Source organism: Hydractinia symbiolongicarpus, chromosome 6, assembly GCF_029227915.1.
Source record: "Hydractinia symbiolongicarpus strain clone_291-10 chromosome 6, HSymV2.1, whole genome shotgun sequence".
In the NCBI taxonomy this organism is placed as follows: Eukaryota; Metazoa; Cnidaria; class Hydrozoa; order Anthoathecata; family Hydractiniidae; genus Hydractinia; species Hydractinia symbiolongicarpus.
In genome coordinates, this window is record NC_079880.1 from 25,028,576 (window position 1) to 25,100,664 (window position 72,089).

General features: G+C 34.7%; 6 protein-coding genes and 1 long non-coding RNA gene across 10 annotated transcripts; 5 read left to right on the plus strand and 2 right to left on the minus strand.

Moving 5' to 3' along the window:
* Window positions 1-611: 611 nt before the first annotated feature.
* On the minus strand, window positions 612-7,108 carry LOC130647797 (golgin subfamily A member 6-like protein 22). Of its 3 annotated transcripts, none has more exons than XM_057453776.1 (4): window positions 6,844-7,108; window positions 3,391-5,694; window positions 1,978-2,125; window positions 612-1,429 (listed from the first exon to the last, which is right to left on the minus strand). In XM_057453776.1, the coding sequence occupies exons 2-4, from the start codon at window positions 3,781-3,783 to the stop codon at window positions 1,194-1,196; spliced, it is 777 nt and encodes a 258-aa protein (XP_057309759.1). In that variant the 5' UTR covers window positions 3,784-5,694; window positions 6,844-7,108; the 3' UTR covers window positions 612-1,193. The 3 variants fall into 3 exon arrangements, with proteins under 3 accessions (XP_057309759.1, XP_057309760.1, XP_057309762.1); XM_057453777.1 differs by lacking the exon at window positions 6,844-7,108 and having other exon boundaries at window positions 3,391-3,808; window positions 4,932-6,622; XM_057453779.1 differs by lacking the exon at window positions 6,844-7,108 and having other exon boundaries at window positions 3,391-5,083; window positions 5,343-6,620.
* Window positions 7,109-11,971: 4,863 nt separating this feature from the next.
* Window positions 11,972-13,359, plus strand: LOC130648231 (uncharacterized). Its single transcript, XM_057454269.1, has 2 exons — window positions 11,972-12,064; window positions 13,063-13,359. The coding sequence occupies exons 1-2, from the start codon at window positions 11,972-11,974 to the stop codon at window positions 13,357-13,359; spliced, it is 390 nt and encodes a 129-aa protein (XP_057310252.1).
* Window positions 13,360-15,592: 2,233 nt separating this feature from the next.
* On the minus strand, window positions 15,593-19,310 carry LOC130647798 (uncharacterized). Of its 2 annotated transcripts, none has more exons than XR_008982883.1 (2): window positions 19,172-19,310; window positions 15,593-15,993 (listed from the first exon to the last, which is right to left on the minus strand). It is a non-coding gene; the product is annotated as an uncharacterized LOC130647798 (long non-coding RNA). The 2 variants fall into 2 exon arrangements; XR_008982882.1 differs by lacking the exon at window positions 19,172-19,310 and adding an exon at window positions 16,653-19,148.
* A 5,345-nt stretch (window positions 19,311-24,655) lies between these two features.
* Window positions 24,656-26,746, plus strand: LOC130648232 (uncharacterized). The gene has a single exon (XM_057454270.1). The coding sequence runs from the start codon at window positions 24,656-24,658 to the stop codon at window positions 26,744-26,746; it is 2,091 nt and encodes a 696-aa protein (XP_057310253.1).
* A 39-nt stretch (window positions 26,747-26,785) lies between these two features.
* Window positions 26,786-27,232, plus strand: LOC130648233 (uncharacterized). Its single transcript, XM_057454271.1, has one exon. The coding sequence runs from the start codon at window positions 26,786-26,788 to the stop codon at window positions 27,230-27,232; it is 447 nt and encodes a 148-aa protein (XP_057310254.1).
* Window positions 27,233-27,352: 120 nt separating this feature from the next.
* On the plus strand, window positions 27,353-33,518 carry LOC130648234 (uncharacterized). Its single transcript, XM_057454273.1, has 9 exons — window positions 27,353-29,224; window positions 29,406-29,425; window positions 29,698-29,732; window positions 30,077-30,234; window positions 30,421-30,562; window positions 30,908-30,987; window positions 31,310-31,390; window positions 31,676-31,735; window positions 33,468-33,518. Exons 1-9 carry the CDS (start codon window positions 27,353-27,355, stop codon window positions 33,516-33,518), a joined length of 2,499 nt encoding a protein of 832 aa, XP_057310256.1.
* A 28,780-nt stretch (window positions 33,519-62,298) lies between these two features.
* On the plus strand, window positions 62,299-63,030 carry LOC130648235 (uncharacterized). Its single transcript, XM_057454274.1, has one exon. The coding sequence runs from the start codon at window positions 62,299-62,301 to the stop codon at window positions 63,028-63,030; it is 732 nt and encodes a 243-aa protein (XP_057310257.1).
* Window positions 63,031-72,089: the final 9,059 nt, after the last annotated feature.

Sequence of the window (72,089 nt, forward strand, 5' to 3'; positions counted from 1 at the left end):
ATATGAGTATCCAGTTAAAAGTAATACACCTTTCTCCTCGAATTACATTTTTTTTTAAAATTTTAGAATTTTGATGTTTTGACTTTAGGTTTATATTCAACAAACACTAATTGTTTTTTGTATATATTTTTAACTTATCCGGTATGTAAAAATGCTGTTTTGGTGTATTAATGTTACGGTCAAAATCTTCTTAATTTTTGACTTGTCCGGAATACGCCTCGGTTTCAAGCAGAGTTTAATTAGAACATTTAAAAAAAAACACACTGTTATAACAGGTTGTTTGTTTGCTGTTTGCATTTGAAGATTTCACATTCTATCAAGTTTCAGGTGAGGATTTTAAAAATCACATTCATTTTGTTTGAAAAAGTTAGACATCAGAATAAGGGGCTGTTCATATGAGAAATATTTCCTCGGGAAGCAGGTAAATATTAAGCTTATTATACTATTCTGTAATATTCCGAGCCCTGAGAGCATTCACCAATATTTCAATTATTTGTATCAGTATTTGCATTCAACATCACCTATATCTATTTTGTTATATTTACCAAACCTCAACCTTGGAAAGATAAAGGAAACCGTTGAAGTTTTTCACAAGTTCAAGAATAAGTCCATTTCTGCTAAGTTGTATTTATTAAAAACAATATAAAATATAAAACGTGCAAATTATATATATACAGATATTACAAATAAAACAAAAATAAAAATAACCAGTATGAACTGGTTGGCTCAGTTCTGTCTTTAACATTTAAAATATACCATAAAGACTTGAAGAACCACCCAGGCGTTCATTTAATTGAATTTTTGAGAAGAGCAAATCAAGGAAGGCATTGTTTCGATGGAGGATGAAAACGAATGAAACCGACAGCGGCTCTCTTAAATATGATAAATAAAACATTGTAAAGTCCATAACCTCTGTTGATGACAAATTCCAATAAAAGTAACGACTTGCATAATAAAGTTAATGATAGTCGAAAAAATTATGCAGAAAGAAAAGGTGGTACAGGCAATTCATCATAACTTGTTCGTAAAAATTGTCTTGAAATAGTTAGAAAATGTTTCCTCAAACTATTAGCTATAGGTTTGAAAGTTCTGTTATTTCTTAGAGTTTTATGTGCAGTGGTATAGCTATAGAATAATAAAAGCTGGATCCATTTGTTATTCTGAGCAAATGCAGAAGTTTAATTCCATTTTTTTTAATTCTTACTCTGGTTTTTAATACCACTTAAAATTTCTCTAATTGTAGCTTCAATTCTTCGACGATCAAAATTTATATTATCGATTTCGTCTTCAGTTTTTGCAACTTTAGATTCTAAAGCATTCATCTTTTTCAACCCTTCTTCACGTCTCTTCATTACACCATCTAAGTTTCGTTGCAAATCTAGGTAGTTTTTTTCGCTTTTGAAAGCATTGTCGATAGCACTTTTACATCCTAAGAAATATAGGAGAAGGTTTGTTTATTTGTTATTGTAGAGTAGCTTGTGGTTCGATTTTCGAACGCATAAGAGAGATCATACACACGTTCCTTTTTTCAGGCAACGATCAGCAGCTTCAATATTTTACTGACATCAGATCATAAAATCACTCAAATGTTGCTAAATTTGGACACATGCATACGAAAAGCTGAAATGTTATATAGAACGCAGTTTCCCTCATTTTAAGGGTAGAAAACTAAAAAAATAGTAGATTTTTTAATGTTTATTCCAATGATCGTAGAGTAAAAATGACTTTTAAATATGCAACACAATAACATTGATACTCATGTTCACATTAAATAACCTTTTTTTCTACATGGAAATGTTTTATTCAAAGAGAAAAATAAATAGTTTCGAGTATCGGTGACTTATATTTTCCCCAAACTAATACATGCTCCTGTTTCAACTTATTTTGCGGGTATTAGATCATGATGTGGCTCAAATATTGCAAGATGTTTTTGTTTTCACGCAGAAGAGAACTTTTAAACAATTTAGAACAGCACACCTTCTTGTCTTCTTCCCTCTTCCAACTTGTTATACTCCAGTTCTGTTTGCAGGGCTACTAGTCTGCGTTGTGCATCTTGCGATTTTGTTTCGAGTAGCTCAACTTTTTGCTCTAACTCAATCTTCACATTACGTGCTTTTTGATATCGCTGCATAAAGAATATAAAAATATTTAAAGCCGAAAGTATTATATATGCAGAATTTAATTTGGCCCCTTATACCTGGGGTTGAGGGGCTAGGCATGGGCCTCTTTGGCTAGTCATATCTTTTCTTGAGCATGTGATTGTGTGCTGGAATTTCGTGACTTTTCCCAACTGTTATTAGAAATTGTGATTACAAAATATCTTTTCGGAAAAATTATAAACCATACGGGAGGTATTGTATGGTATTGTATTTCTGGGAAGGGTAAAATTATTTTTGTGACGTTCATTTAATAGTGTTGTATTGGTTTTATAATTTTTATTACAATGTTGTTTACCAGGCGGTTAGCAAGGTGTTAAGCAAGTATACAGGTACTAGGTTTAAAATAAAGACCAGATTTAAAGGAAATGTTGATCCAGCAAAAAGACGTTGTTTTTTATCCCAGTGACGTTACTATAATATTTCTTTACTTCACACATCTTTGAATTTAATATTCTACACATGCATCAAGTTTAATGAAATTGGCCTCAATCTCTTTAATAATAGCCGTCGTCTGCCTGTTTGTCTGTCTGTTACGGAAACACAAAATGCGATATATAAAGACGAACCTGTGGATTTGTCTACGGATTGACGACTAGTCTGTAATACTCGACCTATTTTTGACTGTGTGATATCAATTCAGATCTTTATGTCGTCATTAATCATTTTTTAACTTAAATGGGTTTGTATTAACAAATTTTACAACGCTACTAAGTTTTTACTAAAGCAGAAGTAGATAGGAATATATGGCCAGCAGGTACTCTATGCTTCCCATTCCCACGGTTACAGAGGCCAAAAAAGCCAAGGTACGATAGGCTCAAACCTACATAGAGGGGTTGAGGACAGACAAAGATAAACGGTTTCACCGTCATTTTTAAAACTTTGATTTATGCAATAACAGTTGTTGTCATGGCCATTTTAGGATGGCGCCGAATTTTCTTTCCCGTTTAAAATTGGTAGTTAACGTGTCAGATTTCCCTCCTCCTTTCATGTTCCCTTCAGTTGCTTCATATAAAACACTGAACTTAAAAAGTTTCCAAAGTCTATTAGCTGTAACCGAAGAAGCTACCAAATGGAAAAACATATGACTTAAGAGCGCTAAAATCTTGCAATACACAAAATTTAAATTTCCATTATTGGCATGCATGGCAGTTGTCAGTGGTTATGGTTAATTCAGTCTATATAGACGACGATGACATTATATAATTATATAATAAAAACAAACCAACTGTACCTCGTAATTTTGTGAGTACAGCTCTTTGTATTTATGCAACCTTTCTTCCACTTCACTCACCACGTTCGCATCTGGAGCCACAGATTTTAAACTTCGATTAAATTTTTGTGATTCTTCCAAAAACTGTTCTTTCTCATTCATTCGTTTTTTCATTTCTTTAATCTTCTCTTCTGTTTTATCGATCTTTTCTTCTGTTTCTGCCATTTTTTCACGAAGTTTTTGCTGCCTTCCATAGGCCTTAAGAAAAACTAGTTTCGCTTTCTCGTTTTCTTGATCTGTGCGATCACTTTCTTTATTTACAGCTTTGATTTGGTCTTGCAAGCCTCTTAAGTGCGCTTTTATACTTGAAACACCTCCAGACACGTTGGTGTCTAGCTTAGCTGCAGTCGACATTTCTTGTGAAGATGAGTTTATTTATCTTTAACATTGTAGAAAATATAAAGATATGAAAAAGGCTAATTCTTCAATGTAACCCTTATTTTCTCTTATTTTGAAACACATGGAACGATGTGAGATGCACACAGAATCAACCTTGTCCCCCAAGGCATCTTGTATCTTTTCTGACATCGAGATGGCGATAATTCGTCTCGCCTTCTCAGTTATAGAAAAGAGACAACAGGCCTTGGGAACGAGGTTGACACAGAATGAAACTTTGTATAAAAATTGGCTTACTACGAAAAAAGTTATTTTTCTGCTTTATTATTTTTTAATATACTATCGTCAATTTCTATCAATATAACAAATATTTATCATACGCCAGATTTGATTAGAATATATTTTATAAGAACATTTAAGATGAAACAGACAAATGCTTATCTTGAAATTTTGCTTCCATGGTTATGAATGTTTGGTTATTCTTTTTTAACTTATTCAAGCTTGTATCCTATCATTGATGTTAATGTTCTCAGGTTATATTTGAAGCTTTTTTTCCCCACAATTTGTATCAGAAATTGACCAGAAGTTGAGCACACTCATGTCGAAATGATAAAACAATATTATAATAAATAAAAAGTTTACTTATAATAAATCGTGTGTTTTTGGGAAGAAAAAAAAATGAGAAAATTACAGGTTGAAAAAGTGTAACAAAAGAAACGAAAATAAGCACATTTAGCCGAAAAAACAGGTCTCTACAAAATGCCTTTTAATCTTAATTCGAGAATAATCTCTTTAGATTTCTAGGTTTCTAGCAAATCTAGGTTAATGTATCTTTTAAAATAAAGAAACAACAACATAAACAAACAAACAAACAAACAAAAAAAGTAAAAAGGTCACAAATTTGCATTTCATTTAGATTGGTGACCCAAAAACAGAATTTGGTTTGACATATTTCTCATATAGACAAGTTCCTCTGTTTACTTCCACAAAATTAACAGATTCCGTAGGCTATGTTCTTAGTGTCTGTTACTCGAATGAGAGCTTTTAGTGCCCTTTAACCACTTTGGTGTCTGTGGAAAAAATAAAGAACAGATATATTTCGCGAAATAGGTGAACCCTAAGGTCAGGATATTCGCGCATTAAACAAAGAAGCACACAGGTTATACCTTGCTTTGCTTTTTGGATTGACAAAAATTGACTCCCAAAAACTTTCGCAGTTTAAAAATAGAATTAATTTTTATAAATTCGCGCCAACCCATCAGAATCTTTGATTATTTCGCTCCGACGAAATATTCCGTCTAGTTGAGATAAACGTTTACTAAAAGGGAAAGTAAATATAACAACACAAGAATTAGCTAACAATACTTCACAGTACCAGACATCAAGTTATCAACTCCCCAGGATTTGTAATTATAAGAAGCATGTAAGCATTAAAACACTAATTTTAATATCTCTGACAGTGAATATTCTTCAAACCAATTACAGATGACACATTAAACCATATAAACAAACAAACATTCTTGGTAATATCTGAAAATAAACAAAAGGTATCAAATATCATTATTATCCATATATACCTCAACTTTTTGTAGGTCATTGACGAAGTCAACATAGCTTAGTACACAACAGATTTACACTTTCTCAGCCAATGCAAAAAACAAACATATCTTCCTACTAACCATACATTTTATCAAAGACTTGCGCATAAATTGATCTCCTAATATCTATTATAAAACAAAAATAGACAGTCAGAAGAGGATTGCAAATTGCTTTGTTTAGCTCCTGAATAAATTATTCGTAATTATGCTAATTAAATATATAGTTAGTTAACTGTGATTGCTCGACTATGCTCTTTCTTCCAGACTATATTCTCATTGTGAAGCGGAGATTGTGTTTGTGTAAGAAACACTTATATGATTGTCGTCATAGCTACACAAAAGAAAATTTATTACTAAACTAGAAATACTCTTTTCAGACAGGAACACGGACATGTCATAGATACACGAAAGTAAGTTTATTATTGAGTTAGAAGTACTCTATTACCCCGCGTATAAGGCAGCCCTTGGTAAAATGCTTACTTCGCTTTTATCCCCCAACATAACATGTGCGCATTACTCAATTAGCAACGCACAGATAACGGGAATGCGAGATAAAAAATTGCAGAAGATTTAAGATAACTTCTTTTGTTTTTGTAATATAATCTAACATGAATATCTCTACTTTGATCTATTTTATTGTCTTAACATAAAGAAATTGATGTTGACATATTAATTTTTACCAGAAAGAAATTTGTCCTTGACGGAGTATGACTCTCCCTTGTGCATTAATCTTCCATCCAAAGATATAAGGCAACATCTCAAATCTTAAAAATTCATCTTAATTAATGGACGAAAAAAGGCGCATGCCCTTTTTCTTCTTCCATTTTTCATAGGAAAGAAGAGTATGATTTTTTATTGTCCTTGTTACAGGCGCCTTGGTACGGGGTAGTAGTGTAGTACAACTCACTAAACATAATTTGAGCTTTGCACACAAAAAGGAACTCTTTGCTAAATTCTCAGAGTAATTTGCAATAGTGCAACGCAACTAGCGTTAGAAATGTTATCCAACCTTTTATTCCATAATAAACTACGTTGCCAACTCTCTTCGTATGATAAAATGCCTCTTTATACAGAGGATCTAATAGAGGATGGGCACTAATGCAGGGAGCCTATTTTCTGGTGCCATAGGCGACGCTTTTTTCCAGGTCGAACCTGATGAGAAAGAGCTTAATTGATGGATTGTTGTATTTTCTATTTCTGCGAAACAATTTTTTGCGAATATTAAGCTTAACTTATTTACATTCTGAAAATGTTATCAAAAAAGTGTACTCTGCGAAAAAATGGTTTTATAAAAGTTTCAAAACTTAAGTTTGCGATTTGCTTAAACTCTGCGTTCCGCGAAAAAAAAGCTCTGCAAAATATTCTTTCTGCAAAGACCTAATAACCCGATTGACATTGAACACGCTAAAGAAATCATCAAACAGGTTGTGAACAAGTCGCTATGAATACTCCTTGCTAACTACGTCAAACCATCCAGTACCTTTAATTGCATTTTTAGTGTTCTTTCCTTATTTAAATGCTAGCTACAACTTCGGTTTCAGGACTTCTTTTTCTTAACGTAGCGTGAGTCCATACGTTGCATCAATCAAAGAAAACTTTAATTCATCATCTAAGATAAGCTAATTCCATAAACGGAATGTCACTTTTATGATACGCATCGCTCTAAAAATTTTGCAAACTAACAGAATTTTTCTACCACTCACATATCCTACAACGTCACTTTCAACGACAAAGTCTTTGACATTAGAGAAAACAATATTATCAAATTATTACGAGCAGAAAATATATATAAAAACATATAAAAACAACTTTTCCTTTCATAACGTGTAAGATTTTATACTTTCTTTCATACTTCAAAAGTCATTATATATTTGTTTTTCTAACTTTAAATATCTTAAAAAACATAAATCAAGAGCTATATGTCTCATACATATGACGTCATCAGTAAATATTTAAAAGTACCTTCGTTCCCAGGGATATCGGATTCCTCAGAGGACCATGGGGAGAGCACAGTCTAGAAGAAGTGAGAAAACTCGTGAGCAACATGTAATGTGATCTGCGCATGTACTTTGTAAGTTAGCATGGTGATAAGCGTTCTGGTTTTAATATGATCATTTTTTCTTTTAATTAGCTATATAAACTTTTGTAAACACACAAAAAAAATGTTATTAAGTGGTTAACTATGTTTTTAATTCACAATACCATTCTTTTTCCACTTAAAATGTTCAGAAGTTTTTTTCAAACCCAGGCTGTTAACAAAATAATGTCATAAGTAATATCCATAGGGTATGGCTTTTTGACAATCTTTCTGTTCTGAAACCCCCTTATAAAAACGAGCTACGAATCTGTGTTGTTAAACATTTCCCTTAGTGATTTACATGAAACACCAGCTGGTTGAAAGCGTGTTGCTTTAAAGACACAGCTTACCTGTTAAATCACCACCAACATCACGACAACAACTACACGAATAATCATTAACACGAGAAATGTTTTTACTTATATTTTTTTCAATAATTCCATCAATGAGCACTTACCTATTTCTTACGTCAATCTTTGGAAAGTTGAAACTTCACCAAATATCAGTATTGACAAATTCCTTAAACTTTAAGATAAACGAAGCCATTGAGATTGCTACACCAGAAATACATTGCAGTAAAAAATAAACGTAACTACATAGTGTATACAAAATCTAATAACAGTTCCATTTTAGCATTATTTCCGTATATTTTTTCGTTCTTTGAACTTTTGTTTTGGTGGTGATCATATGTTCGTTTATTATGATTTATCCAATAACATTGCTGGTTGTTAATTGGAAGATGGTAGCTACTAGCTAAATGAAGAGACCATCAATTGACTATTACCGTAATTTCTGGTTTGTTATGGTAACATGAAGGTAAACTAAATTCCAGATACTTTTAACACTACCTTTTCACGAAGCTTTATTTTGAAACAAAAAATGTGTAATTCGTACTTAATCAATCTCTAAAGCAGCAAGAAATAAGAGTCATTTAAAACTCGAAATCTCGCTATTTCTTCATACTAGGACAACCACGTTTGCTTTTAGTGTCTCTTCTGTGATTGGAGAATAGGATTAATGATATAATCATGACTGAGGAAGTATACAAGGAAGCATAATGGAGACGTAAAGTAGCTAGGAAAGTGAAAGGAAGCCCAAGTATGCCCAAATGTCTCAGGTTTAAACAAATAAATGACCATCATGAACTCTTTTGTTAACGATATTTTTCAGAAGTTTTGCGCTTGACTTTTCTTTTATAGCACTGCTTCTCCTACTTGCAAGACATGTAGCCTGTGAAAAACCGAAAAGCATCACAAAATACACAAGCAGACAGTAAACAAACATCTACCAAACATAACTTGTTTTAAGACCACACATTATTTTGATGAAAAAATTCAAAACTCAAGAGGACTAGTATTCAGGGTAAAAACAGAGTTAGTAACCTAAAATACACCATTTTATAAGAATGCCAAAATTCTAACCAGATAGGTTATTATTCTGATATCTCTATTATTCTAAACAATGGACCTATTGTTTTTAACCAACAACCCAGCTTGGTAATCTGGTAAATCACATTCTTATCATCTTTGATAAATATAATATGACTGTAGCAACAATCTCGTCGGGCTGAGTTCTGTAAATGTTTAATACTAAAACAATTTGTTTATACCATACATTCTTTCAAGTTACTATGGGAAGTGCGTCTTGCATAGTTTTATACGATATGCTGTTACCTGTTTGGATTTTGCAAGCAGCCAGTACCGGTTTTTGCTTTAGTTGAAAAAACTTTCGCGAACAAAAACATTTGCGAATGAAAAAATTCGCGAAATTTTAGCATTTAGCGACCAAAAACTTTCACGAATAAAGCCTTATTAAAAATTTTCGCGAATATAAAATTTTACGAAGCAGTAATTTTCTCAAGATTTTCGGAAAAATCAATTTTCCTACGAGAAATTTCCTTAGAAATTTCCAAAAGATACTATGATTTGGTCAATTGTGGGCTAGTTAAAACATAAAACAAGATCAGTAAAGCCATAAATACAACGTATCAACTAAATAATAGTTTTTTTTTGCTCACGTACATAAACTTTTGCAAATGAGCCACGTCAGAAGATTTCGCGAACAGTAGGCTAAAATTAACGAAAGTTTCTGTTTGCGAAAGTTTCTTCTCCTAAAGTAGGCATTCTAATTGGCTTAGCGCTCTTGACAACGGGCTGATATGGAGCGGTATTGCTCTTGGTCAAGAAAAATGATAGCTTAACATGTACGAAAAACAAGTTTCAAGAAGCATTAGAAATAATTATATATCTACAATACATTAGACTCATTGTCTAAAAAAAACGATGATCTGATATCCAGTTTTATCAAAGTACTAAATACAAGACGACGAAAGTACATCAAATAAGTCTTCTTTTCTTATTTTCAGACTCTTATTATTACTATTATTTACCCAGGATAGCCTCTTCAGTTCCTATTGGTACTGCTATCAACGAGGGTCCTGCGAAGGGGGTCCTAGCGCATTTAAAGCTCCCATTTGAGCTACGAAAGTCGTGAAAGCACAGCAATCGCTCAACTAGACAACCGCCTAAGATATCAATCCTATTCTCATGCTGAACGCTAAGCAGAAAGGATAGATTCACACTTTTATAGTCTCTGGCATGACTCGGCCAGGGTTTGAACCCAAGACCTCCCGCACTGAAAGCGAACGCTCTACCACAAGGCTATCAGTCGCTCCTTCAGCTTTTTGGTTACTCAGTCAATATAAAACTCGTTGAAGCCCATGTTATTCTTGGCTGGATAGCTAGTTAGTTAAAAAATCCACTTCAATATTCGCTGTAACTGAATTTTAGTTGCACATTCAACTTTACACATTCTTCTGTAAGTGTGAAACATCGTAATGTTTTGTTTACAAGGATTTATTCTATAGGGACTTTTGAATTATGGACAAAATGTTTGTTTTTAGACAGGACTGTTTCGGATTTTGACTTCTAGTGTTAACGAAAGTAGTGCTAGTGAATTATATTATTATAAAAACACTAAACCAATATTCTATTTTTATCTAACTTACACGGTTAACAATTACCCCCTGCTGTACCGAAAATATCGCTCTTAGTCATTGCACCGACCTCGCCAGGTCAGTCAGCAGTTAGCCCCCGCGCGATAATTTGCGGTACAGCCCAATGTCGGACGAAATCGTTTAGTTTAGTAATTTGAATTTCAAATGGAGGACAGCACTTTGCTCATAACAGTAATTGTATTAAACGAGCTGGCATATTCTGATGATGAAAAACAATGCAGAGGAAACACATAAAGTTGGATGAAGAAGCGTAAAGAATGGGTACGAGGTATTTCAAAAATATCATTTAAAAGTTAAAGGTAGAAGATAGATTAGATTTTAGGGAAATGTTTCGAATGGACATGGTGGACTTTGAACATATCTTAAGAAAAATCTCGCACTTCAATTTCACTATCACTACCAGACATCTTGTTTTTTTCACGTTTTAAACAAAATGAAAGAGTTTTGATTTGAATAAATTCGAATTTTCACGCGTTCAAAAATCAATCAAATAGCAAAAGTTGCTCTGATTAATGTGACTTAAATAACTTCATTCTCCGCTAAACATGGCAGTATCTTTTAACACATATATAGGAGATTCAATTTCCGATATTGACGGCTTTTCTACATCAAATATTTCTTTGATTGAAACCCCGTCATTGCTCTCTCCCTTTCCATCATTTTCTTGCTCATTCCTGAATTTTTCTACAATATCAGTTTCAGAAATCTCGGGTGCAACTGCAATAACATCATACAGACTCACTAATGTAGCGGCTATGACATGATCTAGGACCATTTAACCATGACAAAAGTGCATCATTTTGCATAAACAGTGAAAACGTATTGCTTCCTTACTTATTTCCACTTATCCAGCCATATACCTAAACCCCTAAAAAGTCAAAACTTTCTGCACATTGAAGAGCCTTTTCTTTTAGAATTGGGTCGTAAATATTTCAGTTTCTTTGCCATTTTAGAAACTCCTTTGTCTACTCCTTTATCAATCGAGCAAAACTAAGCCTACTTTTTTCATTGTTTGTATCCAAATTTCAGATTTTGAATGTTTCAGATGCATTGTAATGTTTCATTTTTTGAACTTTTTTGTTCTATTTGCTATGTAGATGAAGTCTTACAAGTTAAGAGATAGAAATAGGAAAAGTCGCAAGGAGCCAGGATATTGTTCAAGATAGAGAAAGAAAAATAGTTGGGCGTCCACAAATATTGAGAGACTGAGGTATTTGTTTGAGATGGAAAGAAGTTCAAGATAGAGTCCACAGCATGTAATATTCTATTCGAGAAAGCATATATTAGAAGTTATAGATGGGACGGATTCCGCCCGCAGATTTGTAAGCCATTGTAGAGATGCTTGCACAATTTGATTAAATTAATTCGTCACAGTATCTTAAAAACAGTAAAACTCTATATTGTCTTTATGTTGCTGAATAATACCACTATTTCCACATATAAAAGGCACAACAAAATGTTTATGCTGAAGTCTAAACAATAACAAATACCGCTCTAATTATTAATAAGTTAGCTATGATAAGTTCAATACGCGCGAACTTAATATCTTCAAAATTAGCTGTCTTAATATATGTTGACCAAAAGGTTTATAATACTTTCCACCTTACCGTAAGCTAAACTGCATAATTTTCTTCAAAGAAGCTTCATACCTTAAAGCAGTTATGACGTTGGCTACAAAATTTAACTCTGTTCCTGCTGGGATTTTCTGGGCTTTCTTAATGCTGATAAAAAATTTAAAGGATTTCTTCAACACAAGCTTTTGACATATTTTTTACGAAAAAATTTTCAGAGAATTTATAAAATTTAGGAAAAGTAACCAACTGTATGTCAGTGTAACTGCAAACACATAAAAACATATGATTTGAAAATGAACGGGAAAGGGGGGAGGTAAATCGCAAATCAGGACTCCAGTCCGCAGCATAAATGTATAAAAATTGATCTCATGTAGCTTTTTGTTGCTTAGTATTATTATTATTATTACTATTATTATTGGAATTATTTACCCAGGATAGCCTATTCAGTTCCTATTGGTGCTGCTATCAATAAGGGTCCTGCGAAGGGGTCCTAGTGCATTTAAAGCTCCTATTCAAGCTACAAAAGTCGTGCGAGCACAGCAATCGCTCAACTAATGTTATAAAAGATTCACTTTAAATAAAGGTTGTTCAAAGGCGCATTCTTCTCATTTTTTTGTGCAAATTTAATTTCGTGATTTTTTGGTCAGCGATTTTAATTTTTTTATTCTGCAGTCCGTTATGGTTCGTTAAAAAAAGTTGGAAGGCAACTGTTGGACTATTTCAAAATTCGATTTTCATTTGACGTATAAAGGCTTCTGAAGAGCATCGATTTATTTCGTGAGAATAAACAATAAATAAAAACACAGAAATAATTATATTCATATTTGGTACTCAAACAGTTTGTATTGTTTAAAAAAGCCTTCACATTACCTAAAATTTGGCATGCTAAAAAATATCTTTTTTATTTTGTAGGATTCTATAATCTTACCATTTCAAGCTAATATGAAAAAAGCTAAATAAATAGTAATGTCATTAGGAATCAAAAAAGCTCTCTAAGTTTCCTTACTTTATATATTCAACCCTTTTTTACAGAAGAGACATTTTCCTGAAAAACTTAAAATTGCTAGAGTTTTACTGGTATATAAAACAGGCGAAATGACTAATGTATTGAATTATAGACCAATCTCAATTCTTTCATGTTTCTCAAAAATACTAGAACGTACAATGTACAATAGGCTTCATTCATTTTTGACTTCAAAAGATATTCTACATGAAAGTAAATTTTGTTTGCAAGCTGATCATTTTACGGATCATGAAATTGTTGAACTCCTTCACTTAACGACTGGTAGCCTTGTGGTAGAGTATTCGCCTCAGATGCGGAAGGTCTAGGGTTCAAACCCTGACCGAGTCTCGCCAGAGACCATAACACTGTGAATCAGTGAATGTTGACATCTACAAAGTGTCCGAATGGTTTTAAAGCAAACAAACTGTCCTTAAAAATTTCTAAAGCATGGTATACATTTTTTCATAGATCAAATAAAAAAAAGATGATGTACCACTAAAACTTCCTCATTTGTCTATTAATAATAAAAATATAAAAAGAGCACAATCCATGAAATTCTCAGAAGTTATTCTTACTGAAACTCGTACTTCGAGAGAACACATAAATGTTGTAAAAGAAAGAGTCGCAAAAATATTGCTATTCTTTTTAAGGCAAAATTTGTATTAGATAGAACATATTTAAAACACATACTTTTCTTTCATACACTGCTTTATAAGTTTGGCAAACATTGCTTGGTGCAGCACCAGCGTTACAAAGTTGACATAATCACAAAATAAACAAAAACATGCAATACAGCTTTCTATTACTAGCAGTAGACCTAAAAAATGGAACAAATTCCTTGACAACGACATGAAAACTCTTTCAAAACTTGCCTAATTCAAACAGAAACTAATACGGAAATTATAAACTACTGACAATAAACTACATCTCTTTTCAGTTAAATAGCAAGGCACCCTTGGTGATAACACCACTACAGTCTTCTTCTTGCTCCTGCAATTTTAACTACTCTAGCTGCACCTAAGGATATGCAATCACATATTTCTAGATTCCACAATACAACAACTATAGTTTTGTAATTATTATTACGAAAAAATGTAAATTCTTTAACGGCGAAACAACAATAATAATAATAATTTATTTGTTTACTCTTGTTATGGTATGTCAGATAAACAGAGCAAATATCAGAACACAAATACATTTTAGCACATCAATTTATTAAAAATTATTGCTTGTGAAGTAACAATAACTGTAAATAGACTTTATGTTCCGAAAAAATATTAAATTATTTCCAAAGCGTATTAACTGTTACTCAGCTACTGGTTTCTAATGCCTATTGATGTTAAAGCAATTTGCCAATTATGTCAATAAATGTTAGTCCATCAAACTTTTGCCAACTGATCTCTTTGAAAGTATCTAGTGTCGCGGGTGTGTCTGAATTTCTATAAGCTAAGAATTTTTCGGTATGAGCAAAGAAGGAAGAAGAGCGCCTGAGTATCATGAATTTATTTATTCATTTATTTATTTATTTATTTTTCTACTTCGTATATTGCTTAACTTAACCTTCTAACTTATTTTATTTTGACTAGGTCTAAAGTTCTGTACTTTTATCTCTCTTTATCTATGTTATGCCCGCTTATCGGGTGATAAGTTTTAGTCCAAGAGCTTGGGATTAAATAGTTCAACCCAAAAGTTACAGAAGTTTGACCTGATGTAACTGGAAATGGAAAAGAACTGTAAGATGTTTGTAAGCTTCACTATGTTGATGTTGCTTGTATCCTGAGGCCTTTTGAATTGTTCCAAATTGGCCATATTCTCACCCCATCAGGTAAATTATCAATTCTTGTTAAGAACATGCTTATGAGCTAAGTATTGGAAACTTGAAATATAAGGGTAACGTGTAAGTAAGATCCCCGCAAAGAGGCCTAAAAAGGCCCACAAAGTGCCATATGAAGTACATTGTTTAACAATTAAGTAAAGTCTTTTGCTTATTTTTAAAGGAAAAGAAGTTCATGTCATCCCTCACAAACACCCTAAATACTTGTACATATTGCTCAGAGATTGTTCTAGCTGTACGGGGTAACAACGGGTTGTACATGTGTTTTTATTTAAACCGAAGCTGCATAATAATAACGCACTGATATAAGCACTCTCTATCTGCGCCATGGTGTACCTGTATAAAGTGTTCATCACGGTGTCACACTTGGTTAATTGTTAAACGTTCGCGGGTCCTTTTTCTGAAAAATAATAAAAAATTTGCCGACTGTTTTTTCTATGACGGAGTAACAATAGGCTATGCATTTATATTTCAACTAAAGTAATGTGAATTACTTTCTTAAAAAATTATTTAACACGAAACGCTCTTATGCAGTTGCACTTCACTAGATCTAAGACAAACCGCATACATGTGCTACAGAGTTCTATCCGATTGTGCAACATGGCCTATTTAACTCTCAACTTGGCGTTCAATTCTTGATTGCTGGCTGCTCATCCTGGCTAGTCATTGAACATTACTTATCGACTAAAATGGGACAACTTGGAAATAGAAAATAAATGGAGCGATTGTTAGAGAAAATATTCGGAAAGTTATGTTTTCAATGTAACTCAATAATATTTCACATTTCCTATAACAATACATAAAGTTGTAATACAAAAAAGTTACTAGTGTCGTTAGTCCTATGCGCAAACACGCACAACATAGGGGCGTCGAAAAACATATCTGCCATATCGATACACTCTCCATCGCCTTGCGTAATAACAATGTTTTCGTCGAGCCCGTGGGAGGACTGTTAATGTTGATCTCCGTTGGGATAAGTGATGTTTGCGAATATGTCTTCTGTGTTTTCCATCTATGAAGTTGTTGTTGATTTCACAAACAAGAAGAAGTAGAAGTAGCATCAAGCACAAATAAATCAATTTCTTCATTTCGATTGAGATACAACGAAAGTGTGATTTGATTATATCTATAATAGGATAAAACAGTAGGTAATTACGGGTAATTAAACATTCTGAATTCTTTTTTTTAAAAAAATCTTTTAATATCAGGCAAAGCAGAGGAATATTTTTTACATGTTTCCACGAATAGTAAAACTGAAAACAAATGTGCAATGTTGTCGTATAATTACAAATTCTTATTTAAATCTAAAACCCTAGTTCCTTTTATTTCACAAACAAGCAACATATGGGAAAAGGGATTTGTTATGAATTTGTTGTTTCGTAAACATTTTGGTCAATCTTAACAAAATAATTTAGCCAGCAATGCACGAAAATAATTATTTGTGGTAATTTAACATTCTTAAAACACGAATAAATTATGAGAAAGGTTTGTGTTATTTTGGCTAAAGAGGGGCGGTGTATTGTCTTTATATACCAAAACACAGTCGATCGCAAAAGTGAACGTGTGTTTAAGTTGATATCAAACGCACGAGTTGACGTAACTAAAACAATGTCAATTACGACAGATCGTGCAACAACCTTTCAAGAATGTCAGAAACTATTGTTTTATTTTGACTCCATCTTAGAAAGTACAAAGGAAAAAACATTCTTTTAAAAAGATTGAATCTTTGTTTCTTGCCACAAATAATAAATTTTTTTTCTCTTGCTAAATTGTTTAAAAACTCACCTCTTCACTCGACGAATTTAGAGACTATAGTTAATAAACTTACAAAACAATGATTAAGCATATATATTTGATAAACAGAGTTTCACATCCCACAAAAATGTTGAGAAGTAATTTAGTTTAATCATCGAATAATACAAGAGGGAATCTGAAAAGATACGATAAGATAAAAAAAAGAAATTTACGTCACGAAAGTAACTTGTTTTCTTTATCGACACATCTTTTCATCTTTCGTAAATCTGAGGATACTCTCCTTAGAGAAATCAATAAACACACAATACATATTAACCAGAAAGTAGCAACGTCAGGGTCTAATAAACTGAAAGTCCAGTCTTTAAATGTCTATCAGGTTTCATAGACACATGTGGTCTTCATGACATCTTTATACAACGGGTAACTTTCATCCCAACCTTACTTATGTTACTTATTTTGTTGGGTTACTTTTCTTTTTCTGCTATTTTTTCTTCAGAAAAATAAGCATACTAGTCGTTAGCCCGTGGAAAAAAACCACGGGTTCTCCCGTCGCAGCTAAGCTACCATTTTGCGTGACAGACGGACAGACTGACAAGCGTATACGGGCATTGTAATATAGATAGAAAATCACTTTACAAATATCATAATGTCATGGAAAAAATGTGGGATATGCTTTAAATTTTAAATTTAAAATGGTATCAAACAGACAAAATTTTTAATTGCAAACTATTGTCGACCTAGATCAAGCTCATGCTTCTTCCCAACTTTGTAAACGGCCAAAAAAGTTGCCATGGTTCTAATATTTAGGTCAGAGCTGTAGCTCATACGTAATCTTAATGCTGTGTATTACATGACCTTACCATCTTGAATTTTTAAGGATTAAGCTCTTGAAAGTCTTACCGAAGTTTGACCATACTTGAAGCAAGATCTGCGATAAAATTTTACAACTTTAACAAACGTTGGTGTTTGGTTATTATTAATATCTATGGCGTAAAAACGATGCAATGACGACTGAATTGAAATGGCATGGAGAACAAAATAGCGAAAAAATTCAATGTCATTCTATCAAGCAAGGTATGCAATAGTTTAAAATTTTGATGTTGGCAAACATTTCTAATATGTCAAGGTGCCAGGTCAAGTATATAGTGGTAGCGTAGTTAGTGACTTTATTTGGGTACGCGGTTGTTCGAATCTCTCTTGACTTAAAACTATCCTAGCCCATCAACTACCTTACTGTATTTTATTAACACGAAATAATTGATGATCTATTGTAAAATACAAAGTGGAAGTGTGGAAACACAAATTTTTGCAATATATACTTAGGAATAACTTCTGCCTTTGTTGCGCTCGATGTTTAGTGTGAACCTTGGCAAAAATATTTTAAATGTATTCAAGTCCCTGAACAACAACGATTGTTGCTCATATCTTAATACAAAAACTTTTTTGGAACAGAGAATTTAAAATTCTTGAAGTTGTTTTTACTGAAGATATAACGGGGACTTATAAAAATATATTCTTTTAAAGACTGGCAAATTTGTAGGTGCACAATTGTAGCTGTAGCAGCTTGACCCTTGGTCACATAAAGGCGCGTGTTATATGTGTTATGGTTATATGTCAAATCATGCCTATATCGTTAAAATTACAACAAAGCGGGAAGTAAATCGATAAACTAATTTTTCCCAGAGAAAAAATAAGAAACAACAAGATATATTAGAATAGAAGTGAGAAGTTGTTGAAGAAAGACCGCTTTAACACACAGAAAATAAAAAACAGATGAAGAACGCTATGCGGGCAAATAATCAAGAAACGTCAGTCAATATCCTAAAATTTTATAAACTAAAAATAAATGTTTGTCATTAACCATGTTGACAGATACGAACATAATACGGACGCACAAAATGATAATGGCCAATTTTAATCGATCTCCATCGTTTTACATAACGACAATTACTAGGACCTGCCCGTGGTGGTGCGTATTTTCGTCTATGTGCAACATGGTGTCGCTGATTATGCTTTCCACGTTTTCCGTCTGCAAATTGATTGTTTATTTCACAAAGTAAGAGAACCAATAAGAGCACCCATATTAATTTCCTCATTCTGATTGGAGAAGAATTAAGTATATCTTGATTATCAGAGAAGAAATAAATAAAATAAGTGAACTAAGCTGAGGTACGTTCAACTACTGAAGATCTATTTAACTACTGTTTTAAAAACTTAAATTCGGGGAACGCCTGTAGTTGCAACTCAAAACTAGTGTTATAGCCTCGAGAACATTTTAACAGTAGATAGAATAAATTTCCATACACATACAGCATAGTTATATTTCTAGAATATTCTAATCCATTATGCCGCTCTAAAACAAATAAGAAATTCTACGGAAAAAAACTTTGCTACTTGTAGTACAAAACGGAAAACGCAACAAAAGAACTGCTTTCAAAGAAACACTTTTAATACACTAGTATAACCTTTAAGACCTACACTGCACCTCATATTTATTTACATATGTCAGTTTATTACATTAGCCCCACTCTCTTATTCACAAAACCTACCTTTTGATTTGAAAACTTTCGAATCAAGCTAATAACGGATAGGAGACTGCAATGTTAATTTATAAGGCAACCATTACTTTCTCTTCCTACAAGTTTGATAAGGAAGTACCAAAACGTCACACAGAAACTCAATAAAAACAAGTTCAGACAATAAACTTAATTGGAGATAATGTATTAATCGTATTAATTAAAAATTTTTTTTGCGTTGGTAGCATGGTATAGAAAACAAACGGAAACGTCCTGTTTAGCTTTTAAATGAAAAGACGGACATATAAATCAACGGTGAAAGCGTATTACTATTTGTTTCTGTTTTTGCTGCCGTGGAGATATATTCTTCTGCTTAACTGACGCAGTCCACAGGAGTAAGATAATTTCTGTCAAAATATTAAACACATGCACGATGTCCCTTATTTTAATTCGCATTAAAAGAAGCTTAACGCTTCCTTTAAATTTAATACTTACACTCTCCTAAGAATGTGCACAACAGCAAATTCCACAATATCAAATGTGTTGTTACGAATTATCTGTAAAATAACCAAAAATCGTATAACAAGTACACGTTAACCCTATCCGGTCCGGGGGGTGGGGCGGATTCCGCCCCCCCCCCCCCTGCCGTTTTTTTTTAATAATTCCTGATTGCTTTCTTATATGGCTATGATACGTACTGAGTTTCAACATTTATCTATTAGACACCTGCATGCTAAATTTTTAGGTGCCATACCTTTCAGAAGCTTTGATATTGGCCATTACTCGAAACTACGCCTAAAATCTCTATGAAATCCTTATAATGGGGAAAATATAATAACTCCTGTTAGGATTATCCTTAGAACTTAAAACTTGCAACACAACTTGGTTACATCGAGAAGAATCATTTTGAATAATTTTGACACGTGACTAATCCGATTTCCCGATTTTGTCGGTTTTTACCCGAAAATCGGAAAAAAACGAATTTTAGGGCAATTTTTGGCAATTTTTAACCGATCCATGTAAAAACCGGAAGATATGTTAAAAATTTTTTATTTAACTTTCAGAAACTTCAAACAGACTGTAAAAATTCGCTCTAGAACAAAAGTAATTATATTTTAAGCAGATAGTGGCATTTTTAACAATTTTCAAGCCTCTGATGACGTCACAGAAAATGTGCAAGCAAAAATTTATTGCCGCCATTTTGTTCCCTTTATGACGTACTATAAGTGTGCCAATTTTGATTCAATTTGAACAATCCTATGAAAATTTATTGATGGAGGGCGGAATCCTCCCCCCCGGTCATAGTATGTTCGAAAAACCCCGGACCGAATAGGGTGACACTTGAGACAAGACACTTGTGAAAACAAACGCTGAACATGTTAGAGGTGCTGTCTTTTAGCTAACCAACACTCTATAATGAATTGTGATAAGTTAGAGACAGAAAAAGCAATAAGGAAAAACTTCAATATGTAAAACAAAGTAACGGAAATAGTTGAAACTGTGGATTTTATCGTGTAATTGTAGAAATACAAACTCTATAGTTCCGAGTATAAGGATAACAATAAAAACAAATTGAGACTTTAATGTCGATTTGTCGATTTAAACAAGTCATAAAAGCTTATCATGTTTATAAATAAAATAACCAGAAGCTTAATCATTGTGAAAATCAGAGGAATGTAAAACGATTTTCTTTAAAAACTATATATTCGTCTACACATTCCAGTAGACATCATCAGAGTGTATATTTCTTAAAATTAAAATCTTATATCTTGATTTTAAGCTGGCATGAAATCAGGATATTGAAAAAAAAACTTATTGCTTCGGAAGAAGACTCATTTCTACAATCTAGGAGTCATTACTGAGTTTTTAGACGATTTGCTTCTGACTGCTTAAACGATCTAATGACAAAATGAGCGCATTGCAGGGGCAAAATGAATTAAACGTCTTGTTATATTCATTTTCTATCTTTATTGTCTTTATTGTTGCAAAAAAGTTATTTTATAAATCATAATTCAACCGACGTGTGACGTAAACTATAACTTTACTTAGCGCTCCAGCCGAATAGGGTCAGTTTACCTGTACTTCAACGCTCAGCCTGGAGTTTAACTTCAAATAACACAGTTATGTTTATCTTTGATCACTGGTGGCTTAACCTGGCATGTCGACAACCTGTCGATAACACAAATATTTTTTCAAACATTTGTTTTCCTGTTGCCTCTTGCGTAGAATTTGAAATACTGAATGAAAAAATGTATAGGATCGTTTCCTTTTGTCGAACAGATGAGAAGAAAAAACAATTTTTCTGTAGTCAGCAAAGACCCACCAATAAACGATTTTTTTATCTTAAAAAATTCCGCAAGCCGTTGCTGCTTTTGTGCACAGCTTCGAAAGCTGATCAAGAAAATGCATTGGATTTGCTTGTGAAAATTTATAGGATCTGGATGTGCTTTTCACGTACGCTGGATTTGGAACAACAACCTTTAACGGCAAGAAATAACTACTTTTTTAGAAAATAAATGCGACATTAAACATCAATTTTGCAAATGTCACAACAGACAGACGGAAAAACGAACGAAATTGGCCTTTCTCAAACATTTGTTTCTTTAAATGTTTTTACGTATTAAGCATCTTAAAGCCCGCTATCTAGCTAGCCTTATTTGTAGCTGTCTTTTAGGTTTTTATTTATTTTAATATGAGAGCTTTTTATCGACATTATTTCTTTTTCTGTTATGTACACCCAATTCTCAATTTTGCTAAGATGCAATGGTACCTAGCTGTTAGCTAATTACCATCTAGCTGCTGACTAAAAAGTGAAAGTAAAAAAAAAAATATTTAAGTATTTTTTCTTATGCCAAATGTAATTGTATAGCTACACCTTCTGCTGTAACATGAACTTAAAGTCAGAAGTTTGACTAACGGATTTTATTTTTTAACCGCATTTAATTTTATAACGACAGGCAATTTTGCTAATTTCACGAAAATTTTTTTCCGCAAAAAAAAATTGCGAAGAGATTGTACTAGACGCACGGGTCTACAAGTTGCGTGTATTTTTGTGTGAACCGAAGTTGCATAATAAAAAGCACTGATATAAGCACTCTCTATGTGCACCATGGTTATCTGTAATAAGTACTAACTAGGTGTCACTCGTGGTTAATTTTGAATTTTTTGCTGACCGTTTTTGCTATAACGGAATAACAATAGGCTATACATTTTTATTTCAACTAAAGTTATGCAAAAGTCTACCGGAAATTAAGGGCTCAGTCTGGCGTCCAATTCTGGATTACCCGGTGGCTCATCCCTGCTAGACATTGAATATTCTTTATTGACCAAAATGGGAAAACTTTCGAATAGAAAATAAATGGAGTGATTGTTGGAACAATATTCGTAAAATTATTTTTCCAAGAAAACGCAATAATATTTATTATTCGTTATAACAATACATCAATAAAGTTGCAATGCTACAAAAGATGATATCCACAGATGCGAACATAATAAGGGTATCGATAAGAATGTCCGCCAATTTTATACATTCTCCATATTCTTACGTAACGACAATGGTATCGCACATCCCGTGGGTGGACTGGGTTGGTTGATCTCCGTTGGGATCAGTCGTGTAGGCGATTATGTCTTCTGTGTTTTCCATCTATGAAATTGTTGTTGATTTCACAAACAAGAAGAAGTAGAAGTAGCATCAAGCACAAATAAATCAATTTTTTCATTTCGATTGAGATACAACGAAAGTGTGATTTGATTATATCTATAATAGGATAAAACAGTAGATAATTACGGGTGATTAAACATTCTGAATTCTTTTTTTTTAAAAAAATATGTTTTAATATCAGGCAAAGCAGATTGAATATTTCTTACATTTTGACACGAATAGTAAAACTTAACAAATGTGTGGTGTTGTTGTATAATTACAAATTCTCGTTTAAATGTAAAGCCCTAGTTCATTTTTAACTTACAAACAAGCAGCATATAGGAAAAGGGATTTTTTAAGAATTCGTTGTTTCGTAAACATTTGTGGTCATTCTCAAAAAAATACAACATTCTCAAGGCGCTAAAAAATTGGTTTGTGCTACTATTGGCTAAAAAAGGGTGATACTTGCTATTTATATATTTGAACGCTTCATTCTTATCAATACAAAGTCGATTGCAAAAATGAATGTGCATCTAAATTTATAACAACCGCACAGGTAGACAGATACACATTGTAACTGAAATGATTTCTAATTATGGCAAAAATATTTCAATTTCGACGGATCGTGCAATACCTGTCAAAAGTATTGTTTCAGCTTTGACTACCTCTTCAAAAAAATACAAACGAAAAAAGATTCTTTAAAAATGAGTCTTTATCTTTTTTAGCCAGAAATAGCCTTCTTGTTTTTTCAGGTTACGCTTTTTACTCAAGCAATATTTTCACTCGAAAAACAATTTTGTTTGTTTTCGTTAGATGAAATTTCCTCGAACAAATTTTTTTTTCTAGGCAAAATTGTATATAAACTTACCTCCTCACTCGTGGACCTTCAGAGACTATAGTTAATAAACTTTCAAAACATAATCATATATAATTGATTCACATCACACACAAATATTTAGAAATCATTTAGTTTAACGACAGGATAATGCAACGGGCAATCGGACAAGATACGATAAGATAAAAAAGAAATTTATGTCACGAAAGTAACTTGATGGCTTTGCTTATCGGCACGAAAAAACTAAAAAACAACTTATGATACCATCCTTTGTAAATCTATAGACACTCTTTTCATAGAAATCGATAATGCACCTCACACGTAAACCGAAAAGTAACCAAAGTCAATGATACCAGATGTATATGTACATATGTAAACATAAAATAATCATGAAAAAAATTATACTAGTTTTTGACATCTTCTTCATAACATAATCAATATTTTGTATATCTATGAAAGAACTTCTCTATTATAATAGCCGTATTTTGTCTGTCTCTGCGCAACATGGCGGAGCAAGTAGCGAGAGACACACGGAAAATCCCCCCGGCCCTCCAGCTTCATTTCGGTTCAACGGCAGACCCCGTTTTTACCGGCTTCGTTTTCGCGCGCTCTGTTAAATTGGGCAGCTGTCAATTTTTATAAAAATAATAACCAATCAGCTAGCGCCATAAAATTAATTCTATTGTTATTATATTTGCCGCGATTATTATCGGATTGGCACTTTCGAAATTCTGTTAGCCTCCGTTTTAATGAAAATGCATCGGTATCTTGAATAGGATCCGGAGCAAGACGATTGTTGTGAAGGAAAGTTTCGTAACTATATTTCTTGCTTTTTATACCTACTTCTTAGAATAGAAGGCCTTTTTGATACACAGTCTTTTTTAAAACTATTACTACTGTTTTGTTTCTTTACATTTCTTTGTAGTTTCCTTAATATTACCTAGCTAGCTAGCTAATCATACAAAAATACATCACTATTTTCTAAAGTGTTGTACCTAGCTAGCTATAACTTTTTTTATTTCATACTGCCTACTAGGGAAACATGAATCTCAACGACTTTCATTTGTTGGAGCATGACTATGCTAATGCATCCCCACAAAATCCTATATTTAATATGAACCTCAACAATCATGTCCCTGTTCTTCATTTGTTTGAGCATAACTATGCTAATGCACCACCTCAAAATGCTAATTTAAATGCGGATCTCAATAATATTGCCCATCGACTTCCTCGATTGCAAAATGATGTTGATGTTGCTGGTGCACAAAGGAGGGCTGAGCATGCTTTACGTGAAAGGGCAAGGGTGGCCAATTTAACTTATGAACAAGCTCAACAACGTAGGGAGCAAGATGCAGTATGGCACAACCAAAGACGTGCTAATGAAAATGTTCATGAAGCTAATGCTCGCCAACATGTAGATGCACAACGTCATCGTGCGAATAGAGAAAATGAATTACCGGAGCAAGCAGCAGTAAGGCGTAGGGCAGAATTATTGCGTCATCGAGCTAGGGTTCCACGTTTCTTAAATTTAACCAGAATTAACAATGTCTTACCTCCTACACATTCTGCAGGTGAGTTTAATATTGTATGTGAGCATTGTGGAGCTATCAAATTTAATAATGAAAATCATTTTAAGTGTTGTCACAATGGCAAAGTGGCCCTGCCTGCTATATTACAATTTCCTGCTGAAATACGTGAATTGTTAAGCAACGACTCTGCCCAAGCTAAACAGTTTCGTAAGTATATCAGAGTATACAATAATGCATTTAGTTTTGCTTCTTTGTCAGCAAACATTCGACCACCACCAGGTCATGGACCCCCCTGTTTTAGAATATGTGGTCAATTATTTCACAGGTATGGTGCTTTATTACCTGCTCAGAATGAAGTACCTAATTTTAGCCAATTGTATATTGTAGAGGCTGCAGCTGCCTTAAACATGCGTATTGAGAATCCGACACATGCTCATTGTAATCGTGAAACAATGCAGATAATTCAAGATGTTCTTAACAGGGATTCTCCATATGCTGCAGCTTATAGAAATATGGCTGAAGTGGAACGTGAAGAAACAGCCAGAGCAGCAGCAGAAAACAGACAGCCTTCCGTTGTAAGTATGGTAATGCGCGAGGGTAATGATCGCAGAAGGTATAATGCACCCTTGCATCAGGAAGTTGCCGCCATCTTTGTTGGTAATGATGGAGCACCTCCTGCTGCAAGAGATATTGTTGTTTATCCACGTAATCAACCTTTGCGGCAAATCCCTCATATATCATGCAATATCGATCCTATGATGTATCCCATTTTATTTCCACGTGGTGAGCCGGGTTGGGACCCAAATATGGCCCATGTCAGGGAGCATGCAACTGGAGTTAGAAATAGGCTAACCCAGTTGGAATATTATATTTACCGCATTGCTATTAGGCGAGAATTTTCTGCCCTTCATCTAGCAGGCAAATTGTTTCAGCAATTTTTAGTAGATGCATATGTTAAAGTTGAAGGCCAACGGCTTGCATTTATTCGCCGAAATCAAAACCAGCTTCGAGCAGAGTCCTACCAAGGACTTCTGGATTACCTCCAAAATGCTGCAGATCAACGTAACTTACAAGCAGGTAATGTTGTTGTCTTGCCTTCCACCTTTTCTGGCTCACCCCGTAACATGCATCAGTTGTACCTTGATGCAATGGCATTGGTTTCAAAGAAGGGTAAGCCAGATTTGTTCTTGACTTTTACTTGCAATCCAAAATGGCCAGAAATTGTTACTAATATGTTACCTGGTCAATCTGCTTCTGATAGACCGGATTTGGTTGCAAGGGTTTTTAAATTAAAATTACTAGCTTTGAAAAAAGATTTAAAAGACGGTGTATTGGGTGTTCTGTGTGCACATGTAGATGTTATTGAATTTCAGAAAAGAGGTTTACCGCATGTTCATATGCTTTTACATCTATACAATGAGTTTAAATTACGAAATGCTGATGATATTGACTCATTAATTTGTGCACAGATTCCGGATCAAAACCAAGATGCTGAATTGCATGATATAATAAAGTCATGTATGATCCATGGGCCATGTGGCCACCTTAATAATACATCTCCGTGCATGAAAGAGGGTGAGTGTACTAAGCATTTTCCTAAGTAGTTTAATGACGGAACTGTTATAAATGTTGATGGTTATCCCATGTACCATCGCCCTGATAATGGAAGAACGGTAAGAATTCGAAACTTAGATGTTGATAATAGGTGGGTTGTGCCTTATAACCCTTTCCTATGTAAAAAATATATGGCACATATAAACTTGGAAGCGTGTGTGTCAATTAAAAGTGTTAAGTATTTGTATAAATATATTTACAAAGGTTATGATACTGCACACATAGAAATCAATGAGCGGATCGATCATGATGAAGTAACAACATTCTTAGATGCCAGATATGTGTCTGCACCTGAAGCAACTTGGCGTCTCTGTGAATTTCCTATGCATACTCAGAGTCATTCCATCATAAGACTTCCTGTTCACCTTCCAAATCACCAACAAGTGTTTTTTAGGGAAGGCAACGAGGCTGTTGCTGCTGACAGGGCTGAAAATTCTAAGACGATGTTAACAGCCTGGTTTCAATTAAATCAGTAGGACCAGCATGCGCAACGACTTTTTTACACTGAAATACCTTACCACTTTGTTTTTCGGAATACACAACAACAAAAACGGTGGGTAGTTAGGCAACGCGGTGCTGAAAAGATAGTAAGTAGAATGTATAATGCCAGTATCCGCGAAGGTGAAAGGTATTTTTTGCGCGTCCTTCTATTGCATGTCCCTGGTGCTACGTCTTTTGACGACTTAAGACATTTCGAAGAAATTATTTATGCTTCTTTTAGGGATGCATGCTTAGCACGAGGATTGTTAGCTGATGATAATCTTTGGATTCGCACCATGAACGAGTTAGTGGAATATGCTTCTCCATCTAAAATGAGAAAAGCGTTTTCTTTTATATTGATTCACGGTGAACCGAATAACCCACATGAATTGTGGGAAACCTTTCGTGCTGCTATGATGGAGGATTACTTACGTCACCACCCTGAAGTACAGGCAGAACAAATGGTGCTAGGTAAAATTAAAGGGGTTATTCAGCAATTTGGTAAGCGTCTTACTGATTTTGGTCTTCCTGCTTTACAGGAAGCTTTGCTTGATGATTTGCCAAATGCTGAAGAAATGAGGCAGGAGGCTGTAAATATCAGGCCTTTGTTAAATGCTGAGCAGGTTCATGTAGCTGATTCTATTATAAATGCCGTCACCAATAGTAACATTAATGTTGCCAATATTTTCTTCCTAGATGGGCCAGGTGGCACAGGTAAAACTTTTACATATAATTATATTATTAAGGAAGTTATTGCGAGAAATCTGTGTGTTGCTACTTGTGCCTGGACAGGTATTGCTGCCACATTATTGCAGAATGGTAAGACTGTCCACTCTCTTTTCAAGTTACCAGTCCCTGTTTTAGACGGCTGTACATGTAATATCAAACCCAATAGTGATCATGCAGCATTTTTAAGAAGACAGGTCATCATTATATTTGATGAAGCCAGCATGATACCTAAATATGCTTTGGAAGCTATTGACAGAATGTTTAGGGATATATGTAATAGTGAAATTCCCTTTGCAGGTAAAGTTATTCTTCTGGGAGGAGATTTCCGTCAAGTACTCCCTGTTGTCAGAAGAGCCGGACCTGCACAAATTGTAGAAGTTTGTTTGAAAAGCTCAGAACTCTGGCACTTGACTCGAATTTTCCACCTCCACACGAACATGAGAGCTGGAGAAGGAGAGCAAGTCTTTGCTGAATTTCTTTTAAACCTTGGTAGTGGTCGGGTGCCACAAAAACCAGATGATCCAAATCAAGGTTGTATTGAAATTCCCCATGAATGTGTTCTGCAACCTAATGAAAATATCGTTACTTCTATCTTTAGTGAATTAGATGATGTGGAATTTTCACGTTGTGTCATCTTAACCCCAACAAACGAAGAAGCGTTGGAAATAAATGAACAAATTTTGAATCAAATTCCTGGTGATACCCGTACATATTACAGTATCGACTCTGTTGTTTCGGATGATCAAGAAGAAATTGATTTATATCCCATGGAGTTTATTAATTCCTTAACTCCAAGTGGTATGCCACCACACCAATTAAATGTCAAAGTTGGATCTGTTGTAATGTTGTTGAGAAATCTGTCCCTTAAAGACGGTCTTTGTAATGGTACAAGGTTAATGGTTCGTAATCTGCGTGCAAATGTTATCGATTGTGAAATTCTTACCGGTATTCGTAGAGGTGATCGTGTGTTAATTCCGAGAGTGTCCCTCTGTCCAAATGATACAAATCTACCCTTTCAAATTAAACGCACCCAGTTTCCTTTAAGATTGTCTTACGCATTGACTATAAATAAAAGTCAAGGCCAAACTTTTGAGAAAGTTGGTATATTTTTACGTAGACCTTGCTTTAGTCATGGCCAACTTTATGTTGCATTTTCACGTGCTCGGTCATTTCAAGCAGTTAAAGTACAGGTTGTTAATACTTTTAAGCAAGGTTATGTAGGAGATAGGTGTTTTACAAAAAATATTGTTTTTCCACAAGTATTATAATTTTTCATGTTTCGCTTTTATGCAACACTAAGATTTCAAGTATTGGTTAGTGTTATGTTGCCTGTAACATTAACCCTGCAATCACATAATTTTAATAAGCAACTTACAATTTTGATTTGGTGCTTATCAAAGTTGTGTATTGCCTACGTGACCATTATATGATGGGTTTCAGGTGTTCTCATGCCTTAATAGGTGTGTTGACAGTGTTAGCATGTTCTGTCTCTAGCTTTAATCGGAGATAGTTTCTCAACTTCAATGATTAAAGTGTGTGTTTACGCCTGAACAAGTGCAGCGTCTACTTGATCTTTGTGGCACACAGTTGTCGCACGCGGTGTTGCTAAACTAAATTGTATATCCTTTTAAAAGAACCTCTATCTCCTACACTGTAAAATATTGTTGTCCACTGCCTGTGAGAGTTTGCGTCATATTTTATTGTGCAAATGTATGTTTTTCTTCTCTCATAGGTGGGGTGCGAAATCCAATGGCTTACCTTCTCGAGGTGCACCCCGTTACGTCAATTTTAGCTGGATTTATAAACAAACAAATTTTACAGAATTTTAATTTCAGAAATTTACAAAATTGACTTGCAAACACAAAATAAAATTTTTGTAGCCCTTCCTAAGTTAAAAAACTTTTTACACTAATTGCTCTTTGTTGAAGTCCAATTAAAGTTCACAAACTGAAAGCCAGGGTTGCCTAATGGGCATTCTTTCTGAAAAAATTTTATATGGTCTGCTATTGTTAAGAAAATCACTATTTATGTAGCTGTACATGTATATTCAGTTGCACAAATTCTGTCTCTCTTAATATTCATGCAACTTCATTTAAATAATTTATTCTTAGGCTACCTAAAAATGTCAAGATATAACAGATTTAAAAATTCTGGAGCCCCAGCACCTCCACCAACGGCTACAATGCCTTTAAATTTAATACAAGCTGCAACACCAGCTGCAACTACAACGACAACTGCTGCCACAGCTGCAACAACAACACCAGCTGCAGCAACAACAACAACAGCTGCTGCAGCAACAACAACAACAACAACAACTCAATCAGAGCAAGGAGGCCGCAACGATGTAAGCTCCACCTTCATTACCATCCCTTATAACCTCTACTTCTCTCGCATATTGTCATCACCTAATTGCAGAAAAAGTTTTAATCTCAATATATTATTTTCTCTATTTTAGAATCTATCCTACCGAGCATATCTGCGGTATCGCAGGAATAACCCAGGGCCCAGGTCCAGGGCGTCATACTTGGTGTGGCGTCGCCTCGGGGGCAGGGACCGTGAGGGCTTCCGCTGGCGGGAGCGGCCTGGACCCTCTACACGTGAAGAGGGGGCAAGGTCGATCCTGATAGAACAGGGGCAGTGCTCTATCAAAGTGGAATACCGTTAATTGGTAACCACTTTGATACATGAAATCTTTTAATTAAACTAATTTACTCCCCTGTTTGTCAGTGATCGATATCACTCACTTTTTAATGTTATTTATAATTTATTATTCTAAAGTTCCATTATATTTCCAGTTTTATTATATAGTATGCATTGAAGTTCAGCTCTTTGTCAGTCTTCTCTGAAAGTTTGCTTGCTTTTTTTTATAGTTTGGCATTAAATACAGTTGTCTCAGTATCAGTTTTAGCCCATATTAATATACCACTGTTATTATTTTGCAGATAACGTAATAGTGTTTGTAGTCTTTTGCATAGTTAGTATCAGTATTTCTAATATTCATAGTTTATTTAAAAAACATACGGTACTTAAAAATCATTAGCTCTTTGTCAATCCTCTATAAAAGGGTTGCCTGCTTTTTCTAAGTTTCGCATTAAATTCAATTGCCTCAGTCTTCAGTTTTAGCCAATATCAATATTTTGTAGATGACATGTTTGCAGTCTCTATGCATAGTTAGTATCAATATTTCTAATATTCATAGTTTATGTCAAAAAATATCATACGTAAAAATATTTTGTCAAAAATTAAAAAACTCAGTGCTGCCTATTAGCGTATCGTTGTTTCTATCTTTATGTTTAGTTCTTATTATAATATAGTTATTATAGTTCGCTTTGTTAATAATATAGACAGTTATTATATTCAATGTTACTAAGTTCTACACAAAGCCATTGTATTATTTATCTTGCCCCTGTCATATGACTACCTCTGTATATGTTTGCACATAGCTACATTTAACCATTAAATTAGTTCATAATTATCATTCTCTCTAAAATTTGAAGTTCTAATGTTAAACTCTTTATATTTTGGTTCAAAGCTGGCTACAATGAGGTTGAAGATTATCCAAAACTTTTTTCTTTGGATAACCTTCTGGCTAAACTGATACCCCTGTGAGAAGCAGCTAATACGGACATCATAAATGTTCGGGGGACCAGCAAGCCTGAACCTATTAAATTTGTATCTATAGAGTGTTGATTTGTTCCCCTTTTTTGTAGAAAACATCACGCATGGGTTACTATTTGAGCAATCCCCTAGGAAAGTTTATGCCTGTTAAGGTAAGTTTTTTTTATTCTACATACTTCCCTTCGTCATTGATTGCTTACCCCCGGCGTATCGACGCCGGGTTTACCCGGCTAGTATAATAATAATAGCCGTATTCCGTCTGTCTGTCTCTGCGCGGAACCCCCGCTGAGTTAGAAAATTATGTCACGGAAACACGAATATCAAATGCGATATATTTTTATTGACTTTGTTTTGACCGCTCGCGCGTGGAACACCATTCACAACGCCTGATTCTTTAAAAAAAACCCAAGATTTTCGCGACCAGAAAGAATCCAAGATCTTCGCGGAACGAAGGCCATTTTGATAATGGTCGTGTTTGTGGTCAGTGTGTGAGGTTTGTAGGCCTGTTTGACTTTTTTATCTTCTAAAAGCCTTATATATTTGTAATATTTGTTTTCTGTTTGTTTTCAATGTTAGGATAAATATATTGTCACGTTTTTTAGCCACGTACAGATCTTAAACGCACCAGTTTTAGGATGTTTGGCTAGGAACGAAGATTAGCTAGCTATAGCTACTAGCTAGCTAGAGCCTCACTTATTGCTATTCTGTATGGTATAAGAGCTTTTTATCCTAGCCAACATTTATTTTTATGTTGAGGCTGTGGCTATTTAGCTAGCTCCTTAAAAAGTGAAAGTATAAAAATGCAGTTTGGCTACAACAATATTCTTAAGCAATATATAATTTTTATGCTAAATGCAGTTAGCTAGCTAGGTATAGCTACATATTTTATTATTTTTCTGCAAACTTTTTCTGCAAATGAAATGGCTGAGCAATTGTTTTGGCTGGACGAGTAACGACAGGCTGTTCCCTGTGTTTTTATTTAAACCGAAGTTGCAATGAACATTTTTGGAAAAGGGTAATACGCCTTATGCGCCTGTTCAACTGTGTTTAACTGTACTAAGCGGTTAGCCCAGTGTAAAAAACAGACTGTTTTTTGTAAAAGGCTGTTACGCCTATGGGCATGTGCAACACCGTTTACCTGTATATACTAAGGTCAGCCCACCACTGTGACAATTAATTTTTAAACTTTCTTGGGAATCACGCCTGGACTAACCGCTCAGCCCTGTGTCTGCGAGAAAGTTTTTTCAAAAGGGTATTATTACTATACGCTGTACAACACGGCTTAACTGTACTAAGCGCTCAGCCCAGTGTCACGATTAATTTTTTAACTTGCGCAAAAAGTTATTCTGCAAAATGAAATAAAATTGACGATTGTTTTTGCTATGATGGAGTAACAACACTTTGTAAACTCTGTTTTTATATCAGTTATCGTTGCGGGAAAGTTATTTTTTGAAAAATATGTTACAGTCGCACACTATAATGGTGTATGCGCTTCAAAAGATTAACGACATACTGTATACCTGTACTAAAGCGCTCCACCTGATCGTGTGGGACAGTTTACGGCTCTTATTAAGCGCTCCACAGAGTGTTCAATGCCGGATCACACCTTTACTTGTGGCTTAACCCGGCGTTTCGACGCCGAGTTTCCCGGCTAGTACAATATATTGCTTTTAAATACTACAAACATATATAATCAGTGACCGTAAAATCTCTCACATGAGGCTTTTAAATTCATAATTACAAAATTAGAAAGTTAGAAATATAATAAAAAATATTCTCAACGAAGTGATTAAGTTATGAAACACAATCAACCAATACTAAAATTCAAACCACTGGGGTGTAGTGTTTTCAGAGTTTCTATTCAGTAATGTTCTTTCTTGGTAGGAAAAAATGGGTCAGATGTATCGACCAATTGGATACGACAATCAGGAATGAGGCCATGTGATCATCTCGTAAAAAGTGTTGATGCAAATAAAACTAGGTACACTCCTCCCCCATTGGCTGCATTTGTTTGGCACTTCTTATAACTGTTCCATCTTTCTAGGAACTCGTGCGTTGTTTTTCCTACTTATTGATTTTTGCAAACGGTACAAGCGAATAAATAAAATATTTATCAGTAGTCTATAATACGCCTCATATGTAAACCGGAAATTAACCACGCCAGATTCAATGACAACAGATGTTGCTAATTTTCTTCCTTTGCAAAAACAGATAAAATTATTGATTTACTTTGACTATTGATGAGATAATTAGAACGTACTCTAAACAGTTTTCCTATGCAATGTTCCAGAAAAAAAGTTCTCTCAAAAAATACGCGTCCCATATGCTAGAAGCCTATAGAAAGGTAATTTTGTCATGATTATTTAAGTTACTTTAAAAAAAAATGTTACCACTTATCTGTTCAATGATTGTCATTGAATAATATAGATATTAGCATGTCATGAACAACCGAGTTTATTCTAGGCTACGTTCCGACAGCTACAGCTATCGTCGAAGGGCAATGATCATAATTATTTTTGGCTATTTATTAGTTGAGAAGATGATCTGGGGATCGAAACCAATTAATCAAACCACAGCAATTAAAGCAATTAAGTAAAATAATTTAAGGACCTAGATTGAGGCAATAGATTGATTAAAATGTTCCTTTTTCTAAAAATCCACTTGGTATCATGTTTCTCTTCGTAACAGTTCGCTTTTTGTTGTATTTATCTTGAACCATTTTGCATTTTTTTCTGATTATTCGCATTCCTTTGTTTTGTTTATCATGAATTTTTCAACTATAATGGTCAAATTTGTGTTACGTTCTGTAATATGTATTCGTCTCTTTTTTAATAGGTATATTTTTGTTAGGTGGTGGTATATCTATATAACAAATTAAAACTTTGCAAAGGGGACGTACCACACGAGATAAATAAAAGTTTTACCAACAGGTAAGACAATTTTTGGGACGTTTTGTGCACTAACGGTTACATATTCTACAATAGACTAAGAGTCCAGTCTTTAAATTTTGATCACGATTTTTATAGACACATATGGTCTTCATAGTATCTGACCTTTGTAAACACTGGCTAACTTTATTCCGAATAATTACTCGCTGACTTTGTTCGGATATTTTTCTTTTCTGCCTTTTTTTCATTTAAAAAATCAGGCATATAAAAAAACACTTTAAAAATATATTTAATTTTGTAGAATTTTGTAGAAAAAATGTTGCACATGGTTTAAAAAATTTAAACTAAAATGGTATCAAACAGATATTGTAGAAGTTGATGCTTCCTGTCAACTTTTTAGATGGCCGAAAAATTGTCATAGTCACAATAATTTGTTGAGAGCTGTACGTCATCCTATTGTTGTGTATTACATGGACTTACCATAGGGAATTCTTAAGGCTTAAGCTCTTGGAAGTATTTCCTAAGTTTGACCATGCTTGAATCAAGATCTGCAATAACATTTTACAACTTATTAGTACCTATGGTGTAAGAACAATGCAATGATGATTGAATTAAAACGGCATGAAAAACAACATAGCGAAAATATATCAAGTTGCCAGGTCAGAATATATCAAGTTGCCAGGTCAGAATATATCAAGTTGCCAGGTCAAAAGATATCAAGTTGCCAGGTCAGAATATATCAAGTTGCCAGGTCAAGTATTTAGGGGTAGCGTAGTTAGTGATTTTCATTTGGGTACTTTGTTGTTCGAATTTCTCTTAATTTAAAACTAACCTAGCACAGCAACTATCTTGTTGTTTTTTATCAACACGAAATAATTGATTATCTATAGGATAATACAAAGTGGGAGTGTGGAAACACAAATTTTGGCAATATATAGTTAGGAATATCTTGTTGCGCGCGAGACTTGGTGTGAATCATGGCAAATTTTTTAACGTATTCACGACCCGGATCAACAACGACTGTTACTTATATTTTAAGACAAAAATCTTTTCTCTAAGTTAGTTATACTGAAGATATAACAGGGACTTATAAAAATATATTCTTTTACAGACTGACAAATTTGTAGGTGTACAACTGTAGCTATAGAAACTCGAACCTTGGTTACATAAAGGCGCGCGTAATTATATATATCCAAATGGCCCATGATGAATTTGAAATTTTTATTATTGAAACTGTCATCTCGATTAGAATATTTAAACAGTTATTTTGCAGCGCTGAAAACTTTATTTAGGGATTATTCACAAATGATGTTAAACATGTTTTCAGGACTCTCCCCCTCCCCCTCCATCTACTCGCGTCAATTTTGGTTTACTTCTTCCCTCTGAGTTGACGTAATCTTTTGAAAAGATCCCGCTGCTTAAGTTGAGATACACATTTGAACTCAAGAAAAATTTATTGGTTTCACGTGAGCAAAACTACAAAAATCCAAAATAAACAAAATGGAAGGATTTTCACAGGCTACCGATCACATTCATTATAAATATTTCCCTGAGAATCATTTACTTAAATTAGAGAAAAATTGTAAAGGCTGATGTCACAGTAATGTCACCTCCCACCCCTCTCCAGTCAACCAGAGTGAACTGTAGCATACCCTTCCTCACGCTCTTCTAATATTTGACGTCATGTGTGAACATATTTCCTAACTGTACACCGTTACGCTGTTTAAATAAAAACATCTGTTGTAGACACTCTCACAAAACTTCATGTCGAACAATGTTAGAAGCTTCAACCGAAGACAACCATGTCTTTACAACAGAATGAACTGTGCATATTTATATTTACATGTCCTCTGAGGAGCCTGCTTATATCATTAAAATTACAACAAATCAGGAACTATATGGAAAAAACAATTTTTGTCAGAGAAATATTAAGAAACAAAAAAATATATAAAACTAGAAGTGAGCCGTTGTTTAAGTAAGACCGCTTTGGCACGCAGAAAATCACAATTTCGTTCGGAGGTTTTATTTAACGTAAATGTAGTAGCTTTAGTCTCACGGTTGCAAACATTGTTATGTGGCAGTCCTGTTAAAGCTCATATTTCAGATAATGAATATGATTTCTAAAATACAGGCAAATAACCAAGAAACGTCAGTCAATATCCTAAATTTTTATAAACTAAAAATGCGTGTGTTTGTCATCAACCATGTTGACATTTACGACCATAATACGGACGCACAAAATGATAATGGCCAATTTTAATCCATCACCATCGTTTTATATAACGACAATTAGAAGGGATTGGTGGTGCCAAGTATTTTCGTCCATGATGTCCACGTTTATGTTTTCCACGTTCTCCGTCTGCAAATTGATTGTTTATTTCACAAAGCAAAAGAACCAATAAGAGCACACATATTAATTTCCTCATTCTGATTGGAGAAGAATTTATTATATCTTGTATATCTAAGAATGAATATATAAAATAATTGAATTAAGCCGAGGTACGTTCAACTACTGAAGATCTAATTAAAGAGCTATTTAACCATTGCGGTAAAAAACTTAAATTAGGGGAACACCTATATTTGCAACCCAAAACTAGCGTTAGAGACTGGAGAAAATTCAACAATAGATAGACAAATTTCCTTACAGAGATACACAGCAAAGTTTTATTTCTAGAATATTCCAAATTATTATGCCGCTCTGAAAAAAATTCTACGTGTAATACGAAACGGTAAATGCAACAAAAGAACTACTTTCAAAAAACACTTTCAATACACTAACATAGCCTTTACATCTACACTGCTCCTTGTATCATTATACATTGTCAGTTTATTACATTAGCTCCACTCTGTTATTTACAAAACCTACCTCTTGATTTGACAACTTTCGAACCAAACTGATCACGGATAGGAGACTGCCATGTCAATTTATAAGATGAACATAGTCTCTTATCCCACAGGATGTTTAGCAAAATTCATCAGTGACCCATGCCTCAACACGGCCAGAAGATCTATGTGTTTTGAAAGGGGCATGTTTGTCAGCCACTGTTTTAACATTCTAAATAATTTCATCAAGGTCATCATAATTATTAAAATATGACCATTCTAAAATCCTGAAGTCCTTCAAAAAAGCCTCTTTACTGAAGTTCTTGTAGTTACGAACCTTGATAATTTTAGGTTCAAATTTTGGCCTTTTGAATTTTCTGATCACATAAACTAAATTGTCATCACTGATGCCTAAATCCATGACACCAGTTTTAGAAATACAAGAACTGTTAGAAAGTATCAAGTCTATAAGAGTGCTACTATTTTCAGTAACACGAGTTGGTTCCGAAATATGTTGTTTCAGGAAAATAGTGGAGCATAATTCTTTTATTTTGGAGGTAAAAACATATTTTGAAAGCATGTTACAGTTAAAATCTCCCATGATAAAAACTTCTTTTTCCTTTGGGAGTTTATTAAAACACTGTTTAGAATTTCCGTACTCTGGAACGCACTACCTCCAGGTGGCCTGTAAACTTAGTTTTTCTCAGGCACAATTTCACCCATAGTGATTCAGTATTTTCGAAGTATAGATGTTTTAAAAGGTGGCTATCAAAATTTTCATTAAAAAAATCAGAACACCCCCACCTCGTCTATTACGATCATTCCTATAACAAACATAATCATCAGTTTTAACGTCATTGTCAGTGATGGCGTCATCAATTTTGTTTTCACAGATGGAGAATACATCAATTTTTGTTTCATTAACAGAAGTTTGAGATAGTCTAGTTTGGATGACAGACCATTAATGTTGGGATTGTCCATTCTTAAACCCTTTCCATTTCAGATTGCCTCAAAATCAACGTTTTCATCAATAGTAATATTGATGTTGTCCTGAATTTCGTCACCAAATGACTCCTCATTAGCAAAGTACAAGAAAGACAGGGACGGCAGAAAAAACTGTTGACACTAACTAGTAGGGCAGACATAACAAATAAACCAACCCTGTTAGAGAGTCAGCCGCCTGACCCTTTTTCACAAATTTCTTTGCATTTGATGAAAAATCTGACTGGTGCAGAAGATAGTCACATAAAGAAGACATAAGCGAGTCGACAAATAAAATTTATTTAACAAAAGCCATTTTACGTTACTTTTTCTATAGATTACGTGTTATATGCTAACAACTTTGTATTATGATTGAATATGGCTGAAGTTATCGCCGAAATTTTTCGTTTAATAGTTTTTTAATTTATTGAGTAAAAACATATACAGTAATCAAAAAAATATTCAGTTTTGTTACTAAACCGCTGTCAATGCATTTCGCTTTACAAGTAAATAGTGTGTATGCCCTCCTGGGAAAAAAAGTTTAATACGAGCCAAGCCAAGAGAGCCAAAGCTGCACTTGTCCTTTAAAATTTGTGTGCGTTTTCAGAACTTTTTTTTTGCACTTCAGAGTTTTCTCATAATATTAGGGAAATTACATCACAGTTTCTTGACCACTGCCCACGTGTTTAAACATATGAAAAGTTTGTTATTTTAAAATTCTGCAAAATTATATGTAAAAATGTCCATTTTATTTAATATCAGCCATTTTTTATCCTTTTTTTATCCAACGTGCTATTCTATGATGAAAAATGTCTTTCAGCATAGTTTTTAAAATTGTCTGATTGCAAAATACGCTTGAACTGGTTTGCCTTACCAAGGAAGTGAATTAAGTCCCAGGATGAAGTTGAGGACATGTATTATTTTTGTATTTGTGTTAGTCTTATGGAGCTTTTAAAATTTTGTGTTGCACCTTAATTCAAGGATTATGCAAAACATGTATAATTTCCCCTACCTCATTGCATGAATGTTGGTTGGAAAAATAACATATTATATAATATAAGTACATTTCTCTACATGTGTTTTTGTGTCTAGTACTAGAATCTGTGATTTAATATCTCTTGCACTTTCGTCATTCAAATCCTTTAATAAAAACACTTTTAGAATGATTTGACCAAATTTAGAAACCAAATTTAGAAACTGTTAGCACCTTTTGTTGGTATGATACATTTAAAGATTAGTAAAATTGCATTATTTTTTTATTTTTTACTAATTGATGGACTGAGCAACCCTTTATTTGGCGCCTTGGTGACTCTAAGATCAGATATTTGTCATGTTCACCTGGCTAAAAGAAAAGAAAACTGATTTGATTGTTAATTTTTCAACTGGCTAAAAAAGCCATAAGTATGGAGCAATATTAGGCAACCTTTTACATACAATTTGTACTTTCCAAATGAAAAACAGTGCTTTCAATTCTTTTTTCTTAACCACAAAAAGTAGTGATCTTTATTTTATGTGGTTAGCCTCATTAATTCCAATAAATTTACCTGTCAATTTTTTTCCAGGAGGGACAACATAGACAGTTCTACAGTGTTGAAAAGCTTCCATTTGAGCTACAGAAACCTTTTAAATTTCTGTTTCATAAGCAACAACTGTTATGTGGGATTGAACGCATATGAATAAGAAGTGAAGCTCTTCCGACTGAACTACGCATCACTTTATTAATTATATCAAGCATATCGTATCTAGTAAACACTTTTTGAGCACTCTGTCCCAAAAAATGATATATATTTGCAGTTTAGAAATTTAGCTCAAAATATCGTCCCTCAAAGGCACTGGATTTTAATGTATTTAGAGGCTTTACTAATATAATATAATATACTATATAAAAATGTTTTCTGTTTCTTTTTAGATTGCGTACAATGAGAACGAGAGATGTAATTTTCCAAACGTGAGATAAAAAGAAGAAAGTGAAACCTCATACCGCGCTGTTATTGTTTTTCTGTCAAAAATTTGAAGCTGTTTTATAAACCTTGATAAAGTTAATACATTGTTTTCGTTTCTGTACATTGATTGTTTTTGTTTATTGTTTCCCGTCAGTTTTCGAAATTCATTGGAGCAGCTTCCGTGGCTTAAAGAAATTGGTTTTTATAACTAGTGCCGTTATTTTTACGTAAATACCCCCCCACAAGCTGCTTCGTTCGCCTTCTCATCTCCGAAATCGTTATCGCGAAAGTCTTTATTATCTGCATTCCGAATATTATTTTCCGGTTGAAAGAGTGTACCTTATGACGCGCATCCCCTTAACTCGTGACATTTTCGCACACTACGGATTGTACAACTCAATGTATTGCATTTCTTTCAGAATAAGGGTTTTAACTTTATAAAAGTATAACTTTGCATGAATTATTGACACTAAAAGCTTCATCAATGTTGTATTTACGTCGGCCAACACTAACAATATTGTAATTAACATCAATATTTAATTTTATAATTCTGTGGAAAGAGGTTTTACGAAAATTCTCAGCAATCATTTTTGTTTAGTTTCATGCGATCTAAATTTCTCGCACCTTCTGAAAAGAAATTTTCCGCATATATATATTGTATCTTTGCCAGAAAATCACTACTTTTGCGCAACGAGCTGTTGTTGTTCCGCAATGAGTTTATTTAACAACCTCGTCCCCAGGGTTTTCTACGTCTATGATATTCATTTTTTCACAAGATATCAGCTGCAGTAGTTACCACCTCGCCGTACTATGTCATAGATAAACAAAAAGCACTAGGGACAACTATTGGCTAGTTTCAATTTTGCTTGCAACTTACGTAATGCTTTGCAACCTTTTTTTAATTTCTAGTTTAAAACAAATAATTCCGATATATATGACAAACAAACATCGGTATAAGTTACGAAAAATAGCAAATCACGGTGTTTCTTGTTACGTGGTGTCATTTGTGAAGAGTATGCAAATGGCACAAATTTCTGTACATCGCACTTTGTTTCCACATGCAAAAGAATGTGCACAAAATGTGGTACTTTGTTTCCAAAAGGTGACAACTCCAACGTTGTTTTATGTTGTTCAACATTTAGGATTAAACTATCATTTATTAGTTCTATTAAGTAAAACGTTTTTGCTGTAGCTTAGCTAAAGTAACTATGAAAGGACAAAGCTGAGGTTTGTAGCTGTGTTGGAAGTCAAAACTTAACAGGGATTCATCTTTTTTTTACGGCTCCTTGCCTTGTAACTAACACCAGCGGTAAATTTGCATTGTTCATCTTTATAAAAACTTTCATCGTAAATTTTTTATGGGGATTATTTTCGCATAATTTAATATATTACTAAATATTATTATAACAACAACAACAGCAACAACAACAACAACAACAACAACAACAGCAACAACAACAACGACTTAAAACTTTCATCGTAAATTTTTTTATGGGGATTATTTTCGCATAATTTGATATTAAAAATTTTAGCGAGATAAACTTTTTTGTTATTTCCGGATTTATAATTACTCAAATTTGACGCTACGAAAATGTTTAGGTGTAAAACCAGTGTCCCACGGAGGGTGGAAAGTTTTCTTTGTTACCCTAAAGTAGCAATGGGCCATGCCACAACATTTTTGCTGGAAAATAAAAGCATGTGTATAGAAAAAAAAGTGCATCCATGCTGCTGATATCTGCATATTTTAGCCGTGGAGTGCCATTATCGCTACATATAGAAAAATTAGCTCCAATTCTGCAGCTATTACAACAAGCGGTAATATTTTTCTAAATCTTCCATCTTTCTGGCAAAACACAGAAAAGAATGTGTCGCATCGTGTTCGGAAAACAAGTATGGGAGCTTCTTCCTCATTTTACTCATATTTTTGCTCATCTGTTTATATAGTCAGGGGAGATCTCGTTTCTCAGAGGCCGGATCCCGGTAGGTGGAATGAACATTTTCTCATATAAACAGCAACAAAGCGGGCTAGCCCACCTAGGCGAGATCTTTGTTATGAAAAAGTATTTATTTTATTCTACATTATTTGATGTTTTCATTGTTCAGAGTCAGACCGCCTAACCGAAGTATTTTTTTTCTTCATATGAACACAAGTTAAAAATCAGACCGGTAAGTGAGCCAGTCCGTTTGCCAAGCCAGCCCGCCTCCATATAAGCAGCTACTTAACATTTTTTGTATTTTGTGTTAAAGTTGGTATGACAATATTTACTAATGAAACAATAAACGCGTGAGTAGGTGATAATGTTTTTTAAATCGTTTACAAACATAATTTTACAGAAATATATTTTCGTATGTGGAATATTCTTCCACGCACACGAATACGAACAATTTTTCTTCTTGGTACGTAGTGGCAACGTTGCGGCTGTGCTCTACCGGGTGCTTCAGGAGTTGTCGTTGTTGTCGGTATCGGCGGAGAAGTTATAATAATTTTGCATGGATTCGCTCGAAGCACATTATGATTCGTATTAAGTATGACAAAAAGGAACAAAAAACAGGGAAAACTTCTCATTTTGAAGAAGTCTGAAATGCAAATATATTACTAAATATTATTATAACAACAACAACAACAACAACAACAACAACAACAACAACAACAACAACAACAACAACAACAACGACAACAACAACAACAACAGCAACAGCAACAACAACAACAACAACAACAACAATAACAACAACAGCAACAACAACAACAACAACAAAAACAACAACAACAACAACAACAACTACAAACTTAATCAACTTACTTTAGCGCAAACCTGCTTGGTATAGTTAACGAACATTAAACTTTGTTACTATTTAAATGTTTTCTTAACCACTTAATTTACCACAATAATGAATACAACTTTAATTTAAGTTTCTGTAAAAAAAGTTCCGCTTTAAAACACTTTTAAATTTCGGACACCAGATTAATCGTTTTTTTTCTTAATTTCAACCTTCATGAATCATCCAGAGTGTTTCAAAGATAACGGAGCAAGTGGCACACGAACCAAAATCTTCTGCTGCCACGCAATATTTCTACCTTCCGTGCTACCCATCTGATGTTATAATGCGGTACATGAAGCAAGAATACGTTTTCTTTGCGGTGTAACATGAACTCAGGACACTCAAGGCCCTTATACTTTGATATACGTGTTCCGCCTGATCCTGGAGATAACGATGATGCAACCGTTGTCCTAGGCTACGACCTATAATTTAGTTCTACTCTCTATACACTAAAACTATCTTATGCATTATCAAAACAGCGCGAATGCCACTATATTAGTAGAGTATGGAAATAATTCAAATTTCAAAAACTGTCTCAACACATTTGGCAACGATTGTAGATGCCTAGCCTAGAGGGTCAGCTGTTTATATAATTCTATCTCTTTTTGAAGGCGATTTTAATAAAACAGCAATTGTTGGAAATCAATATGGAATACGTTCTTACATCATTGTAAATTATTCTACTGAAGTAAATCTTACGACGTAATGGTTTGTAACACAGCGTACCACATCTTCTCCTAATTTACCACCTAGTATAATTTTATAGCGTTTTATCAGCTAATAAATTCACAAATACTAGATTTTAGTTAATGTATTGTCCCGTGACAAGAAGAGAAAATTTATAAATATTAAAAATTTAATCAGCAATATTGTAAGTTTCCATTGCATCACCTCTTAGCATATGCTTACAGGACTATTTTTTCGAATATGGGATTTTCCTTCACGCCAAAACATAATGTTTTTCTTGTTAACAGTGTATCAGGAAAAATAAATAAAAGTATATACAAAGATTATTGCAAACAACCATTTTTCAAAATAGCGGAAAAGAAACCCACTGTGAAAACTTCGCAGCCGATAAGTTGCGATAGCTTTAATATTTTAGTGTTGTCAGGGAAAAACGTTTACAATGCCCAATTACAAACCAATCTGCGCAATCTACAAGTTTCAAAAAATCGGTAAAGCGCTTGCTTCAGCAAAATTTGTTTAATTTAAATATCTAGCTAAATAACCTAACTTAAAATTCTGTTTGTGAACTGTGACAGTTGAGCTGTAACAAATTCATTGTGTGTGTGTTTTTTTATATATAAAACAGTGTTTATAATTGCTACTGGGACGAACTGTAGTCTTTTTTTTAAAATATCCTGCGTAACTGCAAAAAATATGTTAACAACTTGTTTGATCTTATAGTGAAAAAAATTAGCATTTTAAAACGACGCTATAGTATACGTTGGCTATTGGCATGAATACGTTTATTTACGTTGTATTGGTTGAGAATGCGTAAGCTGTACTTTTTACTACGAATTACTTCGTTTTATGTTCTATTTTTAAGCTGTCATCGCCATTGTCCCAAGGCTTGTCTAGAAAATACTTAAAAAATGTACTTTTCTGAATGAGAAAGTTTATCAGCGTTTGCTTGTGTCGTTGTTGAGTTTTAACAACTAATAGTTTTAACCAAAAGAGACATAAGAATTGATAGATTTTCGTGTAACGCTTTTGCTGACACAATTTGTGAAATTATACTTAAACCTATATCATTCAACATAATTCAGCTAGTCCGATGTCTACAGACGAAGTAATTGGTTGTTGTCTTCATACTACGCTATTAGAGACTGATGTCTAAATGTATTTTTTTATCGTGTTTATAAACTCATTATGCGTTACAGATGTGCTGGTGAAAAGTTAGTTCAATAAACATTGTTCTTTCTCATCGTTTACCATGAACGCAGACAAGAACACGATATGGATGCGTAAAGTGGTAGTACCCAATTTGAACTTTCCTCCATCGTGTTTCATAGTAACAGTGATTAGCTCCTGCACGTGTTTGTGGGCCTGTTGATTTCCGTCTACGCCGGTCGAGGCGAATACGTCCTTTGTGTTTTTTCCTTCTATGCAGTGGTTGTTCATTTCACAAAGAAGAAGAAGCAGTAGTATCATCGACACACAGATCAATTTCTTCATTTTGATTACTCTGTGTTATTTTATGTAAATCTAGAATAAGTAGGAAAATACATAACATGATGTGATGGCAGGGAGCACCGTATGTTAAGCGCTTAGTACAGTAAACTGCCTTCAAGTTTGTAGGACTAGCGGTGTTATTCCGACATTATACAAGACGAGGAACTTAGCAAAGATGTTGTGCATCGAGACTTTCTTAAGAATATTTTTTTCGCAACTGGAAATGAAAGAGAAACAACTGCAGCCTGCAATTGTATATTATGATGATATTATTTAACAGTAGTTAAAACAGGCACTCTGTATTTTGTCCAAACTTTTGTTCTAGCTGGGGTATAGTCCAGAAATTTTTATGACTCTTATTTTATCCTATTATGAGAAAATTTTATTCCCGTTTTGTTTCCTTTAAATTTTCCAGCAAAATTCATTCCAGGACATATTTTTCCATAGTATGTCTTCCCGTGGAGAGAAATTCATATTTACGTGCTTAAATTCCAAGCTATTACACAGATCTTCGCCAAATCTCAAACTTAATGTATACTTGTATCCACAGGGCAGTTCATGACAGAGGCGATTACTTTTTTATTTTTTATTATTTTATTTTTTCTAAAAGACGGCCCTTAAGCATGGGCGGTGGTTTGTCGAGAGAAAGAGTACTAGAGTCGAACATTTACATAATTCAAAGCTGAGTGCATAAATATAAATATTAAAGCAAAACCAGAACCAGCAATGAACGTATGTTTCTATTGTATATTTTACTGGTATTTTCTACCTACCTTATTAATCGACGCCTCTAATAACAAATCTCAGTGTCACGATGCAACATTCTTTAGATGACGAGACTCCGTTGAGGATGGAGGTTTATTAGTGGTGACAACACAGTAAAAATGACAGTAAAAAGCATGGATAGGATAGAGAATTAGGGAAAATTTTACCTTTTCATATGGAATTGGATATTAAAGACAGATAGCATGCGTTTAAACAAAAGCAACAATTTTTAAAATATTGAACTTGTCTGTAATTTCAATTTTCGATCTCTAATTTAAAAGGATATGATCATAAAATACTGACCGAGTATATTTTACCCTTTGTTGCATATTCTCACACATGTGTTTTATTCAATTTAATAATGCACAAAAAATTTCAGTTACACAATCTAAAAGTTACACACATCACACAATACATTATAAGGAAAAGAACGAAGAATTTTATGACCTACTTTTTTAGTTGACTACTTCCCAGAACACAAAATATTCAGGTAATGATGACACTTATAAGGTCTGGACTGCCTACGTTTCACAAATTAGTATAGACATAATTTTAATTATTGCAGAATAAAATCGAAGGGGAGGGGATTAGCGGTTCCTACAATAACTTGTCTGACACAAAAACAAAAATGACAACAGTCATTTTTATAGTAAATTACGGGCCTGTAGCAACATAGAGCATAGTTGGCTATCTATGACAAAATACAACTTTTGTTGTCTAGGCAAAGCCAAATCATAGGGAGAAACCTTTATTAATACACCTACTAAATAATTAACGTCGATAAGGAAGAGGTTTGATAAACAGCAACAAGAGATGATAAATGCTGCAAAGATGATATTGCTATATCTGACCTTCCGAGTTGTAATGTATGTTGCTACTGTCAAATGATGATAATATACCGGGTTTGTAATGTTTAACTATATTAAGATTTACACATTTTAAACTTGGCAATGTTTACAGCACAGTTTGGTCCTTTTTTTCTACATATAACCTTCCAAGTGTTAATGTATACCGCCACTGTAAAATTATGGTGATTCACAGGACTGGAAAAGTTTTTCGAGATGAGGATAAAACATGTAATATGCCCCAAAGTACCTAGAATTCAGCTGGAATAAAACAAACAGGGAAATATAATATGTTAAAAAATGCTGGCCAGGAACTAACAGTAACTGATGTTCCGTCTTAGAAATTAATTCAAAAACTTCTAAAGAAAAGACTAATTTTTGCTGGATTTTTTTATAGTGCATATAGGAAATGGCAATTAAAACAAAAAATTAGATGGTTACTATCTGCATTGTCACGAGTCCGTAAACATCTGAAAGATTTAATATGTATATTACATGTATTTGAAAAAGGCTAAAATTAACATTGGGTGGATTTCTAACAGCTGCAATTGTTGACAAAAAAAGATCGGCGCATGACCGTGTTTCAGCTATTTTTATATTTAGGTATATACAATTTGAACTTCTCAATGCTCACAAGAAACTTTGTAATTAAGTCATTTGGTTAAATCTGATTTTTTAAAGTATGCCAAGTGTTGCTGATGTCAGCATGTCTTTTTTCTCGATATTATTGCACCACGCAGGACCTGATATTTGAGTTTGTTTAATAACACAACGAGCGCATTCCAGATGCTGCCTAACAAACCTGCGCATATGCAAAAGTTGAATTTCGTTAGACTCCAAACTGCAGAATGTTGGCAAGTTGATAAGTCTGGCCAACTCTTAAAAACTGCCCTTGCATGAAATTTTTCGCATTGATTGTAGCTACCCTCACACAAACGTAATGAAAGATAAAGTATATAGTAATATAGATATTCGGCCAATACAAAATATTGAAAAGCAGGAGAAATGGTAAAAGCCAAGGTGAAGTTTCATTATGCTGTTTTTAGGGTTTTTTTATTTCTTTTAAATAAAAATCATGGTAACTCATAAAATACATGTCGGTATAACTGCTGAAAATATCTAATCAAAACACGATGCTCTCAATGCTATGTTTTAAAGAGACCTAAAATGGCCAAGACTGTGTTTTATGTATAACACTAATTATGAAATAATATAAACTGTGTATATCTATTAACGAGTTCTTACTTATTCACATAAAAGCACGAAAGTGACATTTTATATATCTGCTGGGTCGTTTTTTGTAGTTGGCCCAAAAATACGACCTTTATAAAGAATTCTGCTTTTTGGGAATACTGCTCAGTCAATTATAGATCATTTGAAATATCGACCAATCAAATATGGCTTAGTAGATTTTCATAAAGCTTTGTTGTAAAAGATGGCGTTGACAAAGTTTAATGTCTTTGTCACTTTACGAAAACAAAAAAGTAGTCCCTTTTCTAAATTAAAGGCTTATTTCTAAAGCCTTGCATAGCTTTTATAGAGGCTCGATTCATGCCTTTTGGCACTATTACCTTTTTACCATTTTATTTGCCATCCAATATGCATTTCATGCTTGGACTAGCTAGACATTGGCGCAAATGCATAAATTATATTTTTCACATAATTAGTACATGCATATATGTGACAATTGGTTAAATAACTCTGCTGTACCCGGACCTTGTACGCGTTGCATCATCATACAAAAAACAAATATGTAACGCTACATGTTCTGGCTTGAGAAATAGGCTTTTATTTTTACCCAAAAGCATAAAAGTTCCAAAAGCATAAAAATTTCGTTTGATAAAAAAACATTAATAACCTCTGTAAGCTTTACACTTTCATTGCAAACGGAAACGTATTTGCAATATATCTATGTATAACAAGGAAGTAAACCTTCCGCCATACCATGATCGATATCACTCCAAATACATACTTTTTAAAACATAAATCTGTTCAGTGACTTAAACCCTACCATTATTCTTTACATCTAAATATTTTCTCCCAAGAACTGCTTTATGATGCATGAAAAAAGTTTCCTCTCAGTAATATAGCATTACACAGCCATATGTTTTTTAGAATTTATTTATGTTAAGAATAGAGTCAATTGTGTAAATTTTGACAATGATCATCATTGTGGATTGTTAGACGTAATACTACGTTTGTCCATTTGGTTTACGCTTCTACAGGTTAAAGTTTTCGCAACGTGCTACTTGTACAGTATTGACCAGCTGGTTGTTCCACAATTTATTTCTTCAGTGGTTAACCCTATTCGGTCCGGGGGGGGCGCGGATTTCGCCCCTCCTGACGGTTTTTTTTAATAACTCCTGATTGCTTTCTTATATGGCTATGATACTTACTGAGTTTTAACATCTATCTATTAGACACCTGCATGCTAAATTTTTAGGTCCCATATCTTTCAGAGGCTTTGATATTGGCCATTACTCAAAACTACCCCTAAAATGTCTATGAAATCCTTATAATGGGGAAAATATAATAACTCCAGTTAGGAATATCCTTAGAACTTGAAACTTGCAACACAACTTTGTTTCATCAAGAAGAATCATTTTGAATAATTTTGACACGTGACTAATCCGATTTCCCGACTTTGTCGGATTTTACCTGAAAATCGGAAAAACGGATTTTCGGGCATTTTTTGGCAATTTTTTATCCGATCCATATAAAAACCGGAAGATACGTTAAAAAAATTTTATTTAGCTTTCAGAAACTTCAAACAGAATGTAAAAATTTGCTCTAGAACAAAAGTAATTATATTTTAAGCAGATAGTGGCATTTTTAACAATTTTCAAGCTTCTGATGACGTCACAGAAAATGGAATGCGGAATCCGCTCCCCCCCCCCCCCCCCCGGTCATAGTATGTTCGAAAACCCCCGGACCGAATAGGGTTGATAGTATAAATAATTACCAACAGTATTGGTAAAAGACATAGAAATTAAAACGCTATTTTTTAATAATGCGTACTCTAAATTTATTTTATAAATTGACAGTTGGACTTCAAAATCATATTTATTTTTGCAACAAAATTAAATATCAAGCTACTCAAATTTGTGTTTACAACATAAGGGTATAACACTTATAACACACTATACCACAGTGCGAACATATTTCTAATATAGTGTCTTATGTAGTTAGACGCAAACACGAACGTGTCTGGGACTTCGAAAATGGTAATGGCCATATGAAATCACCTCCCACTGTATCTCATAGTAACAATGTAGCGGTGTTTGGGCAACTCTAAGTCTCCTTTGATGGCGTCGACGCTTGGGTTTGATCTGTTTTTTTCCCTCTGCGCAATGGTTGTTCATTTCACAAAGAAGAAGACAGATCAACAGCAAAACACATATCGACTTCTTCATTTTGATAGACCTATATGGTTCAGATTGTGTCATGTAAATCTAAAATGAAAAGTAAAAACGTCTCTACTAATAAGAAACGTCGTGGAGATAGCTAGTATCGGATGTTTGTTGATTATGCAATAATACCCTTAGTAATAGGATAAGAATACGAATATGATAGTAATGAAAATAGTATGCTGGCACTCGATTGAGTAAGACACCAACTTTTTACAACTAACTATTTTCTATTTAGCGATATTTAATACACATAAGGCGTAAGTAGTTTAAACAATAAGAAAAAATTTGGCGCCATATCCGCTCAACTTTTCTTCATACTGTTAAGTTGAAAAGTAGTTCGACAATGAACATCGTTATTTAACAACATTCACGAAGAAGTTTATACTTGCCTACCTTTGCGGTTGTTGACTTTTACATCATACCTGAACTAACAGACAATGCCAAACTTTATAGGATTTTTATGTTAACATCCCACGGAAGTATTATACGGTTAAGCTAATTTTAAATGCAGGTTACCATAAGACAAAATCCCCTAAGAGTAAAACTGAAGGATATGGGATTTACACTTAGCAAAAACTTTTATTGTTTTCTAATTATTTGAGAAAATATGTCAATGTCTATTTTATAAATTCATTACCCTTGTACGTGGTGTATTATTGGTTACCGATGTCAACATAAGACTTTATTTGAAACTACAAAACAATACACTTCCTTCGTGTTATGTTTTTAGTTATTGTGAATATAGAGGTTGATAAGGAAGTGGATAAATAAACAGCAACAACTAAAAAACGACCTTTTTTGTCTGTGAGCATAAGATGATAGCTGAGGGTAGTGATGGGTGAAAATTCCATAAAGATATACCATGTCAAATTTTGAGAGGAATTCTTATCTGCACCATAGTCAGCCATCCGTACAGACTGTGGACCACCGGAAATACTCGATTAAGCCTTCTCCTTCTAACAAGTCTACTTAAGCCTAAGTCAGCTACCCTTTGGTAGTCGTATTTATTCCAATTCATTTGTTATATTATTTGTATTTAGGGTTGTGGCTATGTAGCCACCGTTTTAACTACCTGTGACTATAACGTGAAAGTAACCAAATACAGTTTGGTTACAACAAAATTCTTAATAATTGTTGTGCTACATGCAGCACCACTTATTTCTGTTACGAAAACTTATTCCGCAAAATAAAATTGCTGAGTAATTTTTCTTTTAGCATTTTCATTGAATGTCCTACAACAAAAGCAACAACACCGACAACCGTTACATAAAGATATTGTAATGGAACCTCTAACACATTTTGCAGCCACTATACAGAGAAAATATACATCACTCCGAGAAATAGTAGTGAGTTTTACTTAAAACCAACTTTGAATTACTCTCAAATCTCTCAAGAGTGATAAACTTTGCACCGTACAGGTGGAGATGCATAAATGGTGCGCGTAGCCGCGAAAGCTTCTACTTTATGTCATTTCATAATACCTGACAAGCATATCCATTTTAATATTGTCAAAACAAGCCTTGTGACAATGGCGTGGATAGCTTGAAAATAAATCACACAGAAAAATACAGCCTACGCCTTTTCAACCATTGCAGCGTAAACAACATGTTCATGCCAATAGCCAGTGTGTACTATAGACTCCTTCTAAAATGATAATCGATCAAACAAGTTTTTAAACTTGTTTTGTACAGCTCCAATTCTAGACGTAGAATATTGTTAAAAAGGACCATATTTATAAGTTTGTCCCAGCAATTATATCAATTATAAGCACTGTCTCTTTAATAATAAGCGTCGTCTGTCTGTGTGTCCGCGAACGCAGCGTCCCGGAAACACAAAATTTTTGAAATTGCGCACGAATCTCAAATGCGATGTATTTTTATCCATTTTGTTGCGACGGGTAAATTCAAAGAGTGCAACAAAGTGAGGTTGTGGTAAACTTTTGGTGCTTTTGTCGTTTAATTTTTATAAACGAAAGTTCTTCGGTAGCAAACAATTTTGTACCGTTTTACTGAGTTGTTGACAACCGCCTTCATTAATCATACGGCCACAAAAACTGCTAATATGGTGACGTTCGCGCTGTTTTTGTATTGAAGAGGATTATTTTAGTGTATAGAGAACAGAAATAAACTATAGGCTGTAGACTACGTTGCATCATTGTTATCTCCAGGCTCAGGTGGAACACGTACATCAAAATATAAGGGCCTTGAGTATCTCGTGTTCATGTTATGCCGCAAAAAAAGTATTCCTGTTTAACGTACATCATATAACATCAGATGGGTAGCACGAAGGTAAACATACGCGTTGCAAGCAAAAGATTTTGGTACATGTGTCACTTGTTCCATCATCTTTGTAACACTCTGGATGATTTATAAAGGTTGAAATTCGGGAAAAATTGATAAATCTGGTGTCGGAAAATTAAAAGAGGAACTTTTTGTGCAGAAAGTTAAATTAAAGTTGTATTCATTATTGTGTTAAATTAAGCGGTTAAGACAACATTTAAATAGTAACAAAGTTCAATGTTTGTTAACTATACCAAGCAGTTTTGCCCTAAAGTAAGTTGATTAAGTTTGTTGTTGTTGTTGTTGTTGTTGTTGATGTTGTTGTTGTTGTTGTTGTTGTTGTTGTTGTTGTTGTTGTTGTTGTTGTTGTTGTTGTTGTTGTTGTTGTTGTTGTTGTTGTTGTTTTTGTTGTTGTATAACATATTTGTATTTTAGACTCCTTTAACCTTTCGATAACGACGGGGCTTCAGGGTCCCATAATGTTTTTATAAGTCCCCAGTCCACTGTTTTAAAAATTAGCAGCTACAGCTGTCGGGACTCCGTAGTCACTTTATTCTTAAATGTACTGAAATGATAAACATTAGTAGCCTATATGAAAATTCGAATTTTAAGCGCATTTATTATGAAATGATTGTTGCTGGCAGGCATGTTGAATACATGCCATTTTTATTCAACATTGTGTTTTTCCTGCAAATATGTGGGGCTTCAGAATTTTTCTGGAGATTCAGGTACCTATATTGTGGCTTTTGGTAGTTGTTTGATGTAGCTTCTCAGAAACATTTGCACTGATATTAGCAAAAGTTTACAAGGCCCTTCAGGTTCCCACATGACATTTAGGTTCATTTTTTTCTATTAAATGTTTTTTTTATTTATGTAGCAAAACGACTGCTAATCTAATATTGTTAAATACCACTATATTCTCTATTTACATCCTTTGATGATTGAATTTTTTTAGTGAATAAGTATTATAAAAAAATGCCTTTTGCAAAGAAAGCATGTACTGCTAGTCCCATTGACAATGCCTTTGATGCTGATGAAGAATCAGAAATAGAGGAAAGTGATGTTTCTTTCTAAGTTGAAAACACTGTGAATACAGCTGCGTTAGAAAAGAGTACTGATTAAGAACTTATTGAAGAAGAATCTTCATCAGAATACGAAATCGAATGATAATCGCAAAACGAATCAGATCGATCTAATGACTTGGACAACAGTAATCAAGAAGTAGATGAAAGCAGCACATCTCAGTTGATTGATTCTCAAGGTATTCAGCAACATCAACCAGTACCATTCAATGTAAATCAAGATAGATCATGTATATTGTGGACACTACTTCCAACCTTCCCTATTGCAGACCGTTATGCTGATTGTTTGAATGAAGGGGATGGTTTTCTGCAAATTATCGATTCTGAAATAAGAGAATATATTAATTACTAAACAAACTTGTTTATCACTCCAAGACATCGTAGAATTTCACCTGTTACTAAGCAAGAGCTAGTTTTATTTCTTGGAATAAACATTTTGATGGGCCACCACAGTTTACTTTTCAAAAATTTATACCGAAACAACAGTCATGATGTGAATATTCCCATTGTATATAGCTAAATGCCTAGAAACCGATTCTTCCAAATACTATCCAATCTTCACGTGAATGATAACACAACCATACCAGAAGACAACAAGGATAAAGTGTTTAAAATTAAACTATTTGTTGATGGTTTGAATAAAACTTTTGCAAAACTTTACAACGTGAATAAAACCATAAGTATTGACGAGAGCATGATACTGTTCCAGGGTCAGTCAAGCCTATAACAATACAACCCAATGAAACCTACTAAACGTGGGTATAAGTTATGGGCTAGAGCTGATAATGGTGGTTACATATCTAAGTTTAGCATTTACCAATGCAAAATTTGTGAAACTGATGATGTAGATGCTCCAGATTTTTTTCGCTTAGGTGAAAAAATCGTACTTTACTTAACTAGTGACTTATCAAAGAAAAATCACAAAATATGTATTGATAACTATTACACATCAGTACCCCTTTTTGAGCATTTGTTGCTTCATGGTATTTCTTGTTGTAGTACTATTCGTACCAACGGTAAATACTTACCAACGGATCTCAAATCAGATAAACAACTTGAGCGAGGAGATACTGACTACCGTGTATCAAGACAAAGCATTGTTTTTTACAAGTGGAAAAATGATAAATCCATTCACATGGTTTCCAATTTCCATGGAACCGAACTAGGTACTCAAAAAGACGGAACCAGAATCTTCACATGTTCATAATTAATAGTCTGCTACAACGAAAATATGGGTGGTGTTGAGAAAGCCGAATTTTACTGTGCACTCTATGGAATTGACCGGAAAAGTGTCGAGTGGTGGTATCGAACTTTCTTTGTCCTTATTGACAGAACAATAACCAATGTGTACATTGCATTTTCAAAAGTCGCAGGTGTAAAAGAAGCAAGCTTGCTTTTTCGACGCAATGTGATACTTGCTCTTCTTACATTAGGAAAACTAACGCAGTTTGGGGGTCCTTGTCTGCAAATTCACCACCCCTCCTTTCAAGGAAAAGGAGAAAAAATGTTTTCAACACCTCACACTGTTAGGAAGCAAAATTTAGGAGTTCACTGACCAGAGTTTAGAGACAAAAGAGCAAGGTGCGAGGTTTGTTCCTGCAACAAATTTGAAGCAAGGCCTTATAGCTTTTGTAGCTGTTGTAAAGTATACCTATGCATTCAAAGAAACAAAAACTGTTTTGCAAAAGCTTTTTTTCCATCCTGAAAATTCTGTCTCAACCTGAGAGACCAACTATTGTTTCCATGACAACAATAAATTCTTGTAAAAAATATTTAGACCTATTTTGTTGTATTTGTCCTAACGATAACGAATAGAAAGAAGTATGCATGATTTTTTACTTTAAAAGGTTAAAATGAGAAGCTTTTCCTGTTTTATGTTTCTATTTGTGATATTTATTGCAAATCATATTTTACTTTAGGGAAAACCAACCAACTTTGTTCTAACTTCTCTGCCGATACAGACAACAACAAAAACTCCTGAAGCAGCCGGTAGAGCACTACGTAAAAAGAAGAAAAATCGTTCGTATTCGTGTACTTGAAAGAATGTTTCACATTCGAAAATATATTCCTGTAAAAGTATGTTTGTGAACTATTTAATAAAACATTATCACCTATTCACGCGTTTGTTCATCCATCTCTATAATAATACGCCAGTTCCGTGTCTCTGTGACAGGCAACGTGGATATGTTTATTTTCCTTTGATCTTACCGAAATTTTCTTTGAAGTAACCGAAAAATGCATGTATATTATGTTAAATTTTCTGACGTTACGGCGCGATGTGAATAACACTACTTTAAGGTCAATATCCTATACTAAATTAATGAAGCCGTTACAGTGCACTTAAAACTTTGAGGCCAAATAACTTGGAAACGAGGTGCTGACGTCAATGATTTTTCACCGCGTGGGTAACTAGGGACCACCTGGGAAAAATTTGGGTAATTTTCCAAACCTGGGTCCCCAAATCCGTTTCGGAATGAACGGGTTAATGACGTCATAAAAAACCTTTAAACCACAATATTTCCGTAACCGTTGGTCAAAAGTACATGATTCTATACATTTTCTTGATCAGCGTTTCAAGAACTATAACATGAAGGCAACGGGTATACAAATTTCGAAAAAATAATTTTCTGTACTTTTATTAGGGACTTTGCTGACGTCAGCAAAATTTTTAAACCCGTAAATCTCATTAACCATTCATTAAAAGCACGTAATTACATACATTTTCTTGATCAGCGCTTTAAGGTCTACACAATAAAGGTAACGTAAAAACAAGGTTCTATTTTTTTGGCAGATGGGTTGCTGACGTCATCAAAATTCATATGACGCTTATTTTTCAATTTTATCCCGCTTCAGTGGATTTTTCCACGGGCTTTATCGACTATCTTTGTAATAATACGCCAGTTCCGTGTCTCTGTGACAGGCAAAGTGGATGTCTTAATTTTCCTTTGATCTAGCCGAAATTTTCTTTGAGGTAACCGAAAAATTCATGTCTAATATGGTAAATTTTCTGGTGTACGGCGCGACGTTAATAATACACTACTTTAACGTCAATATCCTATATTAAATTAATGAAGCCGTTATAGTGCACTTAAAACTTTGAGGCCAAATAACTTGAAAACGAGGTGGTGACGTCAATGATATTTTACCGCGTGGGTAAAATTTGGGTAAGTTTCCCTAACCTGGGTCACCGAATCCGTTTCAGAATGGACGGGTTGATGACGTCATCAAAAAGCCTTTAAACCTTATTATCTCTGCAACCGTTTGTCAGAAGTACCTGATGTCATACATTTTCCTGCTCAGCGTTCCAAGATCTATACAATAAAGGCAACGGGTATGCAAATTTCCAAAAAAAATAATTTTTGTCTTTTCGCAGGTCTTCGCTGACGTCCAGCAAAATTTTAAACACTTCATATCTCCTTAATCGTTCATCAAAATGATTTTATACATTATTTGACCAGCATTTCAACCTCTACATACTACAGGCAACGAATGAACTAATTTTTACCAAATTTTTTTGTATCTCTAATGCTGACGTCAGTAAAAAAGTCTAAAACAACCTACTTTTCCATTGTTTTTTTGCCTAAGTGAATTTTTCCACGGGCTTTATCGACTAGTTAGTAAATATTGCCCTACTTCCTCTAACAAAATACAAAAATTATAGTGAACATTTCAACAAAAATCTCTTGCAATAATACAGAGACTGTGTCCGTTTGTAATAGGCAAAGTGGATATGCTTATTTTCCTTTGATATAGCCGAAAAAGTTATGTCTCAAATGTTAAAATTTCTGACGTTACGGCGCAACGTCAATAACACGACTTTAACGTCAATATCTTATACTAAATTAAGGAAACCATTATAAGTGCACCTAAAATTTCGAAGCCAAATAACTTGGAAACAAGGTGGTAGCGTCAATGACTTTTCACTGCATGGGTAACTATGGACCACTTGGGACAAATTTGGATAAGTTTCCCAAACCTGGGTCCCCGAATCCGTTTCGGAATGGACGGGTTGATTACGTCATCGAAAAACCTTTAAACCCTAATATCTCTGCAACCGTTTGTCAAAAGTACAGAATCCTATACATTTTCTTGATCAGCGTTTCAAAATCTATACGATGAAGGCAAAGTGTATGCAAATTTCTGAAAAAACTTTTTACGGTTTTGACGGGCCATTGCGGACGTCAGGAAAAATCTTAAACCCTTATACCTCATTAACCGCTCATCACACGATCAAATACATTTTCTTGATCAGCAGTGTAAGCTCTACACAATGGAGGGAATATGAAAAAAAGTTTCTTAATTTATTGATTTTGTATTTGCACGTTGTCAAAAAAACCTCTTAAACAACCTATTTTCCGTTGTCCTTCTGTCTAAGTGGATTTCTCCACGGACCTTATCGACTAGTATACAATAATTCAGTTTGCCCCTGCAATGCGCTCCATTATCGTTTCTGTCATGAGATCGTTTAAGCAGTCAGAAGCAACTCGTCTAAAAACTCAGTAATGACACCTATGTTGAAATACTATGATTTGACTTCGGCAGCAATAAGTTCTTTTCAATAGCCTTGATTCAATGCCAGCTTTGTTATTGTTGTTATTTTACGTTTTGTTGAAGGTTTTATAATTTGCGCTGTAATGAAAAAAAAACATCGCAAGCAAGCCTGAATTATTTCGAAACGATGATTTAGAATGTATACACTTTACAATATTTCGTTTGCGAAATCGTGCACAAAATGGCATTATGTTGTTTCTAGCTTTGATAAAGGGTTAAATAAACTATACGGTTTGACGTATGCTGGCTTGCTCGTTGTCCGAATATGATTTTTAAACCTTTTATTCCATACAGTAATACGCTTTGAGCCGTTGATTGATGTGTCCTTTTTTTCACTTCCTTATCAACGTTAATCCATAAAATCAATAAAATATCTACCAGTTACACAGGACGTTTTCTTTTGTTTTTCTATACCATGCTACCCACGCAACAAAAATTTTGCTTTGACTACAGAAGATTAATCCATCTTCTTTAGTTTTATTGTCTGAACATTTGTTTTTTTGTCAGTGTGACGTTTAGGTACTTCCCTATCAATCTTGTCGAATGAGAAACTACGGTTTTCTAATAAATTGGATTGCAGTCTCCAATCCGTGATCAGTTTGATTTGAAAGTTTTCAAATCGAGAGGTAGGTAGAATAACAGAGTGGAACTTATGTAATAAGCTGAGCAATGTGAATTGATAAAAGGAGCAGTGCAGGTCATGAAGGCTATATAAGTGTATTGAAAGTGTCTTTTGAAACTAATTCTTTTGTTATATTTACCCTTTCCTACAAGTAGAATTTTTTAATTATTTTTAGAGCGGCATAATAAGCTAGAATTTTCTAGAAATAAAACTGTGCAGTATGTAACACTAGTCTTGGCTTGCAAATATAGGTATTCCCCGAATTTTAGTTTTCTAACGCATCGGTTAAAGAGCTCTTTGATTAGATCTTTATAATTTGAGCGATACTTGGCTTAATTCACTTATTTTATTTATCCATTCTTAGATATACAAAACATACTAAATTTTTCTCTAATTAGAATGAAGAAATTAATATGCGTGCTCTTAGTGGTTTTTTTACTTTGTGAAATAAACAATCAATTTGCATACGGAAAACGTGGATGGCATAATCGTCGACATCATGTTGCACACGGACGAAAATATTTGGCACCGCCAATCCCTTCTAATTGTCGTTATGTAAAACGATGGATATGGATTAAAATTGGCCATCTTCATTTTTTGCGTCCGCATTATGTTCGTATCTGTCAACATGGTTAATGAAAAACACTTTCATTTTTTTTAGTTTATAAAAGTTTAGCATATTGACTGAAATTTCTTGGTTAATCGCCTGTATTATAGAAAAATGAGCTTTAAAGGGGCTGCACATAACAATGTTTGCAAGTGTGATCCTAAAAGCAACTAAGTCTACGTTAAAAAAACTTTAAAACGAAATCTTTATATTTTGTGTGTCAAAGGGGTCTTCTTAAACAACACCTCACTTCTAGTCTTCTATATTTTGTTGTTTCTTAATTTTTCATCTGAGAAAAATTGGATTTTCTATATATTTCCTGGTTTAATGATATAAGCAAGCTTCTCAAATAATATAAATAAAACATATTAACAAATCATTGTGGAAACATGGTTGTCTTCAGTTGACGCTTCTAACAATGTTGGACATGTCGTTATGGGGGAGCATCTTTAAAATTTTTTATTTAAACAGCAGAACAGTGTGCAGTAAGGGATTGTTTACATATGACGTCAATATTACGAGAGAAACGAGGATATGCTAAAGTTGACATCAACCTTCACAATTTTTTCTAAGTAAGTAAATGTTTTTTCTGAAAATATTTAAACTAGATTTGATCAGTAGCGTGTAAAAAATCTATCATGATGCTTATTTTGGATTTCCGTTTGGAAGCAGTTTTGCTCACGTGAAATCAGTATATATTTCTTGAGTTTGAATATGTATCAAATTTCGCAAAAAGAGTGCTCTTTCTAAAATCTGGCGTCATATTAGAGGGTGGGTTTAAACTAAAGTTGACGAAAGTTGGTAGAGGGGAAAGTGGGGAAATCCTGAAGAAATGGTCAATATCATATTTGAACAATTCTTAAATTAAATGCACCTTTGCAGCTAACGATAAGTTAAATAAGCAAATTGATGGTGTGTCTATGGATGGTCCATTTTCAAGTTGTTTCATAAAAAAAATTGAAAGAGATGCAGTTATTCCATTAAAACCAAAATTTTAAAAGAGACTTATGGAGGATACTTACACAAGAGGAAAGATAAATTCGCCAGATGTAAACGTCTGAATTCCTATCATACAAACATAAATTTCGCTATTGAAGACAACTCTTCCAAATTCCTGAACATTAAAATTATTAGATGTAATGAGGTATTACAATATGCGGTGGTACCAAAAGTTAAAAAATTACCATCTCATTGGAGTTCTTCAGTTCCAACGAAGTACAAAAGAATTAATACATACAGCTGGAAGAATCAGCAGCAAAAATCTATTTTACTCTTCATATACGTGTTTTTTTTTTATTTTTCAGCAAAAATCTTGTTGCATAGCTCATTACGACTTTAGGGTAACAAAGAAAACGGTTTCACACCCAAAATTGTTCTCAGCGACAAAATAAAAAAATAATAATTTACAAAATCACAAAAGAGTTTATCTCTCTAAAATTTTTAATGTTAGATAATGCGAAAGTAATCCCCATAAAATCTTTCCGATGAGAGTTTTGAATAGGATGACCAGTGAAATTTCCCGCCGGTGTTCTGAAATATGTACAGCAACAAGATAGCTATAGCAAAAACATTTTACTTAGTATAAATAATAAACTTTAGTTTAATCCGAAATGTTTAAGAACAACATCAACGAACGTCGAAGTTGTCCTCTTTTGGAAACGTTATAAGACACAATTTTGTGTACATTCTTCCGCATGTGCACGTGAAAAGGACACCGTAATTTGCTTGTAATTCGCCGATGTGTGTTTGTGACATATATCGGAACATATATAAAGTAATAATATAATAGTAGCTTCATGAGAGTTGAGAGATAAAGAGACCGCCACATAACAATGTTTGCTAGCGTGATTCTAAAAGCTATTACACCTATGCTTAGTATAACTCCCAAACGAAATTTTTATTTTCTGTGTATTAAAGTGGTCTTACTTAATCAACGTCGCACTTTTAGTCTTACAAATCTTGTTGTTTCTTAATTTTTTTTTCTGAAAACAATTCCCCGTTCCCTCTATACGGCTAATTCGCAATGCATTATGGTAGTTGTATTCCGCGAAAACGTAAACAAACCATTCGTAGTAACAAAAATGGCCGAACAAGTACACTTCATCCTTAATTCTACTCAAAACCAAAGCGATATACAAAATTCTAATCAAGACAACAGTTTTTTTCAAAACTTGGGCTCTCCTGCAAGCATTGGCTCAAACTTTTCATCAAGTTCAAGCTTTTTATTGCAAGCTAAAAGTAAAGGAGGAGGGATAACTTGCTGTGTACCTCTCTGTCAAAACAACTCAAAGAAGAATCCAGACTTATCTTTTTATGTCATTCCTAAAGACTCAGAGCTTCGAAAGAAATGGCTTTTTATGATCAGTAGAAAGGATTTTGTACCTTCTACATCGCATAGAGTTTGCTCTGTTCATTTCACTGGTGGAAAGAAGACATATATGAACAATGTTCCCACAATAGTCCCAAAAACTATCAAACCAACAGCTAGCAAACCAAGAAAAACTCTCAACAGTACAAACTGTAAATTGCAACTATTTTCTCCTGTGAGGGCTACGACAAATGACATTGCTGCAGAATTATCTGTGGAGGAAGAGTTAAAACAAGAGTTGGAAAAATTGAGAGCCGAAATTAGTTGTATGAGAATTCATGAAAAGGAACTTGATCAAACTATTGAAAAACAACAAGCCACTATAAGTGACATAGCATTTTCAATTGACCGGTTTAAACACAATGAAGCACACTTTAAGTTTTATACCGGATTCGAATCTTATAAATTATTCAAAGCAGTTTTAGAATATTTACAACCAGCTGCAAATAAACTAATATATTGGGGTTCAAATACTAACACTGAAAATACAAAAAATATAAACTCTACAAAACGAGGCCGATCACGATCATTGAGCGCAGAAGAAGAATTCTTTATGATACTGGTTCGAATTCGATGTGGACTTTTGTTAGAAGATATGGCTGTTCGATTTAATATGTCGACAAGTCACATAAGCAGAATATTGATTACATGGACAGATTTTTTACATTCACAATTCCGTATGCTTCCAATATGGGCTTCAAAAGAAACAGTACAAAATAGAATGCCGAAATGTTTTCAAAAAAGTTACCCAAATACCCGTGTCATATTAGATTGTACAGAAGTATTTGTGGAAATGCCTACGTCATATCGCACACAGTCCAGTACCTTTTCAAATTACAAACACCATAATACAGCAAAAGGATTAGTCGGAATAGCTCCTGATGGATCAGTGACATTTGTCTCTGATTTGTATGGTGGACGCTTTTCGGATAAACGAATAACAAAAGATAGTGGTATATACGATTTGCTAGAGCCTGGGGATTCTGTGATGGCTGATAGAGGATTTGAGCTCGAGGAAGATTTACCTGATGGAGTAACATTAAATATTCCACCATTTTTAGATGGAAAACCTCAGCTAAGTTTATTAGAGGAAAACGAAACTAGAAGAATAGCATCTGTACGTGTACATGTCGAACGAGCAATCGAACGTATAAAAAATTACCGAATTTTACAAACAGTTTTCAAACTATCAATGGCTGCTGAACTCAATAAGATATGGGTTATTTGTTGTTATTTAGTTAATTTTTTACCACAGTTGGTACCAGATGTAAATACGAATGACTAAAAATTATAAACTTTCGTACACTATATATATATATATATACTAGATCATGAAATATAAAGACAAAACAATATTGTGAGGAAACAATTTTATTTACTCACACTGTTGTTCTGTAATGTTGCTGTGCATGAAAGTGAAATAAAAGTGTGTTAGCTCAGGCAAAGTAATTCTGTTCCATTTTTCCTTTTGAAAAACTATTGTTTCCACATGTCGGTCAACTTTTGTATAAACAATAAAATCAATTTCATTGACTTGTGTTACTGCCATCACACCTTGACATTGGTGAAAATAATTATGTCTTTCTTTGAGTTTTGGCTTGCCATTCGATATTTGTAAAAAAAAATTTTTATCTTTGCATGCGTCAGAAATAGAGCAATCCTTTTTTGAATATGGGCACTTCACCTCAATCAATCGAGCATTCCCATTCAAAGTTGTTGCGCCATCAGGACTTGCACCTAACCACGGCCATTTTGGATTAATAACGAAACCACATTTTTCGACTTCAATATTTTTCTCGGTTTGATACCAGTTTAGAGCATTAACTTCATTTTCTAAGCCCCATTTGCAGGCCTCTGATGTAAAGTTTTTATTTTTATTTAGACATTTTTGTAATATGCTTTTTGGATGTATATTTTTTCTTCTATTTATAATAGATCCAAAATTGGATGATGTTATGCGTTTCTTTCTTTCTGTGTACCACATATCACATTTATACTGAGTACATGTGGATTTTTCTTTGTCTCGAACTTGTTCGGCATTGACATGAATGAAATTGTTTACAAATGACTTTTGCTCATCTGATAACTCTGCTATTTCTGGTTCAAAGTCAAGAGCCTGCAAAAATAAATTAACTGTCGGACGTAATTCAACTGTTTCACTGTTTGTCTGTTCAAAATTAAATTCTTTTATAGATGTGTCATAAAATGATGATGGTTTATAGTCATTTCCTTGTAATAAATATGCCATTGAAGTTCCTTGCCCTATTTCAAATAAGTCTGTCGCTAATTTTTTGACTTTTTCGGTTGAGGGCTCATGTGCAAACAGTGGTGTAGAACAAAATTTTCTATTTCCTGTGACCAACAGTCTTTTGCGACTTTCATTTGTGTCTTTCGTAAGGTCTGCTTTCTCGAATGCCATTGCAGAAAATTTTATTGGTGCAGAATTTGCACTTTCTCCAGGTACATGCCATTTTTGTAACAAATCTGTGCATGTCTTGTCATCAGGGACAATTTTTAAGTCCAACTGTTTGTATTCAACCAATTGAAATAGAACTGCTGCGACATGCTTACAGCATCCTCCTGCTCCAGCTTTACATAAACATTTCGCATACAAAATATCACCACTTCTTTGACACAGGTGGACATAAACAGAATATTTTTCTCTTTTCATGGAAGCAGCTACAAAACATTTCACAAGAAAAGTTAATTTTTCAGCCATAACATTACTTTTAACTCTCACTTTCTTCACGTAGCTCTCCTTGAATAGTTGGTATCCAAGAATTTTATGCTTTGTAGCACCCTTCGGCTTGCTATCACAGCTATTTCCAAGAACTAAATATTGGTGAATTTTCTCCTGGGTGATCGAAGGCATAGCTGCAAGATCAGTTGACCATTGACTTATATCTTCGTGTGTTCTTTCCTCCACTTCTTCGTCCCTCTCGGCATTTGTTAATTCTTTAAAAACAGGTCTTGGTACCACACAAGAGCTTTGAGAAAAGCTAGGCCCAAGATCTGTAGAGCTTAAAATTATATCTAAATCTGTATCCTTATTTATTACTTCCATTTCGACTTCTTTCACTCCTAAAACCTCACTAACTAACAATATTTAAATGTTTACATCAATAACACGGGTTTTGGATAAGGGAGATAATGATTTTCTTGAGGAGATTTGAAAATTATCACAAACAATAACGGCTTTTTGTTATTATCGCCACAATAAAAAGAATGCTGTTATTTATTTACAAACTCTCGCTTCTGGGAGGGAAAACTGTAGAATACAACTACCATAATGCATTGCGAATTAGCCGTATAGAGGGAACGGGGAATTGCACTGATAAATTTAGAAGAGTCAAATTAAACTTAAAAAGATTTTTTTTACGGTGCCTATGGACCTTCTTTAGGGAGTCATGCGCATTAAAGGAGTCAAAATGAATGCTCAAATGACTCCTTTTAAGTTGTCATGATTAATGACTTCTTCTTGTCACTCATCTCGAACTATAATTGACTCTTTTAAAGGAGTTAATTTTTCTATGACTCTTTTAATGTACTCCCCACAGGCACCCCATCAATGAGTCCCTAAAGGGTTTCAATGAGTAATAATAGTTCCCGTTACGCGTCAATTGCGCAGAAAAAATGATCAGTGATAGAGATAGAGAAATGGGGATTCTGGTGCAATCGCGCACGCACATCATACATTAAATGAGCAACTGCACTAGAAATGATGTCACGCTTCATTGCACAATATAGGGAAATTCCCTAAATTCCCTTCAATCCCGAATTCCCCGAAACCGACAATTCCGGGAAATCCGATAAAATCCAACGCATGCGCAATAGCGACTAACGGGAATAATGCTGACATCAACAAAAATAGAGATTGCGCAATTGAGTAGTGGAAAGTCCCATACTCAAGACTGCACCAGAAAAAATGCTATTTGAGCTCTAAAATCTATATAATAAATATGAATGTTCATACCTTGAAACAATTACGCGATGAGGCAAAGGCCCGCGGACTCAGGGGATATTACAAGCTACGCAAAGCCGACCTTGTTGCTTTATTGGATCAACCTCCAGCACCAACTCTCCCAGAGGATGTACCTCACAGACCAACCAGGAGGGCCGGGCGACGAAACCCAGTCATGCAAGTGACTATTCCACCAACGCCAGAGGCCATGGACATCTTCGAGCTCCAAGAGATGGTGACGACTCGTTCAGTGGTAAAGAGTAAACCGCGTGATGGTACAACTGGCTAGTGGACGCTGTTCCCGAGTCTATAAAGAAGGGTTTCAATAGCGCATATAACACGTTCAAGAACAATGTGATGAACCTCTACAACAGGATCACGGGCGCGACGCTTCATGACGAGGTTGAAGAAGAGGCAAGGGCGGATCATGCCAAAGACGAGCAGCAGCCGCACCAAGATTTCACGCCTCAAGAACATCAACATGCTCACCATAAAACCTTCCGAAGCTTCCGCATCCCTGGCATAGACGGTACGGATGTTGATGGGTACTTGAACATGATGAGATCAGACGTGAGAACCCTGATCGAGAACCAGGTTAAAGACATGGAGTCTGCAAAGACGCAATTCTACCTCTGAATCCAGTGGAAAAAGCCGGTGGATGATACCAGCACGTTCATCGAGGTGGATGGTACCAGCGAGTTCATCGAGGTGGATAAGGTATTCCACAGCAACATGACGCCAATCTTCCAGGTTAGCGACGTGGACGAGGTGCTGGATACGATGTTTGCCCAGATCAAAACGTATGTGGAGAACCCAGCGCTCCCTAAGAGCGGCTTTACTAATAGCAAAATCATGCACCTCGACGTAGACTTCCACAAGCTCAAATTGACGAGAGGCTCCTCATACATTGAAGCACCAAAGTGGATATCCACTAAGAAGGCCATCATTAATCCACAGAACAACGATGAAGAGTGTTTCAAGTGGAGTATCATAGCAGCGCTACATCATAAGGAAATAAAATATAATCCAGAACGCATAAGCAAGCTTCGACCATTTGCGGATGAGTATAATTGGCATGGCATAGAGTTTCCCACAAGCATCAAGGAGATCTCCAAGTTTGAAAAGAACAACTCCAACATCGCAGTAAACGTCTTATACGTAACGGATAAGAAGACGATCAATATCATACGTCGATCTAATCATAATATTAAGCGCGAAAAGCACGTTAATCTGCTCCTCCTCACAGACAATAAAAGACGCACTATGTAACTATCAAAGTCTCTCACGACTACTTGGTGGAGAGGTATCAAAAAATAAAAACGCGATGCACTTCTGCACGAATTGCCTTCACGCGTTCCCCGCAATCGAGCCGCGTGACAAGCACTATGGTTACTGCAAAGACAATGAGGAAGTCAAGATCGCGATGCCGAGCGAAAAGGAAAAGTGGCTATACTACAAGGATGGTCAGCAGCAATTCGAAGTACCCTTCGCCATCTATGCAGATTTCGAGAGCCTGTTGATCCCAATGAAAGAGAATGCGAAGGAGACCAAGACGCTTTGGCATATCTGTACACAGCTTGGATTATACCTCCACGGATACCTCTTTTAAACATCAAGAGCATCTCGACATCCGTTAGGAGCTCCAGTTTGATCTCCGTGTACTTCAGTGCTGCCTTCCAGGCGAGACCAGGTGCGCTTTAGAAGTGGGTGGGGTCGAGCTTGTAGTTATCCAAGCACACTCCTCGAAAGCTCTCGAATACGTCTACTAATAGCAGACGTCTGTAGTGAGGTACATATCGTGGTAGTCGCCCATGGTAGTCTCGGAGTCCTTCGGAGTGATGAAATTCCAGCCTTTTATGCGTGTTCATAGTCGTTGTCGCTGATTCCCTTCATATTGAACTTGCTATAGAAAGCCTCCTTGGGAGGTAGCTCCGTCTCCTTGAATCGTCGCCAGCCATCCATGTACTCGTAGGGATAGACGTCTTTTCGAAGCATCAGTCTGAAGAAATCATCCCCGTCAATGAACCTTGCCATGTCTAGCTGCTTCGTGGTACTCGAACCGCAAGCCTTGCACCAAAAGCTTGCTATATACTCAGCGTCGATGCTCTGAAATTCCATACATGTATCCGCGCAACACTGACATTTCATACCTACCGTGTTTGTACCGATGAGGTTGCTTGCCATTTTCTCCAGGCTTGATGGCATAAAGCGACAGCTGTCGATGAACCTGATCTCGATCTTCTTGTGCGTTTCACCATCATCGTGCCCCATGCCTGCAATGGCTACGGTGATATTTACGTTGAAGGAGATATACTTTTCGGTGTTTTAGGCAATACTACCAATATCCTGGGTGTCGTACTTCTCCCCCAGTTTTCGAATGAACAAGTAGGCGTCGAACCCTGAAAAATTGTGGAGAATCACGGGTATGTGGCTAGGTATCTTATACTTGAAATTGCAGGTGTTGTGCACGGCACCTCTGTATAGACCAGTTTAGTGCCAGTGGTCTCTAACTTTGGGGTTCTCGGGGTCATCAAATGTTTTCATGAATATCTGACTCCACTTGAAACACTCTTCATCGTTGTTCTGTGGATTAATGATGGCCTTCTTAGTGGATATCCACTTTGGTGCTTCAATGTATGAGGAGCCTCTCGTCAATTTGAGCTTGTGGAAGTCTACGTCGAGGTGCATGATTTTGCTATTAGTAAAGCCGCTCTTAGGGAGCGCTGGGTTCTCCACATACGTTTTGATCTGGGCAAACATCGTATCCAGCACCTCGTCCACGTCGCTAACCTGGAAGATTGGCGTCATGTTGCTGTGGAATACCTTATCCACCTCGATGAACTCGCTGGTACCATCCACCTCGATGAACGTGCTGGTATCATCCACCGGCTTTTTCCACTGGATTCAGAGGTAGAATTGCGTCTTTGCAGACTCCATGTCTTTAACCTGGTTCTCGATCAGGGTTCTCACGTCTGATCTCATCATGTTCAAGTACCCATCAACATCCGTACCGTCTATGCCAGGGATGCGGAAGCTTCGGAAGGTTTTATGGTGAGCATGTTGATGTTCTTGAGGCGTGAAATCTTGGTGCGGCTGCTGCTCGTCTTTGGCATGATCCGCCCTTGCCTCTTCTTCAACCTCGTCATGAAGCGTTGCGCCCGTGAACCTGTTGTAGAGGTTCATCACACTGTTCTTGAACGTGTTATATGCGCTATTGACACCCTTCTTTATAGACTCGGGAACAGCGTCCACTAGCCAGTTGTACCATCACGCGGTTTACTCTTTACCACTGAACGAGTCGTCACCATCTCTTGGAGCTCGAAGATGTCCATGGCCTCTGGCGTTGGTGGAATAGTCACTTGCATGACTGGGTTTCGTCACCCGGCCCTCCTGGTTGGTTTGTGAGGTACATCCTCTGGGAGAGTTGGTGCTGGAGGTTGATCCAATAAAGCAACAAGGTCGGCTTTGCGTAGCTTGTAATATCCCCTGAGTCCGCGGGCCTTTGCCTCATCGCGTAATTGTTTCAAGGTATGAACATTCATATTTATTATATAGATTTTAGAGCTCAAATAGCATTTTTCTGGTGCAGTCTTGAGTATGGGACTTTCCACTACTCAATTGCGCAATCTCTATTTTTGTTGATGTCAGCATTATTCCCGTTAGTCGCTATTGCGCATGCGTTGGATTTTATCGGATTTCCCGGAATTGTCGGATTCGGGGAATTTGGGATTTGAGGGAATTTAGGGAATTTCCCTATATTGTGCAATGAAGCGTGACATCATTTCTAGTGCAGTTGCTCATTTAATGTATGATGTGCGTGCGCGATTGCACCAGAATCCCCATTTCTCATCTCTATCACTGATCATTTTTTCTGCGCAATGAACGCGTAACGGGAACTATTATTACTCATTGAAACCCTTTAGGGACTCATTAATGGGGTGCCTGTGGGGAGTACATTAAAAGAGTCATAGAAAAATTAACTCCTTTAAAGGAGTCAATTATAGTTCGAGATGAGTGACAAGAAGAAGTCATTAATCATGACAACTTAAAAGGAGTCATTTGAGCATTCATTTTGACTCCTTTAATGCGCATGACTCCCTAAAGAAGGTCCATAGGCACCGTAAAAAAAATCTTTTTAAGTTTAATTTGACTCTTCTAAATTTATTAGTGCAATTGCTTTCAGAAAAAAAAATTAAGAAACAACAAGATATGTAAGACTAAAAGTGCGACGTTGATTAAGTAAGACCACTTTAATACACAGAAAATAAAAATTTCGTTTGGGAGTTATACTAAGCATAGGTGTAATAGCTTTTAGAATCACGCTAGCAAACATTGTTATGTGGCGGTCTCTTTATCTCTCAACTCTCATGAAGCTACTATTATATTATTACTTTATATATGTTCCGATATATGTCACAAACACACATCGGTATAAGTTAAGGCGAATTATAAGCAAATTACGGTGTCCTTTTCACGTGCACATGCGGAAGAATGTACACAAAATTGTGTCCTATAACGTTTCCAAAAGAGGACAACTTCGACGTTCGTTGATGTTGTTCTTAAACATTTCGGATTAAACTAAAGTTTATTATTTATACTAAGTAAAATGTTTTTGCTATAGCTATCTTGTTGCTGTACATATTTCAGAACACCGACGGGAAATTTCACTGGTCATCTTATTTAAAACTCTCATCGGAAAGATTTTATCCCCATAACTTACTTTCGCATTATCTAACATTAAAAATTTTAGCGAGATAACCTCTTTTGTGATTGTGTAATTTATAATTTTTTTAATTTGTCGCTGAGAAAATTTTTGGGTGTGAAACCAGTGTCCCACAGCGGGTGGAAAGTTTTTGTTACCCTAAAGTCGTAATGAGCTATGCAACAACATTTTTGCTAAAAAATAAAAAAAAAATACGTATATGAAGAGTAAATTAGATTTTTGCTGCTGATTCGTCCAGCTGTATGTAATATTTTTTTTGTATTTCGTTGGAACTGAAGAACTTCACTGAGATGGTAATTTTGTAACTTTTGGTACCACCACATATTGTAATACCTCATTACATCTAATAATTTTAATGTTCAGGAATTTGGAAGAGTTGTCTTCAATAGCGAAATTTATGTTTGTATGATAGGAATTCAGACGTTTACATCTGGCGAATTTATCTTTCCTCTTGTGTAAGTATCCTCCATAAGTCTCTTTTAAAATTTTGGTTTTAATGGAAAAACTGCATCTCTTTCAATTTTTTTTATGAAACAACTTGAAAATGGACCATCCATAGATACACCATCAATTTGCTTATTTAACTTATCGTTAGCTGCAAAGGTGCATTTAATTTAAGAATTGTTCAAATATGATATTGACCATTTCTTCAGGATTTCCCCATTTTCCCCTCTACCAACTTTCGTCAAATTTAGTTTAACCCACCCTCTAAGTTGACGCCAGATTTTAGAAAGAGCACTCTTTTTGCGAAGTTTGATACATATTCAAACTCAAGAAATATATACTGATTTCACGTGAGCAAAACTGCTCCCAAACGGAAATCCAAAATAAGCATCATGATAGACTTTTTACACAATGCTTTGTCTTGATACACGGTAATCAGTATCTCAAGTTGTTTATCTGATTTGAGATCCGTTGGTAAATATTTATAGTTGGTACGAATAGTACCACAACAAGAAATACCATGAAGCAACAAATGCTCAAGAAGGGGTACTGATGTGTAATAGTTGTCAATACATATTTTGTGATTTTTCTTTGATAAGTCACTAGTTAAGTAAAGTACTATTTTTTCACAATTTTTGCATTGGTAAATGCTAAACTTAGATATGTAACCACCATTATCAGCTCTAGCCCATAACTTATACCCACGTTTAATAGGTTTCATTGGGTTGTATTGTTATAGGCTTGACTGACCCTGGAACAGTATCATGCTCTCGTCAATACTTATGTTTTTATTCATGTTATAAAGTTTTGCAAAAGTTTTATTCAAACCATCAACAAATGGTTTAATTTTAAACACTTTATCTTTATTGTCTTTTGGTATGGTTGTGTTATCATTCACGTGAAGATTGGATAGTATTTGGAAGAATCGGTTTCTAGGCATTTAGCTATATACAATGGGAATATTCACATCATGACTGTTGTTTCAGTATAAATATATGGAAAGTGAACTGTGGTGAGCAATAGGGGAGGTTGGAAGTAGTGTCCACAATAGTTTTTTTTTTGATACACCATGATCTATCTTGATTTACATTGATTGGTACTGGTTGATGCTGCTGAATACCTTGATAATCAATCAACTGAGATGTGCTGCTTTCATCTACTTCTTGATTGCTGTTGTCCAAGTCATTAGATTGATCTGATTCGTTTTGCGATTATC

What these genes read in the sequence shown, in the direction of transcription:
- LOC130647797 (XM_057453776.1), bottom strand. Translation starts at nt 3,783, where the DNA reads ATGTCGACTGCAGCTAAGCTAGACACCAACGTGTCTGGAGGTGTTTCA. An exon ending in TGTACTCACAAAATTACGAG is followed by an intron (nt 2,126 to 3,390) that starts GTACAGTTGGTT and finishes TTCTTTATGCAG; the next exon opens with CGATATCAAAAAGCACGTAA. An exon ending in AGAGGGAAGAAGACAAGAAG is followed by an intron (nt 1,430 to 1,977) that starts GTGTGCTGTTCT and finishes TATATTTCTTAG; the next exon opens with GATGTAAAAGTGCTATCGAC.
- LOC130648235 (XM_057454274.1), top strand. Translation starts at nt 62,299, where the DNA reads ATGATACTGGTTCGAATTCGATGTGGACTTTTGTTAGAAGATATGGCT.
- LOC130648231 (XM_057454269.1), top strand. Translation starts at nt 11,972, where the DNA reads ATGATAAGTTCAATACGCGCGAACTTAATATCTTCAAAATTAGCTGTC. An exon ending in ATAATACTTTCCACCTTACC is followed by an intron (nt 12,065 to 13,062) that starts GTAAGCTAAACT and finishes CCTTTTTTACAG; the next exon opens with AAGAGACATTTTCCTGAAAA.
- LOC130648233 (XM_057454271.1), top strand. Translation starts at nt 26,786, where the DNA reads ATGTACCATCGCCCTGATAATGGAAGAACGGTAAGAATTCGAAACTTA.
- LOC130648232 (XM_057454270.1), top strand. Translation starts at nt 24,656, where the DNA reads ATGAATCTCAACGACTTTCATTTGTTGGAGCATGACTATGCTAATGCA.
- LOC130648234 (XM_057454273.1), top strand. Translation starts at nt 27,353, where the DNA reads ATGTATAATGCCAGTATCCGCGAAGGTGAAAGGTATTTTTTGCGCGTC. An exon ending in CAACAACAACACCAGCTGCA is followed by an intron (nt 30,235 to 30,420) that starts GCAACAACAACA and finishes TCTCTATTTTAG; the next exon opens with AATCTATCCTACCGAGCATA. An exon ending in CCTGTCATATGACTACCTCT is followed by an intron (nt 31,391 to 31,675) that starts GTATATGTTTGC and finishes CCTTTTTTGTAG; the next exon opens with AAAACATCACGCATGGGTTA.